This window comes from Lytechinus variegatus, chromosome 1 (assembly GCF_018143015.1).
Source record: "Lytechinus variegatus isolate NC3 chromosome 1, Lvar_3.0, whole genome shotgun sequence".
Lineage (NCBI taxonomy): Eukaryota > Metazoa > Echinodermata > Echinoidea > Temnopleuroida > Toxopneustidae > Lytechinus > Lytechinus variegatus.
The window spans coordinates 46353603-46414550 of record NC_054740.1 but is presented as its reverse complement, the minus strand read 5'-3'; the positions used below and the strand labels follow the sequence as shown (position 1 = coordinate 46414550).

The window sequence follows — 60948 nt, the reverse complement described above, 5'->3', positions numbered from 1 at the left end:
TAGGTAGGTAGATAGAAAGAGACAGATAGATTGATATAGAAAGATAGACATATTCAAATAGATATATATAAGAGAAATAGATAGATAGCCAGACAGACAAACATATAGAACGATGGACAGACAGGCAGCTAGATGGATGGATATATAGAAGATAGATAAATATACATATCTAAACAGATAGGTATATTATATTAGACAGAGAGAGATAGATAGATAGACAGATACATATACAAAGTAGGTAGATAGACAGATTGACATATATATATGCATAGATAGATACAGTGAGAAAGAGAGACATATTTAAACAGGTAGATATATATTTGACAGAGAGATAGACATATATGTCATGTAGGTAGATAGATAGACAGACAGATAGATAGAAATATAGATAGATTTCAGATGGACGGATATGATTAGATATATATAATATGAAAAAAACTAATTATAATCTGTTTTATTTTGCAATATTTAAGCTATTAATTATTAGAATTGTTATAATTGATTGTGCGCAAGATAGTAAAAAAAAAATCATGTTCACCCGCGGACTCGAACCCCTGCCCACATGGTTGAATGAGATGCAAGTCTGACGCCTAACCGATTGAGCTAGCATATTTCCCATAGACTTTACACGTAAGCAAATTTGAGAATTACAATTCCAATTTTGCAAGCGAAATACGGGCATGATCCCGGCATCTGATCAAAAAATGGAGGGCACACTGGCAAAAGCTTATAATCTCAGCTACAACATACTAAAAGCTCAGGGAAAACTGACAAGAAAAGAATGGAGATATGGCTCATGAAATAGAGGAATGTCGAATCTAGTTTTGAGAAAAAGTCATGTCCCATAGAGATTACAAAATGAGGAAAAATGACATGCCTTTATTATTTGCAATTTTTCAGGATGATCCATTTATTAAAATAAAAAGTAAAGGCAATAACTCATAAAGAGTAAGAATTTAGGTACAGCATATCGAAAATTGGGCGATAATTGACCAATATTCATGGAGTTACAGCCTAATTTGCATAATCATTATGACGTCTTTTTTGAAAAAGTGAAATTTTTAGTTAAGGCGCCATTTTTATGACGTCATGTTATAATTTAGGGACATTGATGACATGAAATCAAATCTACAACTCATACTCTATCGATATATGAAAAAAAAATTGGGGGTCAATGGACTATTTAAAGAGCTATAGTGAATTTTCAATAGGCATGTTTTTGCCCATATACGGCCTATAGTGAGAGCTCGCGCGCACACGTGCTGCAAACTTTAATGGGTGTTAATTTCATTATTATTGGTCATAGAGAGCTAAATTGGGTATCAAATTGTTTGAAATTATATTATCGATTCAATGATGTAAAAAAAACGGTGTTTTTGCACTGCGTTAAGGCATTACGCGCAGAAACGCGTTTTGATCAGATATTTTTATATGCCATTATTATGATAGTAAGAATGACTTTGGAAGGATGCTTGTATAAATTGATATATTGAATTATGAACACACCTGTCATGGTCCTGAGAAATGTTTATTTATTTATTTATTTATTCATTCATTGCAACCATGACAGTTGGATTATTGACAATTCAAAGAAGTACAATTAAATTCACAATTACATATCAAATAAATATTTAAAAACCAGTGAGAAATTTGTAACAATATACACTGTACATTAATACCAAAAACAAACAGGAAATAATCAGTATAAGAAGGAAAACGGAATATGAAGAATAAGCAGGGAATGAGAACAAGAATATCAATTCAAAGCTGTCAAAATATTCACATGAAAGAGGGTATGGGGGTAAACAACCTGAACCGCAATTCCTAATAATGGTCAAACCAGATCATTCAGAATAAATTAGGATAGTTAATAGATAATTCGGATGGGGAGGAGAAAGAATTGGGGGAAAAGTAATGAGGAATAAGAGGAAGGAAATAAAAAGGAAGAAAATGAAGAAGAAAAACATGGTGAATATGAAGAGAAGTAGGAGAAGAAAGAAAAAAAATACAAAGAGGAGGAGGGAGTACGAAAAGGGGTAAGGGGTCAAAAAGGAGAAGGAATGAGGAAAGGAATAAAAAAAAATAAAAAAAAAATAGATGAGAGAGAGAGAAGAGGAGGAAATGGAAACATAGAGAATGAACCTGGGAGATATTGTACATTGCATCACTTTCAAGTATACAGACTCAACACTATAGGGAATCCAACGCAATATATTGGGCAGCACGATTAATTTTACAGGTTAATTTTACAGGTTTCCCGGGATCATCCTTCCCAACCACTCTTTAACTCTCTTCACTGGCTTCCTTTCAAACAGAGAATTACGTTCAAATTACTCGTGATTGTCTACAAAACACTGAATAAACAGGCTCCACAGTATTTAAGTAACTGCTTGAATCTGTATACACCAACTAGAGCTCTTAGATCGGCCAGTGATCACCTTCGCCTCACATATTCAATAACTCGTACATAAGCTGGTGACAGAACTTTTACGGTGTCGGCTTCAAAATCCTGGAACAACCTGCCACTAATAATTAGACAGTCTCCATCATTAGCAATCTTCAAAAAGTCATTAAAAACTTATCTGTTTAATACTTTGTAGTTTTTGAAATATTACATCTTACATTGTAAGCGCTTTGGGCCTAATGGGAAAAGCGCAGTACAAATGATAAGTAATAATAATAATAATAATAATAATAATAATATTTAGATATAAAAATGTATTAAATGTATGACATCGAGAGAGTGCTTGATCCTTTCAACCAGGGTCCATGATTAAACAAACTCATTTTCTAAAGCGCGAGAGACTATTCTTGCTATTGAAGATTGTAATACATACATAATTCATTACTAGAAAGGCCGGCTCTGCGTAACTGAACCAGGAGGAATAGTCGTCTTGCAGCTTTGGAATAAATTGCATCAGTATGGGTATCCTACTTCAACAGATCATTTATCCATAATCCTAACAACTTTGTTTCACTTACATGATCTAGCATTACGCCATCAATGGTTAATGCGTGTGTCAAATCCATCTTAGTAAAGTTAATCACCATTTCTTTAGTTTTCTTTGAGTTTATATGCATGTCATTCTTATTCGACCATAATACCAATTCATCTAACGCACTCTGGAGTGTATCTTGGTTCCTAACATTACACACATCATAGATAGTAGTATCATCTACATATTTGAATAGGGGAAAATTCAGATTCAAATCAGACAACATAATAATAAAGAGGAGGGGGCCAAGTTTGGTCCCCTGGGGTATACCTCCATGACAGCATGACCAATCAGATGTGATTTGACCTATATTTACTCTTTGTTTTCTTTGACACAAAAATGAACGAATCCGAATTTTAGTCATCACAGTGAATGCTTCATGAATTTGTTGTACAATTGCTTATCAACTACGATTTAAAATGAAATATTTTTTGAAATCAATTTGTGCAAAGGGAAAGAGAATAATGGGAGGTGGTCATGGGCAATGTAAATGAAAATGATGGGAGGTTTGTGACTTTATGGGGGAGGGGATTGGCGAAAAGAAGTCAATGTCCGGAGCGAATGAAATTACAAATCAATTATGGATGTGTCTACTGTTATTGTGGCTGCATAATCTTTAAGGCGATTGGAAAAATCAACCCTTGGTCGGGAGGGGTACGTGATTCAATAGATTTTAATAGAAGTACACATTCAACAAAGTGGAATTGACAATTCACAGATATTCATTTGAGGGGCCGCGGAAACGGGAGGGGGGCTTGGTGGGCTTCAGCCCCCCACTTTTTTCCAAAACCGTGTACAAAACATAAAATGTACCACCTGATTCTGTTTTTTGCATGGTCAGCCCCCCCCCCCACTTTCAAGACCATTCCGCGGCCCCTGCATTTCAAGTATGAATTATTGAAGTTGATATGTGTGAATTTTAGAGGATATGTATTTCGTTTGTTCATGCCCATATGAGTAGCTAGTATAATTTGAATATCGTCGGATGAATTTTTAGATTTCACTTATGTCTTAATATGTTTTATATAGGAATTGTGTTTTATATAGAGTTATCTTTACAATGTCATTGGCCTGGCTACATGTACATACTGCGAGTGGATCATTTATGAAATGAGTTGGAATGTGAATGTGAACGAGACGCCCCAAAGCCAATGGCACGTGATCTAATTAGTATTCACTTTCTGGGTTGAGCCATGGACCTTTGTGATAGGTCCGTTGTTGAGCCAATCATTGTGCTTGAAAACGGGTTTCCCAGAATTCCCGCCATTGATATGTGTGCCATGTGCGTGACCTGTGAACCTGTTGTTTGAATGCGAATCAGCTGGTTTTGTGACCTCAAATATTCTTCATGTTGGATGGGGGCTATACACAAGTTGGCTATACAATTAACTCTTCATGCGTTACGTTCGCATTATTGCACATCTGTAGGCATGTTTCGTTCGCACTTTTGCACAACCACACATTTCCCATAGACGTCCCCTGTCCCATTGTTTTTCGAACATTTGAATGCCCCGGAGCGTGCCTAGCTACAATGTATAGCCTGGCGTGTGTGTATACCGAACATGTGTACCGATCAATCGATCGCGCGTGCAACATTAGTTTCGCGTTCGACGGATTATTGCAGTTTACAAATTACAGAATCGTTGAGTTTTCCTTGAAAATTAGTACTTATATGGCATTTATTTTCCCCCCAAAAAATCAATACATCCTGATCACAGCCAGGAAGTTAATTGAAAAAGGAGAGGAGAAAATCAATAAAACCCTCCTCACAAACAATACCATGGCCAAGTTCATTGTTAGGAGTCTGTGACTTATGGCACGAATGTGAATGAGACCCTTTCAATGGAGTAGAGTACCTTGACCAGGCAAAAATTTACTCTCTTTTATTTTCCACTATATATGGGCTATTTTTATCAGATTATCATGATTTTAGTATCAATACAAAGCTTATGTAATGAACAGTTCAAGTGGATAAATAAAAGTCATGCAACTAACACAAGAACCAAAGTAAAAGGGGGGGCTAAATTTTGTTGGAAGTATTAGGAGAAAGCATAATTTAGAAAATGTAATTTACTATACATTTTTCCATAATTTATCCAATAGATTTACAGTATATACGATAAGAAAGCCCAGGAAACACTCTACAAGTTTGCTACACAACATTTTCTTTCAAAATGATCAAATAAAAAGTTATGGCACTCTAAATAACAGAGTGTATTATACTGCATAGAGGGGATCACTGCTAAAATAATGCAACACACAAGGGGTTTACAGGTGAACGCATGAAGAGTTAAGATCTTCTGACTCTTTTTTTTCACCAGCTTCCAAACCCTCCCCCCATGCGTGCTTCGCACGCACCGAGGCCGCTGCTCAGCCTGTGCCGCTTCGCGCCGCCATGCGTCAGAATGAACCTGGCGAGAACGTTGACTAGACGGTATCTCTTATTCCAACATATCAGTAATTATAATACCAAACTAACTTTGGGAAAACGTACGTACTTGTCAATAATCAATGTCAAAGAGTGCCGATAACAAAGTTTTATTTCTTATTACATCAATTGGATCATATGGAGAGGTTTATCATCACCAAGATCAACTTACACCAATCCTCTTGTCACTAAGACATAACTATACCAATTCAACTGATCACCAAGATCATTATTAGAAACTTTGTTATCACCCTCGAGGACTAAATGTGGAAGTGGAAAGGTGATCACCAAGATCAATATTTCCTTTCTTTTGTCAAATCTCACTTCTACTACCCATTTCACATACATTGCAAAAGATCACCAAGATCCATTGTTCACTAGTATAGTGCAGTGGTAGTACTCCCTCTTTTCTCTGTCTATCTGAATTTTCCTTCTTCCTCAATCCTCTGTATCATCCTGTTCCTTATCATTGCTCCATGCTGCTAATCGTGCCAGTTCTAACGACGACCGACATCAAAAACAAAAGGGCCTACTTCTCACCCGGTAGGGTAGCTCTATCGGACATCCGCCCAAGGAGTTACCTGAAAAATATTATATACTGTAACATCAACTACCCAGTCCTAATACCCCACTCTCATTAAGAATGTTTTCTGGTTTTGATCACTATTAATTAAACTTAAAAGACTAACATATCAATAAAATTGGCTTATACATTGCTCTAAAGTTTTATTTGAACCTGATTTCACCTGCAATTTAAATTACTCATTGAGAAATGATATTACTCAGTAATGTCCAATATTTACAATATCTACATTATCTTAGTTACTCCATGTATTTTGCATTTTATATATACCTGCACTGAAGCTCATTTTTATTGATAATTTCAATTACATTATGGTTGAGATAAATAAAAAAAGCACGAATTGGTTTACTTACATTTCCTCACAGGATGAAACTGCCCAGATCCAATCAGAGAATTTGCCTGCCCATACAATCCAGCTACAGGTCAAAACTTGCTAAAATGAGGCCATATAATGCCATATAATTGTAGGATTGCGCGGCAGAAAACAAGTTTCAAGTCAAAATGACAGGCTCTCATGGCTAGAAGCAATGGTGGAACTTGGGCGTGCCTCTCTCACTCCTTACACACCTTGCTCAAGCTTCTCACCACATAGACTCACACACACTTCTCCTCTAAAGGAATTCACTCAAGCATATATCTCAATACCAGTTCAATTAGCATTAGCCTAAGAACCTGCACAAAGGAATGTGGTAAAGCCGTGGATGCCCTATGAATTTCTGACTGCGCCTGTAGGTCAGGGCTTAAAACCCTATTTACCCCTGACAGTCATTTTCAGGTCAATGTTTAAGATTACATGCAAGAATCTCTTATGACACCCAACTCTGCAACTGTAAGTCACTTTTCAACCAAACTTGGATGGTAGATAGATTTGGGGTACCTCCATGTTCTGCTGCAGTCGGAGGTCACATGGTAAGGTCAAAGGTCATTTTCAGGTCAACGTTAAAGTTAACATGCAAGACTCTTCTGACACCTAACTCCGCAACAGTAAGTCACTTTTCAACCAAACTTGGATGGTTGATGGATTTGGGGTACCTGCATGGGTTGCTGCAGTCGGAGGTCACAGGGTAAGTTCAAAGGTCATTTTCAGGTCAACGTTGAAGTTTACATGCAAGACTTTCTTTCTCTGCAACCATAAGTCACTTTCAACCACATTTGGATGGTAGATGGGCTTGGGGGACCTGCATGCTAGGGTCATTGTCGCCATGATAATTGTATTTATTTGTCAAATTTCTGTGTGAGCTCTCTATATCGCAATGACGGATGACACAGTGGGTTCGGGGGATACATGTGCTCAGCTGCGCGACCCGTCAAGCATCTCTAGTTTTACATGGATAATTATTTACTAAATCAATGTGATTTAATTCCACCACCCTTGTATAAGGGTTATCAAATCCATGATATATTACTTTCTCATGAGATGTTTGATGTTATTGAAAATCAGATGATCTTTGTAGGTTTCCATGGTGGAGTTAGGGTGGAGAAGGTTTACAGTTCACCATGCGTATTATGAAGAAGGGAAAGGAAATACAGGCAGAAAAATTTAAATGGAAAGACAAGAAATGATGCAAAAGAGGAAATAAAAGGTATTCTTTTCTTGAAAGTGACTGAAGTCCTGAAAAGGATGAGATGAGCTGAGCTGAATATGGCTTAACTAGCGATGGTTTGATTAGTAGCAAGCTGAAATGAAGAGAGGTTACTTGACATTTCAGGCAGGTTGACTGTCCGTCTTCAGGAATGAACTGATGGATGGGTGGTGGAATGAGCGGTAGTTGATGTATAAATCTATGTGGGTTGGTTTTCGGTAGACCTGCTGCGAGAAGAACCCTGAGGTGGTCTTTTTGACGAGGACCTCCAGGAGTGGGATTGAGTTGTGCAGTTGGGTTTCCATAGTGAATTTGTGCTAACTCCTACAAGCAACTTAAAAGGACCACCATGGGTTCACCTTTTCTCACCGATCATTGCTACCATCTTCATGGAGCACTTTGGACACCAAGCACTCAAGACGGCCAACAAGCAACCCTCATTCTGGATCAGAGACGTGGACGACACCTTAGTCATCTAGCTTCATGACACCAAGGACCTTCAACTCTTCCTCCACCACATCAACAAGCAGACCCCAGACATCAAATTCACTATGGAAACCCAACTGCACAACTCAATCCCATTCCTGGACGTCCTTGTCAAGAAGACCACCTCAGGGTTCCCCTCGCACCAGGTCTTCCGAAAACCAGCCCACACAGATTAATACCTCCTTCCACCAACCATCCATCAGTAACCAACTCTCTCATCGGACGCACCCACCAACTCAATGACAAGGACCATCTCTAGCAGGAAATCACCTACATCTCCAATGCACTCAACTCCAGTACCCAGTACTCCCAGGACAAAGGTTTCCACTCAACTACCAAGGTACCAGCACACAGACACAACCACCAGCAACCAATCCACTGCCAACTAACCCGTCACAGTTGTCCTCCCATACATGTACCTCCTGCACTCACACAAGGACAAGAACCCTCCCAACAAGGAATTAGGCGTCTACAAAATACCATGCGACTGCTGTAAAGTCTACATCGGGGAAACAGGCCGCAACTTCGACACAAGACTCAAGGAACACAAGTCCTACCAACGATTCAGCAACTGGGACAAGTCAGCCATCGTTAAGCACGCACTACAAGAAGATCACTGTATTTACTGGGCTGACGACAAATTAATCACCAACATCAAGCATTGGCACACCAGCCGAGTTGGAAGCCATTGAGATACAACGACACGACTCGAATCAAAGTGCCACCACCAACACACCCCTGTTGCCGACCCAGCCAGCCACCAATTCCTCTGACATCCGTACTTACGCCCACATAACTGCTAAAAGTCACAGCGCCAACACTGACCACCCGCCACCGACCTGGCCCACCTCTGATTCCTCCGACGTCCGCATTCTCAACATAAGTACCCTGTGCTTGTTTAGCATCATTCTGTCCCGAAGACGGACAGTCAACCTGCTCAAAACGTTGAGCAACCTCTCTTCACTTCAGCCTGCTACTACTCAAACCATTGCTACTCAAGCCATATTCAGCTCATCTCATCTGGTTTACAGTCCTTTTCAGGACTGCACTCACTTTCAAGAAATGAATACCTCTCAGGGGCGGATCCAACTTTGCCAATAGGGGGTCCAAAAATATTTTCATCAACATTTTTCTCGATTGGCCTCTATATTCTGATTTTTTAGTTGGTTTTTCATGGGGTAGTCCTAACAAAAGACTGAGGTTTTAAGTATATGTTAGATTTTATTGTTATAAACAAGATAAGGTATCTCATGTGGTCTTAATATATAATGCGAGCGGGAAGCGCGAGCTAAAATTCTTTGATATTTTATGTCCTTAGAACTGGGAATTCTGATCATTTTTTATAATCATGAACAAAGATAAGTATCCAACTAAACAATGCGAGCGCGAAGCGCGAGCCGAAATTTTATTATAGTAACGTGAAAAGGCAGGGTAGGAATTAATTTTTTTTGGGGGGGCTACTTTTTTTTTACATTGGGGCTACCACTGAATATCTTGGGGCTATTTTCAAATTCATGGGGCTACTTTTTTTATCGCATATCAGCAATTGCCTTTTGACATTACGAGACTCACTGTGACGCCTAACAGCTCAGAACATTTTTTTTGCTCCCGGTGGTGGGGGAATGCCCTACAGGCCTTACAATAATCAACAGTGATCCCACAGTCACCTTCAGCTTCACACACTTCAGATTTGAGCCAATCGAGGCCCCAAGACTATATTGGCTTATTCAAACATTTAAGAAATCAGATTTAAATGTTTGAGAATGTTTTGACACCCTCACTCCACATCCCCTTTACAACCACACACACATATGGGCTTATTTATTTTTCATCTTTAAGAACCATGAAGAATGAACCCCCACAAAAAAAATCTAAATAAAATTAATGAATAAAACAAACATAAAGGAGAGAGGGAGAAATGGAGAAAGAGAGAATTCAGATCAAATAATTTAGAAAAAAAATAAAGGTGTTTTTTTCCATGGTTAGAATCACGGGTGTGGGTGAGTGTTTGTGTGTGATTGTGACTATGAGGTGCACTTGGATTGCATATAAATTACGTTAAAGAAATGAAATCAATATCTTACTCAGTCTATTCAAATTCCAACACATAGCCACAGGCTACATGTACATGTATTGTAGGTTCATGTACCTTAAGTTTTTCACAAGTTATTTTGAAAACGCAGATCTCCACAGAAAATGCCTTTCATTCTGGGAGAGTCTCAATTTGGTGAAAATGAATTCATTAATAACTTAAGTATTAATCACAATGAAGAAATCATAAAGTGTTTTGGCAGTTTTCAAAAATTAACATGAAATCTAAACTCTATCTGAAACAGAAAATCACCATCACTTAGGCCATTACTGATAGAATTCTCACCCAGAGCTCTGGCAGAGAACGTGAGCTCTAACTGGCTAGCTAACAGCATGCAAGTACCACACTCAAGCGCACGGCGTCCTATTTTTTTTTTTAGATTGAGCCTTGTTTGATGATTTATTGTCTGATATTTACCCCTCTTCAAGAAAGAAATTGAAAATTTATAATTCACAACTATAAGCGAAGTGATTTTGGATTATTAAGGCTCCGTTTTGACAAGCAAAGACAGCGACTAGCTGTGAGGATAAAAGACTCGCACATCGTATATGCTGTGAACGGATTTATTTCCTGAGCAGTTAGAATTACTATATTACAGAATTGGGAAATGTGTGCATTAGATATTGCACACATGTGGTGAAGTATGGAAAAATCATGGTATTGAAAAAGTGACGCACTTGGCAATTTGAAACTGTGCTTATCGTAATGGCTTCGCTGCTTATCCATCTTGCACTCCGACTCGATGATGTCGATAAGCAGAGCTGTCACAATCACCAGCTGATCGCTTACACCGCCTAGTACACATACCGTACGATGCATGTGGTCTCGTTACCAGCTGTGCAGTCTAATCGTGCATGCGTATACATATACATATGTATGCGGCAAGTGCGTCAACAATTCTAAAAAGCCTGTGCTAAAGACTATGCGTACTCCGCATCCCATATAGCATTGCACGTTTATTTACAATCGCGAAGCTTCCGGTGTTGCGGAAGGCTCGGATAATGCATCGACCGTTCAACTTGGAGCTGGCAAGGGCGATATAAAAGATGCGCTTGCTCCGTCGCCGGAGAACGTAATTGTGTGAAGTATTTTTAACATTGTCGATGGTATTTTATTGGGGCGATTCTAAAATAAATAGTCGCCCAAATCATTGGGTTTTGAGAATTTTTAGGGGCGATTTGGGCTGTCATGGGGGCGAAATCGCCCGTCACCCCCGTGTAATTCCGACGCTGAAAGGGACTCAATAAGGACTGTTTTTAGTGATTGATGAAGAGGATACAAGTATCACCGATTAAATAATGAGAGTGCGAAGCGCGAGCTCAAAATTTTTGATATTCCGACCTGAAAACTGGACAGTCTAATCGCATAAAATAAAGAACAACCTGTGTGTCTCAAATAATGAAATGCGAGTGCGAAGCACGAGCTTAATTTTTTTGATATATTGACATGATAAAGGAGCATTTTGACAAATTTTGGAAAGAATTTCCAAAGAGGATAGGTATCTCACAAATCAAACAATGCGAGCGCGCATTTGATGTAACAATTTGTGTGAATCAAACAAAATAATGAAAGCATGATGTGTGAGCTAAAATATTGTGTGCAAATTAATTTCAGAACTGGATATATTAAGTGTCTTTTAATCCCATTGAATGGGATTCATTACACAGGCTGCGAGCGAAATTTTGCATATAAAATCTATTTTCCAATTCTTCCCCTCACCCTTTTGTTTCCTTTTGGGGTCGGGTTGGCCGTTACGAGGCTGTAAATTACATGTCATGGGTATAATACATGTACCTCTTTCTTACTTTTCTTCTGTTTTTCGTAGTTTCTATCAAGTTAAAGAGTACACCTTTTTTCTGCAGGTTGTCAAAAAAATAGTGGGGCCGGGGCCGCCTCGGCCCCCTCTTGGATCCACGCCTGCCTCTAATTTGCTTTTTTGCTTATTTCCTTCTTTGTCTTTCCATTTCAATTTTTCTGCGTGTATTTACTTTCCCTTCTTCATATTACACATGGTGAACCGTAAACCTTCTCCATGTTCTTGAAAATATTGTAATGAATTAATTCTCTTCTATTTGTTTTGTCAGGATGCAAGAAAATTCCAACTTTGTGAGAAATTATCAGCAATTATCAGTACTAGTAATTGGGTGAGTATTTTAATCTTCAATTTTCTTCCCAAGTCATTGATTTTGAGTTTATAGCACGAAGGTCAAGCTAAATACAAAAGTAAGTTCCCCCTATTAAATCTCATCAAATAGTCCAGTATAACAAATCATTCAAGTTGAAACCAAGCATGGGATATAGCTAGGGTTGTAAGGAAGTGTTTTTTTGAAAATTAGCGACATCCATAACTTAGCGGTCGACTTAGCACAACATGAACAAGAAAATGACACTTTTCAAAAACAGCAAATCTGCATTTTAATGATTTGTTTAGTAAAAATTACAGTAATCCTTGCTTTCATGGCTTAAGAATCACAAATTAAAGACAATTTGAGTAATTTTCAAATTCGCAAGAGTAATTTGAATTCATTTCAGTTCATTTTTCAATGTGATCAAACATAAAGTGGAATGCGGTCAAACAGCATTGCCAAGATTGCACCATGTGCCATCTTGTCACATCCCTTTTCTTTCAAAATCATGCTTTGGAGACGAGGGGTGAGCAGCATGAGGAGTGCTGTGTTCAACCAATCACAGCATTTGGTGATGGAAGTGTTATGGTGTGGGCCAGAATGGCTGCAATGACTAAGACACTGCTCATCATCCTGATCAATGGACACCTGAATGTCAACAGATTCATAGATGAAATCCTGCATCCACACCTCGTATCAGTCGCTGCTGCTATTGGTAATGACTTGAACTGATGGATGACAATGCCCGCCCACATCAAGCAAGTTGTGATGAGTTTTTGGCACATGAGGGTATTCAAAGGATGGTGTAGCCTGCCAACTCATCAAGCTGAATCTGCACGCAGTAATGCCAACACCAACATTGCTGACCTGGCCCAGATGTTTGAAGAAGAATGGAATGCCATCCCCCAGCAAAGAGCCACAAGACCATGAGGTGAAGCTGCCAAGAAGTCATTGATAAGTTACGTGGCGGCTACACACATTACTAAGCTGTCAGTATACTGTCTGATAAAGAACAAGTCAATAAAGCACAGATTTTGCTGGTTTTGAAAATGCATCATTTTCTGTTTGTTTTGTGTTCATTCAGCCGTTAAGTCATGGATATCTCAAATTTTCCAGAATATGATTCCTGACAACCTGAACTATTTCCAATGCTTGGTTTCAACTTGAATGATTATTTACACTGGCAGATTTGATCAGGTACCTTAGGGGGGAACTTACTGGGAACAGATACATGTATTTTTGAATGATAATCAGATAGTTAAGACACAGATTTCCATATGGAGAATAACTTTAAAGCCATTCAAAGCTTCAAATGCAAGTTTTAAATGTTTTGTACAGGATTTGTCTCTCATGGCATATTAAATATTATATACTTTATACAGTGTTTTGGAAAATGAGTAGAGGAAAAGAATAATAATAATAATAATTAGCCGCTTTTTTTATTACGCTTAATATGCTTTACAAATATATTATTACCCTGATCATCAGATTCAATCAGTCATTTCCGTACACAATTTGTGCACATTCTCCACTCCATGGGGAGTATTCCAGTCAGTTGCCGGTGAAGCGCACACAGTACTGGAAAGCATATGTGAAGAAATGTATCAAATACATGTACATGTATCTACATGTTTCCAAATGAAAGTGAAATCAAATACCAGACCTTAAATTTACAGGTACATGTAGCATAAGGACCCATTACAGTACACATGTAAGGGAAATATGGGCCCCAATTTACCCCCCCCCCCTTTTATACTCATGGGGGATTTACTGTACTCAACAAAGTTCAGCAGAGATCTATACCATTCAGGAATTGACCGCTTTAGAATATTAGAATTTTAATTCTACCTGTGTTCTTTCATTTCTTGTTTATTTATTTCAGAGGGTAAAAATATATTTTACCATTACTTTATTACTAGATGTCAGTATGGCATTTTATATCATGTCCTTTTTTCTTTTATAAGATACAAATCGATAATAACCAGTTGTGATTTTGATCAATTATGGTCATATACTTATTTAATCTTACTTTTACTCTTGAGTTTACACTGTAGCTCTAAATATATTTACATTTAATGGGCGATTAGTGTTGGGTAATATGTGTCGTACGGGACATTTCAACAAGTTCTAGTATCTCAGCTGATTGCTTGAGCGATTCAATTTATTTTTGTCAATAATAAAGTTGCAGCAGATATTCATGTGAAAAACTGATAATAAACAAATATTGGTTGGTTATGGGTGAATTAAAAGTGAAAGTGTAGTGTGTTGTGTAGGAGCAAGTAGCTTCTAACAGAAGAAGCTCCTTGGTAGGAGACTCAGAAATGTCCCATACGACACACAACTTTTTCACCTCTAATTCAACCATGGACTACTTATTTGGTTGGTTGTCATTTTTGTTTCGCCCACCAGAGGTGAAGGCGAGACTTAGGGATCCAAATGTCGTCCGTCGTCCATCCGTCCGTCACAAACCTGTAAAGACACATAACTCCACAACCATAAGTTGCTTTTCAACCAAACTTGGATGGTAGATGGACTTGGGGGACCTGCATTTTATGCTACAGTCTGAGGTCACATGGTAAGGTCAAAGTTAAAGTTTACATGCAAGACTCTCTTATGACACCTAACTCCGCAACCGTAAGTCGCTTTTCAACCAAACTTGGATGGTAGATGGACTTGGGGGACCTGCATGTTATGCTGCAGTGTGAGGTCACATGGTAAGGTCAGAGGTCATTTTCAGGTCAACATTATAGTTTACATGCAAGACTCTCTTATGACACCTAACTCCGCAACCGTAAGTCGCTTTTTAACCAAACTTGGATGGTAGATGGACTTGGGGGACCTGCATGTTATGCTGCAGTGTGAGGTCACATGGTAAGGTCAAAGGTCATTTTAAGGTCAATGTTATAGTTTACATGCAAGACTCTCTTATGACACCTAACTCCGCAACCGTAAGTTACTTTTCAACAAAACTTGGATGGTATATTTTCTTAGGCGACCTGCATGTTATGCTGCAGCCGGAGGTCACATTGTAAGGTCAAAGGTCATTTTCAGGTCAACATTAAAGTTTATGTGCAAGGCTCTTATGACAAGTGTTATTCCAACCCAGTCATTTCACAATGAAGTTTCGATATAATTCTCTTGCATGTACTCGCAAATCGCGATATTTCTGGTTATTTTCATAAGTGGGCGAGACACAAAATTGCTTTTGCCTTGTTTAAATTCACTACCCAGGAGTACTTAAAATTATTACCAAAAAAAATGAAGTTCCGTGTTTGTTTGGACAGCAGAATGAAAAATGTTGTGAAAATGGCTGATTTTTACTAGCATGGGATCCCCCTTTTAGGAAAAAAAATAAATTTATGGTAAAATCTGTTACCTGCTACATGTACCTTTTTCAAGAGAGTTTCAGTTTAAATAAGTCACTTTTTTAGAATACAGTTTTGTTCATGTAGATTTTGTAGGCTTCCCTTTTCCTGTAATTATGCCTTAGTCATACTTTTGTTTACTTATCTTGTTAACTACTTCACCTTTTAATAGTGTACACGTAATGCGCAGTTGAGTATATGAATATTGTGCAATATAATTGTACAATTCTTATTGTTATTATTATTGAAAATATTCTGAAATTTATAGCAATTGAATCAATGAACAGGCAGAAGCTTTGAATTCATAATAGATTAAAAAAAATGTTTTGTGATTTTTTTTATTTTGCACCAAAAAACCCAACAATTAAATATTTTAGTTATTTTACATTTACATTAAACTTAAATTTAAGGTGTCCTTTTCCATACTTAACTTGGTTCATTTACAATTCACAAAATCAACAAACCTGACATTTTATACAAAGCCACCAGACCAAGTCTGTGTGTTTGATTTGGTTTGGTTCGGAAGTACCATGCTCAGCGAAATTTCTTTTAGTTGGGCGGTTCAGCTACAGCACTAGTTCCACATCAGATGATCCAGGCCTGCCAACTTCTCCGGTTTTTCCGGAGTTTCTCTGTTTTTCAGATTTTATAGCGGCCCAAAAGCGGAGAACTCCGTTTTCTTTGTATTTCAGATGATTTTCTTTTTTTCTTTGGGAAATGACGCACTTTCCGTCTGCCTACGGCTCTCTTTCTCTCTCTCTCTCTGAGTCCTCTCAATGTTACATTTACGTACGTACGCACATGTGTCAGATCGTACCTATATACCGTGCGTAACGTTAATTAAACGCATGCACTACGTGCGCGTACGTGGAGTTCAGAGTTCAATGGATAAGAACGCGTGATGGGCCTTTGCTCCGTGTGTGCATATACGAAGCGCAACAAGCCACGGCCAGCGCACTATTTATCCGACAGCGATCGTGTGTATTGACATTGGACAGTTCGCCCGCGATCGCGAGGATTCATAGCGCGTGTAGTGCGAATGTAACTCTATGCATACGATGCAGCGCTTGTGTGCCTCCGCTACTATACTACTACCGTTCTGGAATACCGTGTGGGAAATGGATTGTTTCGCCAGCTGAGGATTTAGAAACGTTAACATTTTAAACTAATATTTTGTCCTGATATTTTTATATGTGCTTTGTGCTTAGTGAGCTAAATGCTTTGGATTTTACAAGTCTGCCGTTTCAGTGCCGATTCTTGCAAACTTTTAGACCCCTGCTGTATTTTTTTTTAGTCTGTGAACTGTCATGACTGTGTGAATGATCCATGATGCCAAAAGCAAAGGGCACACTCAAAAGTTTTGCGACGTTTACAAAGCTAAATTTCCCTGTATGACGTCATCTAGTACAAGGGGAGAACAATTTGCATTTTGTCGAATATGGAGATGTGACATTAAAGTTGCACATGGAGGAATAAGAGACCTTGATAACCATGTTTTAACAATTAAACATCTACAAAATGAAGAAGCTGAGAAGAAGGCAGCCCTAACTTCAAACAAAATAACTACCTTTTTCTCCTCTTCATCATCAGAAAACATTGCAACAATAAGTGCAGAAGTGAAATTTACTGACTTCTTAGTAGAGCACAGTTTGCCATTGGCAGCAGCAGATCACGCAGGGCCCTTATTCCGTCAGATGTTCCCTGATTCCAAAATTGCCAAAGAATACAGTTGTGCCAGAACCAAGACCTCACACATTATCGGTCACCTCGCAGATTGTGATTCGTCTAATCTTACAAGGACCATCAAGAATGCGCCATTCAGCATAGCTACTGACGGTAGCACGGATAATGAAGCGGTGAAACTATATCCAGTATTAATTCGTTCATTTGATGAAATGCTGGGACGTGTAGTGAGTGAACTTTTGGAATTGAAAGAATGCAACGAAAGATCCACAGGAGAGAACATTTTCAAACTACTAGATAGTGCTTTGAGCTCAAGAGGAATTTCCTGGGATAATTGTGTAAGTTTTGGCACAGATAATGCCTCAGTAATGACCGGCAAACACAAGGGAGTGGCCTCATTCTTGACAGCAGTAAACCCTGAAATATACATTCTTGGATGCCCTTGCCATCTAATGCATTTAGCGGCAAAGCAAGGAGGGAAATGCCTGGAGTTCAAATTCGATGACTTGCTTGTCAATGTGTGGTATTATCTGGACAAAAGTCAGCTGAGACATCAGAACCTACAACAAATGCAACAGAAGCATGGATTGGAGATAAGAAAATTCTCAAACATGTGCCTACAAGGTAACATATCCTTTTAGTTTTATTTTGTGTTTTTTCGAATGAAAGCTGTAAATTATGAATTTTCTTAATTCCATATTTTGACATTAAAAACAATGCTTTATTATGTTTTCCTGTAAACTTGAAAATATACAAAAATGATTTGAAAAACATACATGAACAATGTAGTTTAGAGAGAAGACATTTAACAAACAAACCCTATGTTATTTCCTAAAATATTTCCAGGTGGCTATCTCTAGGCATCGCCTTAGAAAGGCTTGAGAATTGGGATCCCATTCAAGAATTTTTCAAAACTGAGAGCAGTACAAAGAAGGTTTCCTCATCGACAACCAGCAACTGAGCAGCAACCAAGCGCAAAGCAACACCAGACCCAGACTCTGACAAAGGCAACAAAACCTCAACTCGGGTTGTTCAAGGGTAAGTTACTGACATAAATTTAAATTGGCATAACAATCTGTTAACCAAGGTGTTTTTATGATTGTTGCAAACAATGACAGGAAATCACTGGAGACTGTAAATAAGCTGAAGATGGTGATTATGTTCATGATTATCAAGGTTGGCAATGTTTTAATGAAAAAAAAAATGTATTTGAAATAATATTAGAAATTTATTGTATTTTTTTTGTTTTTAGAATTTCATGAAACTTAAATGAAATTTACTGAAAGTGTGACTTAATTCAAAGAAAGACTGCTTTGATTTTCCTTTGCTAAACTAGATTCAATCAGGAATAACACATTTAAGACAGATGAAAAATGAACCCAAAATTTCAAATTGAATGTTTGTGTAATGTATTTCTTTTTTAAAAATTTAAATTAATGATAAGTTTTTAAACAAAAAATTCAAATTTCTATTCAATCAATGATTCAATTTGTAGTTGACATCCATGATTTAAATCAGCTGATGATTGTATATATTTTATAACACGTTTACTTGAAGATTAATTACTTGTGTTCTGTTTACAACAGCTCATCAAAGAAACTGAAAACCAGACAGCAAGATGTAAGCAAGACTGCAACTAGATCACTGCCACCAGTTCCTTCAACTCCATCACAACAAGTGCCGCCAGTTTCTTCAACTCCATCTGAACGAGTGCCACCAGTTTCTTCAACTGCATCTAAACGAGTGCCACCAGTTTCTTCAACTGCATCTCAACGAGTGCTACCAGTTTCTTCAACTCCATCTCGTCCTATGTCAGCTTCAGTTAAACAGTTCAATATTACTGAGTACCTCTTCAAACAGAAAGAGCTAGCCAAGAAGAAAGTCAGTACAAGTCAAAAGGAGAAAAAGCACTGTAAGAATGTAGCAGATGCACAGAAGGAAAAAGACATGAAGAAGAAATTCATGAACAAACCTACTCTTATCCATGAACAGCTTCAAAATCCCAACTGCAAACTTGAGGCTTTGTTCCTCAAGGCTGTTCTGCCTTTCTTTGAAAAAGCGAATGAGGTATGTCCTTTGTTGAAATACACATGTAGTGCATGGATTCATTCCCAGTTTTTTCTTACCCATTTGTGTTATCTAATACATTTATCAGTGGAAAGTTTTAATTGCAATTTTAAATGACCCTTTTAATTGGCTAGCTAGTAATTCTAACTTTTGTTTCATTTATTTGTATTGGAATTTCCATTAAATTTGCATTTATTTGTTGATTCAATTATTCATCTGAGAATTATTTGGATGTTTTATTGTTCAAAGCATGTGTGTTCCTTTCAGCTTTTTTGTCAATAAAAAGGGCTGATAATGCATATTTCTACTCACCCATTTACTTACTAATAATTTGTTTGAATTTCATTCTTTTCATTATCATTCAACTAGTGTTATGATTCACCGATCCTTTTTACGGATGAGTTTTGATATAAATGTGAGTATTACTTAATGTTCTTGAATTTTTTGTTGTCATAGTCATGACATTTATGAAAATACAGTATGTCAATGTACACTTCAGTCCAGTCTCCAGTATTTCATTCTGAATAGTTGCAAGCATTTTAATATAAACTTTCTTTGTCTATGACTTCAGATTTGGGTTAATGTTACAATGCATGTGTGAAACAAATTTATTTATATTTAACATGTATAAAACATGAACAATTACAGTACATTTTCAGTAGAGTTTATATATGTGTATTTTCTTTTAATACAGATTCTTCAAAAGGATGAGCCCCAAATCCACCATGTTCACAACATCCTGTTAGGTCAGCTCTCTACCATTTTGTCAAGATTTCTGAAACCAGAAGCTATTCGTCAAGCTGCAGATCTTACCAAGATGGATCTCAGCAACCCATTGAATCATAAGACTAATGATGAGATTCAAGTAGGCTTTCAGTGCAAGGAATACATAGAGAAGAACAGATCATGCTTAGACTTGAAGGCATTCTATCAGAACATCACCAACTTTTACATTCAAGCATCAAACTACATGATCCAAAAGTACCCATTCAATGACCCTGTTTTGCTGCATGCAGAGGTTTTGGACATTGAAAGAAGAACCCAAGCCAAATACAGTTCAGTGGAGTTCTTTGCTAGGAAGTTCCACCTTGTCAGTGTCCAAGATATAGACAAACTTGAACAAGAATTTAATCTGTATCAAATAGATGAAGATGTTGATGAAATTGTTGCAAGTTCAAATACAGACAGAATTGATGAGAAATGGCACAAGATAGGAGCTATTAAGGATATCACAAGGCACACAGAAGTACTCCCTCCTATGCAAAACAATGAAAGCAGTTCTGCTAATTTTTCATAGCAACAGTGACTGTGAAAGAGTATTTTCCATCGTGGTAAAGAACAAAACTAAGCAGAGAGCAAGCCTTAGCACAAGAACATTAAGTTCTCTGATGGTACATAAATTGGCTATGGAGAGTAGAAAGAAACTATGCCATACTTGTACTTACTTAAGAGAGGTAATACATGGTGCCAAAAAAGCCACTTATGAAAGGCTCCAGAGAAAGGACAAGGCATAAAAAGCTCAAGAAGGGCTCCAGAAGGCTTGTTTTTAAGGTGAAATTTCCTAAATGTCCTCCAGCTTCAAGGGGGCTCTGCCCCCTTGCACCACCGCCGGGGCCTTGCCCCTGGACCCCACAAGGGGCCCTAAGGCGGGCCCCTTGACCCCCGCCGTTGGGAGTTCGGCTTTCCGCGCGATTCGTGGACTCCTTTTTTCCATTTTCAAATGTTGGCAGGTCTGGATGATTAGAGTCAAAGGGGCCTAAGCTTTCGATCCTAGCAGAATCTTCGTCGGAGGCAAAATGACAAACATATAAAGTGAAACAACCATGATATAGACCACAAACATCCAACAGCAACGCGTGCCAATTTTCGGCGCGATCGCGCGGTCGACGGCTGAGATCTTGGGGGGGCCTGGGAGGCCCCCCCCCCCCCCGGCCATAGGAACTCCCAAAATACCCCGGCCTAGATAGGGTTAATTTAATAAGTACAAACAATCGCAGACTAATGTACATTGTAAGGTACATGTGCAATGTACTTACATATTTATTTCTGACCCAATACATGTAATCATGACATTTCTATATCACAATAATTGCCTCTTGACTGCTTACTGAATACACCGTGTTCTAATACATTTTTTCATTTTATAGTTAGATTTGGATTTCACTCTGTAATGATTATTGAAGTTCTTCCTCCAGTTCAACCCAAGATGCTTAACTTCATTGAACCTCCTATCTGAGAAGTCTGCTATGAATCAGTTGTCTAAATATATTTCATCAATAAACTGCTTGGCTTTCAGTGTGAATAGGCAGTCTAGCTGTACATACAAGAATGTCACCCCCCCACACACTTTGATAAAGAAAAATGACCCCTACCCCCTGTGCTGCCATGGGTAATTGCTGCTAGTACCTTTAAAAAGGTACAAATCAATTACATTATATATATTCAGCCAGTGCGTCTTAAGGGTGCCCATAACTGGACAAAAGAAATGATTTCGGTTTACATTTACATAAACAGCTAGTTATTTCGTTTGGAAGATTATTCCAAAGCCTTGGTCCTTCGAATACAATTTTTCTTTGAGCAAATAACGTACGAGTACGTGGAAGGTGAAATGAGTCCCTTTGGCGGGTAGGGTAAGAATGGATGAGGTTGTTTCTTTGAAACAAGGAAGAAAAAATTTCCGGTAGATCATCTTTTGAGAGTTGAAACATGAATGTACCCAAATGAAATTCGTAAAGATCATGAATTTTGAGGATTTTATTTTTTTATAAATAATGGATTTGTGTGTGCATAAAGGTCAGATTGGTTAATTACCCTAATTGCCCGCTTTTGTAATTTGAATAACATTTCTAATACAGTCTTGTTTGTATTACCCCAAGCCAATATACCATAATTTAATTGTGATGAAATGTCATATATAAGTTTAATAGTTATAATCAGGGAAAAAGAATTTTAGCTTGCTTAATATACCAATACTTCTGGAAGTCAATTTACTCAAGTAATTAATGTGACACTTCCAAGACAAATCATGATCAATATAGAGCCCAAGAAATTTGGTGGATTCAACCTGTAATAAATTTACATTATCCATGACTACTTGACCAGGTAAACTTTTGAGAGAATTACTGAAAATCATAAAATTAGTTTTCTTAACATTAAGTGACAACTTGTTGGCTCTAATCCAAGACTGAACTGATAGAAGTTCTGTATTCAAAGTATTAAGTAGCGTATGTGGGTCACGATGAGACAGAAAAAGATTAGAATCATCAGCAAACAAAATAAATGACAAAATATTGGAAGAATTCTTAAAATCATTAATGTAAATTACTCATGGAAACAAGTTAAATATTTGTAGTAGAATTAAAACTTTTATTTTCTTGATGTTTAGATGCCAGAAGAAGTACCAGAATGGGGAGTTCAAATTCACCGTGGTCTATATGATTCTTTGAGGAGTAAACTAGGTAGGATTCTATAGATGATCCCTACAATGTAGGATTTAACATTTGCATAACAATCATTTTATACAATGTGCTTTGGTACATGAAGGTTGCATTCATTTTTATGTTTTGAGTATTTTGCAGATGATGTTACGAATGATAAACACTTAATTAGAACATTTGAGTACACTGTAAATTGGTTTTCGTTTGGAATTTACTGTTATGAAAGTTTTGACAACATTCCTTTCCATTGTGCATTTTTACTCTGTATTAGAAAAAAATTGAATGATTTTTGTCTCACCTGCGAAGCAGAGTGAGACTATAGGCGCCGCTTACTGATGGCGGTGGCTTCAACACCAAATCTTAACCTAAGGTTAAGTTTTTGAAATGTCATCATAACTTAGAAAATATATGGACCTAGATCATGAAACTTAGACATAAGGTTAATCAAGTATTGCTGAACATCCTGCCTGAGTTTTGAGTCCCATGACCAAGGTCAAAGGTGATTTTGGGTCAATGAACTTTGGCCAAATGGGGGTATCTGTTGAATTATCATCATAACTGAATGTTTATTGGTCTAGTTCATTAAACTTGGACATAAGAGTAATCAAGTATCATTGAACATCCTGTGCGAGTTTCAGGTCACATGATCAAGGTCAAAGGTCATGTAAGGTCAATGAACTTTGGCCAAGTTGGGGGTATTTGTTGAATTACCATCATAACTTTGAAAGTTTATTGGTCTAATTCATAAATCTTGGACATAAGAGTAATCAAGTATCACTGAACATCCTGTGTGAGTTTCAGGTCACATGACCAACGTCAAAGGTCAATGAACTATGGCCATGTGGGGGGGTATCTGTTGAATTACCATCATAACTTTGAAAGTTTATGGATATGATTCATGAAACTTGGACATAAGAGTAAATTTACTATCAATAACTGGGATATACTCATTTGATTTGCTAGTTCATTACGATTAACTTGCACGCCGAATAAAAGTACACAATTTTTCCTGCGCGCGCGCAGCATCTCCCTACGTACGCACCATCCCAAGATCATCACGCAAATAGGCGTCCATTTCCTCTTTTACTTTCGCCTGCCGCCATGATCAGACGTTAGCTAAGTACACTCCCACTTTGCCTTTTAAAATATCCGTTGTGTGACATATTTATTATTATATTTATTGCCTATTTCAATTCTTTGCCTTTCGGCTTTAGATTGATTTCATTATATTCTCTGCAAGGAACTTTCGTGTTATTTATTCACGTTTTCCTACAAATAAACTTGTGATTTTTGAACCGTCAGTTTCGTTTTCTCACAGACGGGTTGCATTCGCTTCTCTTCCCCGTAGCTCCGCGCTCTCCTGCATGCCGCAGGCTTTTATGCAACGCCTCCTTTTTCTTTATAATTCTTTGAATTCTTGACGTGCTCTTTTGCCTCGTCTTGAATTGAATTGATTTTATTATCCTCTCCACAGCTTAGGCTATGCTGGACAGGCAGGAGTGTCGTCCTTTGTTCTCAAACTTGTTTTCAACTTGTTGCTGTTCTTGTTTTGAGTTGGTTGATGTTCCCTTTATGTTTCAATCAATCTTTTTTTCTTAATTGATTGATTAATTGATTAAGTAATTGATTTATTAAATATTGGTTAATTGTTTAATTACTAATCAATTTTAATGATTTTGTATTGAAATTTTTTTTAGACTTTTGTCTTAAAAAATCTTTAAAATTTTATTTTTGGGAAGCCCCTCTGTTCTTATTAGCGTCCTTGTTTTCGCTAATTAGTTTTCGGCTTTCCAGTTTAAAGGAAGTAATAAGCTTTCTCTTCCTTTCAGATCAGCTCCTATTACTTGTTTCTTTTTTACTTTGTCAAAAGAAAAAAAAAACTTGTGTTTTTTTTCTTAGCTGATCCTGCTCTTCGTCTTGGACTTAGATTTTTTCTGTTTTAATTGATTAACGTCATGTCTCGTAATTAATAAAAAAAAACAACAACTTTGTTTTCAGAACTCATGTTTAAGAAGTTGGTCCTGTTTTTTCAATTACCTGAGTTATTAATTTTATTATTAATAATTCTGAAAGGGATCTTGGTTTGTCACCTTTCTTGCCCACCCACCCCACCGCCCCTCTCTGTTCTCGCCCCTCCTTTTGTTCTTTCAGGTTAAGAACTTACGAGGTAGATGAGCTCTTTCGACTCATCTCTTGATGACTCCAAACTTGCCGCTGGGGGAGAACCAGACTTGGTATTTGTTCCCGTGATCAGCGGCGGTGAGTATGAGGGCAAGAGAGTGAGACCCTTTGCATAGGGCTCTATAAGGATGGAACCGTGGCTTGCGTCCACGTGCCCGGGGAAAAGAAGGGTGGAACCGTGGAGTCGCGTCCACGTGCCCAAGAGGGTAGAACCGTGGAACTGCGCCCATGTGCCCGGGCGGTCAGGGAGCATTAGCAAAGGTCTACCAGCCCCTAGTCGCTAGAGACACGTGAGTTCGACGCTGTCAAACACACAAATATCTGATCAGGGTGGAACCGTGGAATCGCATCCACATGCCCTAAAAGGTGGAACCATGGAATTGCGTTCATTTGCCTGAACGGCTTGATCAGATTTGGGTGACTTTTCTCATGCGAGATATCACGTCCCCCTGTCTCTTGTGCCCTCTTCAGCCCCCGCATAGAAGAGGAGGAAGAAGAAGAAATTCTAGGTCGCTAACCCTTTCTGATTCTTGTGCCGATGGCCAGGCGTCGTAACTTCATGTTAGAACAGAACGCCCCCAAGCATCACAGATATTATCCTCATGCTCCTCGTCAGCTAAAACCGCCGTGTCAAGCACCGGACAGGTCAAGCAGACATTCGCCATCTTACACCTCGGAGAGTCACCGGCAATTTCAGGATTTGCCGGCTCACGCACCTGCAAGGGAAATCCCCGCTAATGCACAGGTGTTATCGACATACGGGCGTCTCCCCTCATTATGTCAGCAGACTCCCGATAATTGTGGGTCAGGCGTCGCAACTCATGTTGCTTTGCACGCCCACGAGCAGTGCGGGTAATCCGCCATGCTTCATATTAGCTTCAGCCGCCGTGCTAAGCACCGTACGGCTCAAGCAGTCACCTGCCCTCTCACGCCGGGCTTTTATTGAAACGCTGCTCACCTACACGGTGACCCCCGTTTCTATGCATTTGCTTCCGACATATGGATTTCAAGCTCCAACATGTCGCCAAGCTCTCGGTGACCGACGGCTGGACGTTGCATTCTTACAGGTTGCATCAATACGTCCCGAGCATTACGGGTTCTTACCCTCATACTTTCCGTCATTATAGACTGCCACTACGCAAGGGCCGGGCTTATCAGCAGCCTCGCACTAGCCACTGGCCCTTTTCTATGAAATTGCCGGCCCTTTCACCCTCACGGGTGATTTCACGATATGTTCGGGTGCTGCTGACGTATGAATCTCACCCAGCAAGTCGGCAAGCCCCCGAATATCGCCGGTTGGACGCTGCAGCAGCTTTACTGCTTTCTGTCGGTCTTATTGCCGGTGTCTGGCATTGAGCGGATTGAGATTTCTTCCGCCAGCCCGCACTCCGGGGAGCCGTCGGTGAGTTCACCTGCATGGGTATCCCCCAATAATATGCAGGTACTCCCGTTTGACCGGGCATCGCTTACGGCGACGGCTCTTTCAGCGGTAACTCTCTCCATTCTACCCCCTAAGCGGGCCTGTAGATTGGAGGTAAGAATTTCTTACATACCGCATGCCTTCCTTCTCTCTTGAGATAGTTTGGCTGTTTTTGAGAGGGCAACCTATCACGCCCGCGGACCGTCCGCCCAGGCGACGGGACTGTCAGCTTTTGGCTTGAACCTCACTTTCTATATGAAAGTAAGGGTGCCCTGTCTTTACTTTTAACTCCTACTCTCCCTTGTCAGGTTAGAGTCAGGGCTAGTACAGACATCCGTTCTCCAGCAATCGCCGCTGTAGAGAGGGAAGTCCCCTTACTCCAATATTAGCACCATTATCGCTCAACTGTATTACTATCTCGTAGCTCTGCCGAGCTTATGAGCATGAATATCGGAGCTGAATGTCACGGCGATTAAAAGTTCACCTATACTTAGTAATCGCTATGCCTTTACCACCCGGTGCATTATGGTTATTATTAACCTGTTTGTCTCGAATTCGGGCAGCTCTTGCAAGCCCTGCCCGAGCTGCCCTCATCGGTCGTCCTCTCGGACCCCGCTGGCAGCACCCGCACCGAACACCTGGAGGGAATCAGCATTTTATATGCTAGATACCCCTCCTATTGACATTCACAGTTTGTTCCTCGAGTCTTTCCCGGTCGGGTAAGCATCACCTCGGAGGAAAGAAACAGCCGTATATCTCATTAGGTTGTCGGCTGTGTATGTGCGTTAAGGCTTGTTTCAAGCCCCAGGGTCGAGCTCAGTCTGATAGAATGCCCTTTATGTGGGTCAAGCTTGCGGGCGTCACCGCTGCTCCCTTCTTGTTTGGAGTGGGTTACGCTGCATATACGCTGCATTTACCGTGGCCGTTTGCCGAGTTGTCTTCTTTTAGAAGCCTTTTCACTCGACACACTTGAGTCGCCTCGCAGGCAGCTATCATCCCCCATCCATGCTATGTCTGTGGCTGTGGTCACTGCGCGACCGAGGATGATGTGATCGTGGATAGATGTTTGTATATATGCATGTAGGTGTATGTATATGTATATATGCATACATATGTATATATATTTCTATATGTATGCATGTGTGTATGTATATTTGTGTCTTTCTACCCATGATCATCGCGACCTGCTATCCCTTGGGCCGACTGTGGATGAGTCCCTCCACGAAAGTGATTTACTTCACTGGAGCTCTTCTTTTTAGAAGCTTAGATTCTCATCCCCCGCTGCTTAGGGCGTCAGCTTTGCCGCCCCCCCCCCGCAGCTATCGGAACTACTTTCTTACCGATATCAGACAGTTCCATGCTTTCGCAACCGGCACCGGCTGTGCTTGCCCTTGCGATCACCAGAGAAACCAGGCCTTGTGGCTGTTGTTTTCTTGAACAACTGGTTCTCATGATCGCAGACTGAGGGAAATATTGCTGATTATTTTTCTCAAGTCCCATCGCCATTTGATTTGTATCTGATGTTATAGTGTTATAGCGCCATCTGCGTCAGTTATGCAACAACACGTTTGTCTGACACTTCGCTTGATTACGGTTAATAAAAGTATTGATCTATAACTACAAAGTTGCTTCCGAGTCCTGATTCATTGTCGCATACTCCTCCGCTTGTTTCTCCAAGCGAGGACTTAGACACTCTTAGCCAATTCCGTCCCTAACCTTGATAGGACAGGGCTGTTGTTACCTCACTCGATTCCGTCGGGAACGTAACTGTTGAGGTATCATGTCTGGCGATGCCTGTTCAGAGCATCTTCTTGACCGACATCTCTTGATTGTCGTTTAAACGTAAGGTCATGACAGAGGCATTTTTTCGCCAGCTCACCTCTGGCGTACGCTTGCTGCGGTTACGTATTGCTCCGCCCAGCGGACACCCATCGCAGCCTAGCTTTATGGGTCCTCTTGGTCTATCACACATGTTATGTCATGATGCGAGCCGCATTTTTTCTCTAACACGCCCAGTTGAGCTTTTTGACCAGACTGTTCTATTCCACATAGACAGCGGGTCCATGGCAATTTCGTTTTTAACAGAATGGCACTCAGTCGTTTTTCTCGACACATTGTCTGCCTTACGAGTGGTTTATTTCAACCTTACTCTCTACCGTTCCATGTCCTTACCGGACCGCTGGAAACGTCCTGCCACAGCTCTCTATCAGAATTCCGCAGACGTTCTGTCCTCGCGCATTCGAGATAGAGATTGACTTCTGGGCGCCTTCCCCCACGCGGGGGCTTCTGAGATATCTTGCATTCTTTACGTTTGCATTGTTGCGGCTTGGCTTCATTTTATTAAGCAGATGACCCGACCGTGGCTTTCTTTAGCCCCGCTTTTGGCTTCTCGGATTGATTGATCGATCTTTACTGTTCTGTTCAAGTTTCAGTCTTCCGATCACAATTCTTGTCGATTTTTTTCAACAAAGTCGGATCGTTTTTTGATCATCGGCGATTATCATCCCTCCGGTTACGGATGATAAATATCCCCAATCCGAATCTTACAAACTCTTCAGTTTCTTCTCAAACGTTGAGCTTGTATGAGTTAGTTCGTCATGGCGCCTCTTGGTCGTTTTTGACGCTTGACTAACTCCCTCTTGGGTCGGTAATCAGGGTATCTTCTGTTTATCAGCTGAGATCCCTCCTTGTATCTGTTTATCTGTAATCTTTAACAGTACGTAGTTTTGCATTCTTATGCATCGCTCCTGGACATTTGACGGGATTGGCATAGATTAGGCATGACTTCCACGCCTTGAGCATCTAATCCAGCCGTTTGCACTTGTTCCTCTGGAGTTCCTTAACTCCCTCCAGATTCCTTAACCCCTGGTAATAGGATCTGGGGAGCGTTTCATGAAAGGACTTGTCAGACGTTTTATCCGACAAGTTCTGTTTTATCCGACAGTTACTATAGTAACAGTGCTTCTCAACCAATCAGAATCCAGGTAATTTGTCAGATCTGACAACTTGTCGGACCAAAATATTGATGAAACGCCCCCCTGGTGTCCGGGTCCTTGAAATGGTTTTTCGATCAAACAATGTGGGTTCCCTGCTTCAACGCTTGTTTTTGTTTGCCATTAGACAATTCCCAACTCTGTTCAGTTGGTTGTAGTTTCGTGCGAGCCGTTTGCGGCAGCTTCTCGAGACATCATTTCATGCTGGATTGTTGAAACGATCAAGTCAGTTGGTGATGATGTTCTCCTTCTGACACTAGGCCCAGAGCCAACGATACCCAGTATCGCTTTTCTTGGGCTCTTTTCATGGAATCGTCGTAAATGACATCTTGAGGGCTGCCTTTTGGCGCTCTCCTAATTCCTTCTCTTCCTTATACTTAAGGACTTTTCTTCACATGAGGCCTTATTTGCCTCCTCAGTCCTTAAGGCAGCAGCCTTCGTGTCTTCATCTCCCTATTTGTACGCACTTTTCTTAGTCTAGACATGCCTCCCTTCACGTTGAATCCGTGTTCTAACAAATCAAATGAGTATATCCCAGTTATTGATAGTAAATTATGAAAATACTTACCATGATTTTCTTATTTACGAGATAACTGGATATACTCATTTGAACCCTCCCGCCGACCCCTTGTCTTGCATGGCAACATTTCTTGCGTTCAGGCTCATAAGAGGAAATGGAGGCCTATTTGCGTTATGATCTTGGGATGGTGCGTTCGTAGGGAGATGCTGCGCGTGCGCAGGAAAAATTGTGTACTTTTATTCGCCCTGCAAGTTGATTGTAATGAACTAGCAGATCAAATGAGTATATCCAGTTATCTCGTAAATAAGAAAGTCAACGTAAGTATTTTCATGCCAAGTATCACTGAACATCTTGTGCGAGTTTCAGGTCACATGACCTTTCAAAGTTTATAGATATAGTGTATAAAATGTGGATATAGGGGTAATCAATTATCACTGACAAGTTTTAGGTCACATGATTAAGGTTAAATGTCAATGAACGTAGTATTGTATCAGTATATAGATATGAATGGTGTGTTTTGTGAATAATTATTTTATAGTAGTTTTCAAAGTCAGCACTGCTGCTATATTAATCGGGTGATGCAGGTGAGACCGCCAGAGGCATTCCACTTGTTTTAAATGATTGCCTTATTAATGTATTATTCCATTTTTATATTGGATGGATACTCAGGCTTAAAATAATATTTGACCTGCCACCCTTAATGTAACTCGCCAAAATGAACATTGAGATTTTTCTTGAGCCTGATAATGATACAGCATATTTTTAAGCTTAAAAGTTATACACTGTATATAACTTGTCAAAATTGATCAACAATAACCTACACAAGTTCATGATTGCATGTGGAATACATTCAATGAGAGGTTCAAAGAATAAGAGAAAACACGGTTTAACCCTTTTTACCTTAAAGGCCAGAAAACCGGCCACACAATGACCTTGCAAATACAATGTTCCTGAAAGTCTGGCATACCGACCTGAAGCCATGTTACTTGAAAAATATGAGTCCATAATGTCAGGTGATTTTTTAAAAATGACTTCATCTTGAGGATGTTCAGTTGATAAATGACTTTGATTTCGAAACTACAACTCTACTAAAGAGTCTTCAGTAGAGTTGTGATAATAAATGGCGAGTGATGCACTGACTACGGGTGCACTATATAAAATTTTACATAAATCAAAATGTTGATTGTGGGGATAAAACAGACACATAAGATTTTATTCTATCTGTGCAAGAAGCTATGCAACATTAGCTGGGCTGGGTGTGTCTTTCATAAAGCTGTTTGTAAGTTAAGAGCAACTTCAAGAATAACTGTTGAACCTCTCTTTTTACATGTATGCTCTAAATAATCACCAATCAGCATTTAATAGTGAATATCATTTACCACAAGAATGGATCACCAGTCGTTCTTAAAGTTGCTCTTAAATTATGAACAGCTTTATACCCCAAGTCTGAGTAATAGCATAATACTGTTTCATCAAAATAGTGCAAAAACTTGAATCCCTTTCCTTTATTCTTTGTCCAATTTTAATGAAATTTTCAGTGTTTTGTTTGTCTAATTTTACTCTACCTTCATCTGTTCAAGTAATATAATTTTCAGCCCGGAGCACTAATATATTGAAATTGAAGACATGTTACATTACTGTGTATCTCAGTAAAATGTGAATGTACTCCATTAAGATGTTTCTTGCTGAGATTGCTTTCAACATTAACCATTGATGATTTAGGTGAAGCTCAACGTGATCCAACCCTGAGACTTGTAGCTACAATGTTGAGATGTTTTGGAGTTGATTGGGCCCTAGGACAGACTGGTGATAAGAGAAAATTCTTTCTTCTGCTTGTTCACCTTGCTTGTGTGGAGACAAGGATGACTCTTGAAAATACTAGCCCACAATATGTGAGTTATTGTGTCTTTATAATCATCTTTGTATACAAACCTGGCAACCAATACCATGCACCCCTTTCTGCTCTTTCCATGGTCTTAAAATTATGGTATTCCTGCCTTTCATCTCTTTACCTCCATTTATAAACAACTCTTTGTTCATTCCATCTATTCCCTCACCCCATGCCACCTTTACATTCAAGTTCAAGTTAATTTATTCAAAACCAAAACATCACATCATAATTAAAATAGACATACAAAGTAAATGAGTTCATAAGCACACATCAATTAAAAGTATTGGATAATCTTGTGCAGTGTATGATATGTTGAAGTTTAGTAGAGATTTAAAAAAAAACTCAGTTGTGTTGGCTCAAAGCCAGGCAGTTATGCCCATAGATTGAGTTAGAGTGTGTTAGTATAAGAGAAGTATACACCTACACATTGCTACCTTGTTTTCTTTATTTGTCTCTCTCTCTCTCCACATTATGTTTACAATGTCACAATGTTTTCTGTGTACATTTCGCTGTGTGTGTTTTATTTTGATATTATTTCTCTTTTAATTCTAAATCAAACATAAACAGAGTTATGGATTTTTCAAGTTTTGGTTTTTGGTTTTGTAATTTCACGTGCGAGCAGCTCTCCAATATTAATTCCATAAAATGCAATTTTCTCAGATCATTGGGAATTATTTTACTTCTGCATTCATTATGTCAGGATCAAACCTGGGTTTTTGCTTGCCTAAAGATTTGGTCACCAATCAATATAATCAAATATATCAAATCACATATAAATGATATTGACTTTCAAAAGATCTTAAAAAAAAGTTTGATTTTATCAATTTAGAATTTGATTTGGAATATTAAAAAAAAACATCAGTAATGGATGGGAGAAATAATAATTTGTCCTGACAATATTAAGGGTTTATTAAAGGACTTCCGTGATTCATCATGGATGCAGTCCATATGATGTCGATGAAAAGAATGGCAACAAGTTTACTGAAGTAGCGGTTACCTGATGACCTTGAAAACTGATGACGTAGAATGACGTGTGTCGAGGGTTATTGGAAATCCACGAAGTCTGTCGAAGAATGGCGTCACCGAAGTCTAGGCGCTTTCGATCTGTCGCATGACGTCAAGAAGAACTTGAGCCAAACTCGGGGTTGAATACTCAGGTTATGTCATCTTGATTCAGGGCTGACGAAAACAGGAGGCTTCTAAGGATGTAGCCCTAGAATAAAATGGCTGTCCATGGGTAACAGCTCCCTGACCAAAGGACCCTTGAAAATTGAATAAATACTATTATCTACATAAAATGGCAAATCCTATTTTGTAACATTTCAATGATTACTTTTATAAATCATTTGATCAATACATGTCTTTCTTATTATTTAATAAGCAACATCTAGATAGTATTAATTCATCAGCATAAATTATCAATCCTAGAAAAATTGACATAAATTCACTCCTGAAAAAATACTGAAATACAAACATTCCATCACAACACTATATTTGTGATAATTATTTAAAGCTGGAAATTGTTAAAAACTTACAATGTAAAATTATGCCTAATAAAGTTACAGAAAACAAGCTTCTGATTGATAGAATTATTACAACAAAATCTTGATCAGAATTTCAGATCAAAATTACCTTTTATGCTGGAAATCTTGTTGCCATGGTAACATGTCAAAAATTAGGTAAAACTCTTGTGGTTTGAAGTACTTTGTCAGTATTTAAACAATTCTCATGATATTTTTGCTCACACATACATGTAGGTCTTGGGGTGAATATGGGCAAGACATTTTTTTCCATGTATTGGAAACTGTTGCCATGGTAATGGCATAGGGTGAGGGTATTAATCACTGTCAGTTATAATTCTAGTTTTTCCCCCTACAATTCAATCTGATGTGTAGAATTGTGTTTGCATTGATAGATCCACTCCAAGACATCTGTTCTTCTATCCTGTTACACGTTACTGGAGGTTAGCATTCAATATTTGACATGTGGACCATCATTGGAGCTTGATAGACAGCAGGTTATACAATTGCATTCAGCGATGACTGGAGCATTCAGTGCTCTTATGTTTTATATGAATTCAGTCAAAGATCAAGAAGAACAGGTCAGTGTAGTAATTATTGCTATCAAGTTAGAGGCAGAAAAAAAGAAAATGAACATATAGATCCAGGAAATAAGAAAATTTTAATTTTAACGACTTCAATTGCCAGGAGCTATTCTATATTTCTTGCGATGTTAACTTCTATTCACCTTAAAAGGACTGGGCTATTTGAGATGTATTGAGGTGGGGGGTCCCATCTCGCCCGCCATTCGTGCGAATTCGTCAAAATTTGACACGCGCATTCCTTACCAGATTCAATTTCAATTCAATTCAATTCTGGTTTTATTGTGAAAATGGTACATGACAAAAGTCCGAAGACTCATATTATCATATTTAAAAAGTAAAAATGTACATGCATATTAACATAAACTACAAGATAGTATTTAAAAAATAATGAAAATATTATTTTTTATTTATTATGAATAAAATATGCAAATCTATTCATGAAAAACATTATTTGCATACTTAATGCCCAATTTCACTTCAAATTTTCTTCTTTTTTTTGCTGCAGATCTCATCTTTGTAATCTAATTTAAAGGTTTCCACAAAGAAAAATTGCAAAAGCCAATTTTTTACTTAGGTATTTCTTTGTTTTTAGAATTTCTTATGTATGTCATTGTTTTTTATCTTTTGTTTTTCATTGTTTTTTTTCAATTGAAATTGTTGCACACCATTTAACAGCTAAATTAAACCCTAAATTAACTAGAATTTAATTCGTCATGCGGACGAATTAGGTGGTCTGTCTTTATTCTCGCCATCATGATCACTATTACCATGTTCATGCAGATCAATATGATATTCATGAAGACAACGGAATGCTCATTATGGATGGAATACTTGTGAAAGACGGGAGATGATAAAGCACTGTGAAAAGGGTTTTTTTGATGGATGACAATACATGTGATATGAAAAAAAGTAATTAAAATCTGTTTTATCTTGCTAAATTTTAACTTTTATACCATGAAATTAACATGAAGGATCATGTACAAGGTGGTAAAAAGAAAAAAAAATAGAAAAAATGTGTGTTTACCCCCAGGACTCGAACCTGCGCCCTTTAGAAAGCAAGTCAAATGTGTTATCCATTGAGCCACGATATTCCTCATAGAGAATACACGTAAGCAATTTTGAGAATTACAAGTCCAACTTTGCAAGCGAAATATGGGCATGATCCCGGCATCTGATCAAAAAAATGGAGGGCACATTACCGAAAGCCCAGAATCTCAGCTACAACATATTAAAAGCTCAGGAAAAACTGAAAAGAAGAAATGGAGATATGGCTCACGAAATAGAGGAATGTCGAATCTAGTTTTGAGAAAAAGTCATGTCCCATAGAGATTACACGCAAAATACATGTGATATGAAAAAAGCAATTATAATCTGTTTTATCTTGCTAAATCTTATGCCTTTTAATTATCATAAAGGATCATGTAAGAGGTGGCAAAAAGAAAAAAAAAATCATCTTGTTCACCCCAGGACTCGAACCTGCGCCCCCGAGAACACAAGTCAAAGTGCGTTATCCATTGAGGCACTATATTCCCCATAGAGATTACACGTAAGCAATTTTGAGAATTACAATTCCAATTTTGCAAGTGAAAAGCGGGCATGATCCCGGCATCTGATCAAAAAATAGAGGGCACATTTGCGAAAGCTTAGAATCTCAGCTACAACATATTAAAAGCTCAGGGAAAACTGAAAAAAAAATGGAGATATGGCTCATGAAATAGAGGAATGTCAAATCTAGTTTTGGGAAAAAGTCATGTCCCATAGAGATTACACGCAATATGAGGAAAAATGACATGCCTCTTTTCATCGCTATTTTACGCAATGATGCGTTTCTCAAAACGAAAATTCATGTTAACTGAGGAGAAAGAGTACATTCTAATCTACAACATATTCGAAATCTGGGCGAAAACCGATCTATATTCGAGAAGTTACAACCAAATTTGCATAAATTTGATGACGTCATTTTTGAAAAAATGAAATTTTTAGTTAAGGTGCCATTTTGATGACGTCATGATATAATTTAGGGACATGAAATCAAATTTACAACTCATACTCTATCGATATATGAAAAAAAAATTTGGGGTCAGTGGACTATTTAAAGAGCTACAGTGAATTTTCAATAGGCATGTTTTTGCCCATATATGGCCTATAGTGAGAGCTCGCGCGCACACGTGCTGCAAATTTTAACGGGTGTTAATTTCATCATTAATGGTCGTAGAAGGTTGATCAAGGTATCAAAATGTTCAGAATTTTATTATCAATGCAATGATGTAAAAAAAAACGTGTTTCTGCGTTGTGTTAAGGCGTTACGCGCGGAAGCGCGCATGTGTGTGCGCGCGCGCAAAATTTTAAAATGCTTAAAATGACCTGAAACATACTCTACTTTGGTCAAAAAGTGATTTTTGAGCATTTTAAAATTTTGACGCACGCGTTCGCGCGCGTCGTGACCTCCAGGTGACCTTTGATGACATGATTTGATGACCCTTGACCTGAAGTTGATGTGATGATAATTTGATTGATTTTTGATAATTGATATTGGAGATATGATTGATAATGTGATTTTTCAAAATGGCGCCTAGATGACGTCATCATGACCTGATGACCTTGAAAAGCTTATTTTGACGTGTCCATGACAGATCCTATAGATGACATGAAATTCAATGAAATTGACCATGTCCATTTTGAGATAACTTGGCGACAAGAAAATCCGTAAAAATAAATAAATAAATGAAAATAATAATAAAAACTAGAATTTAATTCGTCATGCGGACGAATTAGGTGGTCTGTCATGATTTTTCATTCAGTGTCGGCTAATGTATGAAATGAATCATTTAGATATGATTGATAATCTTGATCGTAGACATCCAAAGAATAAATTTTGACCATTGCTAAATGTGATTATTGATGTGGTGATGACGATCGTCAGACATACATACAGTATTCAAACAGATACATACAAGATAGATGATTATATATATATAGATGGATGGAGCGATGGATGGATCAAGTGATGGATTGAGAGATAAATGATAGGTGGTTATATTAATAAAACATAGACAGACAGGCAGACATATAGATAGATAGAGACAAATAGATTGATATAGATAGATAGCCAGACAGACATACATATAGAAAGATAGATAGAGACAGGCAGATAGATTGATGGATATATAGAACGATAGATATACATATCTAAACAGATAGATATATTTTATTAGACAGAGAGAGAGATAGATAGACAGATACATATACAATGTAGGTAGATAGTCAGATAGACATACATATGGATAGATAGATAGATAGAGTGAGAAAGAGAGAGAGAGAGACATATTCAATCAGATAGATATATATTTGACAGAGAGATATATAGATATGTCATGTACGTAGTTATATAGACAGACAGACAGACAGATAGATAGATAGATAGATAGATAGAAATATCGATAGATTTATAACATAGTTAGTGGATGGACGGATATGATTAGAAAGATATAATAAGAAAAAAAGTAATTAAAATCTGTTTTATTTTGCAATGTTTTAGCTATTATTTATTAGAATTGTTATAATTGATCGTGCGCAAGATAGCAAAAAAAAAAAAAATCACCCGCGGACTCGAACCCCTGCCCGCATGATTGAATGAGATGCAAGTCTGACGCCTAACTGATTGACCTATAATATTTCCCATAGACTTTACACGTAAGGAAATTTGAGAATTACAATTCCAATTTTGCAAGCAAAATATGGGCATGATCCCGGCATCTGATCAAAAAATAAAGGGCACACTTCCGAAAGCTTAGAATCTCAGCTACTACATATTACAAGCTCAGGGAAAACTGACAAGAAAAAATGGAGATATGGCTCACGAAATAGAGGAATGTCGAATCTAGTTTTGGGAAAAAGTCATGTCCCATAGAGATTACACGCAAAATGAGGAAAAATGACATGCCTCTTTTTATCGCTGTTTTACGCAATGATGCGATTCTCAAAACGAAAATTCATGTTATCTATCGAGAAAGAGTACATTCTAAACTACAACATATCAAAATCTAGGCGAAAAACGATCGATATTCAAGAAGTTACAACCAAATTTGCATAAATTTAATGATGTCATTTTTGAAAAAATGAAATTTTTAGTTTAGGCGCCATTTTGATGACGTCATGATATAATTTAGGGACATTGATGACATGAAATCCAATCTACATCTCATACTCTATCGATATATGAAAAAAAAATTGGGGGTCAACGGACTATTTAAAGAGCTACAGTGAATTTGCAATAGGCATGTTTTTGCCCATATATGGCCTATAGTGAGAGCTCGCGCGCACACGTGCTGCAAACTTTAACGGGTGTTAATTTCGTTATTATTGGTCATAGAGAGCTAAATTGGGTATCAAATTGCTCAGAATTATATTATCAATGCAATGATGTAAAAAAACCGGTGTTCTTGCACTGCGTTAAGGCATTACGCGCGGAAACGCGCGTGCATGCGTGTGCGCGCGCAAATTTTCGAAATGCTTAGAATGACCTAAAACGTACTCTACTTTGGTCAAAAAGTGATTTTGAGCATTTTGAAATTTTGACGCGTGCATATGCGCGCGTCGTGACTTCCAAGTGACCTTTGATGACATGACCTGATGAGTCTTGACCTGAAGTTAATGTGATGTTAATTTGATTGATTTTTGATAATTGATAATGGAGATATGATTGATAATGTGATTTTACAAAATGGCGTCTAGATGACGTCATCATGACCTGATGACCTTGAAAAACTTATTCTGACGTGTCCATGACAGATCCTATAAATGACATGAAATTTAATGAAATTGATCAAGTCTATTTTGAGATAACTTGGCGACAAGAAAATCGTTAAAAATAAATAATAAAAAAAATTCTGACGAAATCAATAGGTGATCTGTCATAGACCACCTAATTAAGGGACTGCTTCCATATTGTATTGGCAGCCTGCACCCCGCGAGCACACCCCCGCTGCGGTAATTAGTGAACAGGATGTATCTCCCCGCTAGACGCAGCTAGCGGCGGCGCGCTGCTCAGATTAAAGCAGATTAACAGGAATCATTAATCCTAGATTTTATCATTGTAGCTTCTCGCCGCTTCTCGCAGCTTGCACGCGGCCAACTTGCAGGCGAATACTCGTACTCAAAATGATGTGCTTTCTAAATCCGTTGGTGAAATGTGCGCGACCGATGCGGCGATTTTCTTGTCTGCCCGACACGAAATGAAGTTATTAAAGTATGAAGTATTGAGCTAAAAAGTGTCTTAGATTTTTAGCAAAATAATTCTTATACATTTCGAGGTGGAAAAATTCATATTGATATTAGTTTTTATATTATTTCCGTTGCGTAATAATGATCTTTTTCTTCCAACAAAGTACGATCATCACTTATTCTTAATCCGACCCCAACATGAAATAGGACGAAATAGGATGAAATATTGAGCTAAAAAGTGTCTTAGATTTTTAGCAAAATAATTCTTATACATTTCGAGGTGGAAAAATTCATATTGATATTAGTTTTTATATTATTTCCGTTGCGTAATAATGATCTTTTTCTTCCAACAAAGTACGATCATCACTTATTCTTAATCCGACCCCAACATGAAATAGGACGAAATAGGATGAAATATTGAGCTAAAAAGTGTCATAAGAGGTTTTAAAAATATTTCTGGTACGTTTCAATGTGGAAAGATTTGTATTCATGTAACTAAACTTTACGAAATAATTATGTATTTCTAGAACAATGTACGATAATCGCTCGTTCTTGAATTCAACCAGACAATCAATAATACAAGATATGGAATATTAATAGATAAATGGGTCGTAAAATTTTTTTAAATAGTTTGAAGGCGGTATGAATCTAATTACCCTTCGTATAGTAATCTACGGTATTTTCCCAAATGTATGATTATCGCTTGCCTGTTTGTTTCCGCTCCGGCACGAAATTAAAGGGGAAATTAAGGAAATATTGAGCTAAAAAGTGTTTTAATGGTTATAAAGATATTTCTGGTACGTTTCAAGGTGGAAAGATTCGTATTCATATAATCAAACTTGCGAAATGATTATGCATTTCTTTGAACAATGTCCGATGATCGCTTGTTCTTGAATTCGACCAGACATTTAATAAAACAAAATATATGGAATATTAATAGATTACACGGATCCTAGATTATTCGAAATATACTTTTAAAATGGTTTTAAGGCGGAAAGAATCTAATTACCTTTCGTAATAATCTACGATATTTTCCAACAATGTACGATTATCGCTTGTGTGTTCGTTTCCACTCTGGCACGAAATGAAGGTATAAAAGAATGAAATATTGAGCTAAAAAGTGTCTTAAGAGGTTTTAAAAATATTTCTGGTACGTTTCAATGTGGAAAGATTTGTATTCATGTATCTAAACTTTACGAAATAATTATGTATTTCTTTGAACAATGTACGATAATCGTCGCAATTCGAACAGATATGTAATAAAACAAAATGTATGAAATATTAATAGATTACACGGATCCTAGATTATTCGAAATATACTTTTAAAATGGTTTTAAGGCGGAAAGAATCTAATTACTTTTCGTAATAATCTACGATATTTTCCAACAATGTACGATTATCGCTTGTGTGTTCGTTTCCACTCTGGCACGAAATGAAGGTATAAAAGAATGAATTATTGAGCTAAAAAGTGTTTTTCATGGTGTTAAAAATATTTCTGGTACGTTTCAAGGTGGAAAGATTCGTGTTCATATAATTAAACTTGGGAAATAATTATGCATTTCTTTGAACGATGTCCGACGATCGCTTGTTCTTGAATTCGACCAGACATTTAATAAAACAAAATATATGGAATATTAATAGATATGGGTCGTAGATTATTCGAAAAATACTTTTAAATAGTTTTAAGGCGGAAAGAATCCAATTACCTTTCGTTGTAATCTACGGCATTTTCGTGTTTGTTTCCGCTCTGGCACGAAATGAACCGAGAAATGAAGGTATAAAAAATGACATATTAGGCTAAAAAGTGTCTTAAATGGTTTTGAAAATATTTCTGGTACGTTTCTAGGTGGAAAGATTCGTGTTCATATAATAAAACTTTCGAAATAATTACGTATTTCTTTGAACAATGTACGATAATCGCTTGTTCTTGAATTCGACCAGAAAACAAAATATATGGAACATTGACAGATAACATGTGTCCTAGATTATTCGAAAATAGTTTTAAGGCGGAAATAAAATAACTTTTCTTTTCTTCGAACAATGTACGATGATAGCTTGTTCTTGAATCCGACCCGACATGAAATGACGCAAAATATTTGGCATGTTAATAGATAAAATAAGCCGTAGATTTCTAAATAGTTATGAGGCGGAAAGCATCTGACTGCCTTTCGCAATAATCTACGGTATTTTCAAACAATGTACGATTATCGCTTGTGTGTTTATTTCTGCTCCGACACGAAATAAAGGCATAAATGTACGAAATATTGAGCCAAAAACTGTCTAATAAATGATTTTATAAATACTTCTAGTACGTTTCAAGGTGGAAGAATTCATATATATCTAATTAACCCTGCTTAAAAATTAACTATTTCTTCCACCAATGCACGATAATCGCTTGTTCCTGTTTTAGAATGATATAATTCGCCTTGCCATTAATTTGATGGTTCAAATTACAAAATTTGTGATTTTATGCCATAAGTAATTTCATTTCATTTTACATAATCATTGGATTATTTTGTCGCAGCAGGTAAGTGTAATGGTGCTTCTTCGCAATTCATTATGTTTCCATACTCGTGCAATGTATACACAATTAATCAATTTAGAAGCCCATTGTAACGAGTAGTCTGAAAAACGCTCAAGCGCAATGAAAAGAGCAGGATCTTTCGCAGAATAGTTATGTCCGCTACGCCCATGACCCTTCAATGATAATTAATCAATATAATCTACGTCGGATACTTTCTTTGAAAAGAACTTGCCTCGCATTATATTGTGAAAGCAAATGGCCGCTTTGATCTTTAATGACTTAAACAGCACCATTGTTAGGCATTTAATCAGTTATAATCTTAAAAGAGGATAAGAAAGAACATCCCGTGTAGTCTACTTTTTTTCCCCTCTTATAATATTTTAATGCTTTTAAAAGTCATCCAACACTAGAATCTTTTTAAAAATTGTTCGGCGATTTCATTTTTTGTCTAAAAATAGGATTTTGGGGGTGAAATAATAGGATTTTTGGTCAAGTGTGGTTGGCAGCTCTGCATGTTAAGGTCAAAGGTCATTTTCAGGTCAACATTGAAGTTTACATGCAAGACTCTTTCTCCGCAACCATAAGTCCCTTTTCAACCACACTTGTACAGTGTATGGTAGATGGGCTTGAGGCCTGCATGCTAGGGTCATTGTCGCCATGATAATTGTATTTATTTGTCAAATTTCTGTGTGAGTGCTATATAGTGCATATAAAAAAATGTGACAGATTTGAAAGCTAATTTTTTTTTTTTTTACAAATTATGATCTCTTCATTTTGGTGTCAATAGGTGCTCTGAGGTCTTATCCTTCAAACACCATTAAAATTATTTAGTTTTGTTCATGCTTGAGCGAACTTGGAATGTTTTGTCTTCGGATAAAAAAGGAGGCTTGTGCCAGAATGGCTTAAAATGATGAATATGATGATCAGACTTCTTGCTAATCAGCAGAATTCCTCTTGACCTTTTCATTATCTTTGCCATAATTTTCGAATGACATGACGAAAATCTTGCTTTCAAGAGCAGTATACCCCCAGTTTCCCTTATCATCAAATCTCTTCTCCCAGTACTACAAACCCTATTGCCCTCAAGCATGAAATTTAAGTATAGAAACACCTGTTTCTTGACCTCGGTCCGAAGATAATACACCCCAGCATCAACGGTCACAGCAGGGGGCCACACACGATGGATTGCAATGTGTGTAGTTCTGGTGAGTGCATGGAGTTCCATGTATACACGCGTTGATAGAAACTTTTTTCTTCCTTTCTTTCTTTCTTTTTATTCGCTTACTTTCCTTATTTCAAGGTCGATTTTCTTCGTTCGAAATTGAAAATGGACTAGTATTGGATGTCTGAATGTAATATGCCTTTGAAAACGTGATTAATATCGAATACAATAATTTCATTCCAAAGATCCTTCTACAGGCAGACAAGTCTTACGTAATAGCACAGCTGTTGTTTATCATTTCGTCCTTGGCTCAACGCTCGTTTGGCTGGCCCGTGGTGGTGAAATTGAGAAAAGGGGATTACCTGGCCAAGATGGGTTTATCGGGGTTGGAAATGTTGTTTGAGATTTTCCAAACGAAAAATGGGATATACGACCGCAGTTTGCAGTCCGAAGTGCAGTCGAGAATCAAATGGGAAATTTTCGTAATGTACGGTCAAAATTCATTTCCAAATTTACTTATTTGCTTGAATATTTCTGTTGTTCCTTTGTAATATGCTCTCTTTTAGCTTTGAATATTCCTTCTTTAGGCAAGAACAATTTTTTTTAACTGAAGTATGTGAGAGCATGTTTTTTTTTCAAATGCTTTCATTGCATGCTTTAAAGGTTATGGTGCCTTTTAACAGTGGTATATGTAGGGGCTAGGGGTGCTCCCTCTGCAAAAAAATAAGAAAATCAAGACCAAGAAAAAAAAAGTGGAAAGGAAAAAAGAAGAAAACTTAAAAAATGAAATGTGATATATTTTTCTGAATATTATTGTCAAAAACACAAAATTTGATATTTTGATAAAAAAGTGGAAACTTTTGCTTGCTCGCTTCACAACTTTTTAATACATTTTACCCAATCTGCCATATCTTGCTCCTTCAAAATTGACTTAATACATCGTTGCCATGGAAAGCCATGAATCCTTTCCTGTTTGTCCTGTCAAGCACATAACTAAACTTTGTGAAGGATTCAATAACCCCTTGAAAATAGGATTCATGTCTTTTATAGGTACCATAACATAATTTATTTCACATGATATTAGGATTTGAATAATTACTAATTCTCCCAATTAATAATGCAAATCTTCTTACTTGGGTTGACAAAAAGTATTCTTTTCTTATGAAAAGAAAATCAAAGGTAAAAGAAGTCTAAATGAAAAACAAAATAATTCAGGTAAATGAATAAATTTGTAAATGAAATTTGATAACATAATTCGAAAATTATGGCAAAGATATGCAAAGATTAAGAGGAAGTCTGCTGATTGGCCAAAAGTCTAATCACCACATTTCTTATTTCTACCATTTTGGCGCAAGCCTCTTTTTGAACCCCCGACAAAAACGTCCCGTGTTTGTTCAAGCATGAACAAAATTTATTTTTTGAAATGGCATTTCAAAGATAGGATCTCAGAGCATCTATTAACATCAAAATATAGATGTAATCATTTGAAACAAATTTTTTTAGACCTCTCAAAACTGTCCCGTTTTTTTTAAACGCTCTGTATATCGCAAAGGACAGATGATGCGGTAGGTTCGGGGATACACGTGCTTGGCTGCGTGACCCGCCGAGCATCTCTAGTTGAATATAATGTTGACTGGCCTTGAGGGAAACACCTAATATATTGCCCGCAATAGAATCATATTGGCCCGAGTCTTTAAACAGGGGCAATATCTTTGATGTTTCCCAAAAAAGAGCCAGTCAATAATTTCATTACTATCCAAATCAGACATCTAGAGCAAATCATTAAATCTTACATATTTTACCTTTTGAGAATGTGATTCTATTTGTTCATGTTGAGCAGATTGTGCCTCTAAGCTAAAACTATTGTGACGTATTTGCAATATCGCAGTATCCATTTTGATCAATATGACAATTATGTCCTCACATGCCCGGATGTGAGACCAGGGAAAATACAAAGGTATATTTTGCATCCTTTTCCGCATGCAAATCAGTATGCGCAGAAAGACTGATGAAAATACGATTAGATCCCTTCCTGATATTTTTTTAAATCTAAGGAAATATGGTTTTGTAAATGACCAGCTCAGATGTCTGATACGGGTAATAGTCTGTCTGTTTCTGTTTGTTTGTTTATGGTAACTCCCGCAGGAACTCGGCAGAGCAGCTTTTACTGGTAAACGCCAAGCTGGTATATGAACCAATTACCTAGGAAATATTTTATGTCTAGGTTAATCAGTCAAAGTGGCTGACCATATAGACAACAGATATTACTCTCGGGCCTTTCTATATCAAAGTGGAGATGATGGCAGAGTGAGGATTCGAACTCACAAGCTTGCGATTATGAGTCCAATGCTCTAACCACTGGACCACATGACCTGTGATTATTGTTAACCATATCAGACATCTGAGCAAGGCAAATTTAACACATTATTGCCTGCTTATGACTGATCAAATGGTCAGTCAATAAGTTTCCAATTGTTCATCCACAGACCCAATTTATTGCCTGCTCAGGAAAGTCAATGAGAAAATATGTGGAAATGTAGCGGGCAATAAGGCAGAGCTAACTCCTGTTATTCTACGCATCCTATTGAACCGCACAGTGCTATATGTCATAATGTTAAGTTCAGACAGCGCTGGATACTGCTGTATCATTTTAATTATGTCACAATGGTTTAAGTTCAGAGGCCAACATGACAAAACAGGTTCCCATTATTAAACTGTAAAATATCTAAATTTTTACTTTTTTTGCTCTAGATATCTGATATGGATAATAAACTGTTGACTGGATTTTCTTTCGGGGAAATAAATAAATTGCCCTTAAAAGATCCATATTGCACTTGTCTAACAGGCCAGTCAATACTTATTATTCCAGTTGGATATCTTTGTGCTGCATTATGATTAGACTCCAAATCAGACTTTTGTTGACTTTTATGTACAGATAACCAATGCACTGATGAGAGCTACTGTTCATGTTTTAACTGTTTGGTTGGCTGAGGAGACTACTGCTTTAAGACAAGAAGTCTACAAACTTCTCCCCTTCATCCTCAAAGTTGTGTAAGTCTTCATGAGGGCAAATTAAAAATAAAATATGTGTCATGAACAGACTGCATTGCTTTTTTTGGCACTGCTATCATGATTAAGTAAAGATTACAAGCAACCAAATTAATTTTTTTTCACATAGTGAAAATTATTAACAATTAAATCTCATTTCTAAATAAAAAAAAATGGCTGGTTGTTTTTACAAAGACCTTTCTACTGTTTTTTGTTCCTTTGCTGTGATCACAGCTACAGTACCATAGCAGTTGGTCATATTTTTTTTTCTGAATGAGTATTCCTCCACCTTTTGTATTTTCCCACAGTCAAAAATCTTATAAGGAGGTTGCCCAGGCAACGGTCTGTACATCACCATCATCAACATCAGCATCATCTCTCAGTGACATGGGATCTCTGTCTATGTCTCCTTCAACTTCTTCTATCCCTTCATCATCGATCCCATCAACCTCAACCCCATCTACCAGTACACTACCACCATACTCTTCATGGGAGTCTGATCTACCGGTAGTAGCTCCACCTGCTAAGGATCTGTTAAGGCTCTTACTACCAGCCCTATGTCATCTCACTGCTGAGGACGAACCAAGGAGGATCTTGAGGGAGTGCAAAGGTTTAGAGCTTCTCCTGGAATACTTTGCATATCACTGGAGACTGGTCAATGAACTCAAGAGAAAAGAGTCAGAGGTAGGGATCATGTTTTTTTTTTCTCAAATTTGCAAGATGCATAAATTCAACTTATTTTTGTGGCCTGCCTTCGTATGGACAGATGGATGGATGTCTCTTGTTGACCATTTCAATTCAAACAGGTGAACCTGACCAAGAAAGCAAACCTTGATTTTGATGCTGCTTGGCATGTTAGTAGTGCCAGGTACAAGTCTAACCCATGCAAATCGATTACGGAATATGTTCATGTTAATGACCTCATTTGCATATTTCTTCTGATTGACTAATAAGGACAGGTAAAGTTTAACCCCTTTCCATTGTCTGATTTCAGTGCAGGAGTGCAGCCCACAGGTTTATATGTAGCAAGCGTGAAACCCACAAATCTCAAAACTCTAATTTACTATCAATAACTGGGATATACCCATTTGATTTGCTAGTTCATTACGATTAACTTGCGTGCCGAATATAGAGTACACAATTTTTCCTGCGCGCGCTGCATCTCCCTATTAACGCACTATCCCAAGATCATCGCGCAATTTAGCGTCCATATCCTCTTTTACTTTCGCCTGCGGTCGAGTTCAGTCGCAAAGCTAAGTACACTCCCAAAATTGCAATTCTGTTTGCTTTTTGGATACCTTTATTGTGCATTCTTCCCTTATTTCAATCTTATTTCATTAATTTTAGATTGTTGTTAGATTATCCCGTCGCGCGGAGCTTCCGTGATATTATTTCGTGTTTTTTGTTTGTGAGTTTGTTTTTTAAGATACGTTTCTCAACAGGCGGGTTGTCTTCACTTCTCCGCCCCATAGCTCCGCGCCTTCCTGCGTGTCGCGGGCGTTGACTTCGCTCCTTTTTAATTCCTTTACCGTAATTCTTTTTATTCACTGACTTCTTCGTTCTTCGTTCTGGTAGAACTTCATGAGGTTCACCAAACTTCTACACAGAATTTTGAAATTTTGTCCGGAAAATTATTTATGCTAATTTATGCAAAATTTATTCATAAATCACAAAAGATGTTTTTTCTTTTTCATTTGTTGATCAATTTCAATTTTGTTTTCTTAATATGATAGCTCGAGGTGGTGATACAAAATTCCAACACAGAATTTTGAAATTCATTAAATATGCTAATTTATTCATATATTTTCAAAACTCCCCAAAAATTACTTATTTATTTGTTAATTGATTTTGATTATTTCTTTTCCATCTGAGAGCTACATGAGATTTACCAAGGTTATACACAGAGTTAAGAAATTTTGACTAGAAAGTTATTTATGCTTAATTTATATCAAATTAATTCATAGATCACAAAAAATGCTTCTATGTCATTTCTTCATAAATTTCAATTCTATATCCTCAATTAATGTCACCAATATAATTCACTACAGTGTCAACTGGGCTGAAATTAAAATTGTGTTAAATTCCGTTGCGAGATGCCGGATGAGCTCCACATCATTGATGTGCTAGTTGAGCAATTTTTGGTCTGACATGCACTTACATAATGTTGTGTAATTTCGGAACCACGTACCCGGGTGACACCAAATTGGACTCATAAGTTGCGCAAGGCTTGAAAGTAAAAAGTCAGCGAGTGGCGCAATGCAAAAAAATTCGCACGGCAAAAATATTGCGCGATTCGTTGAGGGGGGCCTCCGAGGCCCCCCCCCTCGGCCTAGATAGGGTTAAAAATATCTCAAAGCTCTGTCAATTTCATGGAAAACAGAGTGGGCCCGAAAACAGAGCCCTGGGGGACGCCATAGACCAATGGCCTAGATTAATAGGACTGACTGTGAATGGAATGAGAGATAACATTTAATAAATAAATAACAATAGTAATGTGCATTTATATAGCGCTTATTACAAATGTTAGGTTATGGTAACTATATTGATTATCTTCACGCCCTTGAGTGTTTGGACATCCCAACACTTGCTGATAGATGCTTACAATTACAATGTTTGTCAGATCTTTGTACAATCAAGGCATGCATGCATGCTTCCTCAACGTAGAGATGCCTTGCCAAATTTCTGTTAGTTGAGGAATTCTGACCCTCTTTGCCGCATACCTTGCCATACATCTAGGTACCGAAATTCATTCCTACCTCAAGCAGTAAAGATAAACAATGATTTGAAGCTTGTTTGATTTCATTTCTAACTTGTATCTTTTGTTGATGAACAGTACTTTTCCATTTTCTCTCATTTCCGTCTTTTTTCTATTCTTTTCCCTTCTGTCTTCTGTAATTCTTTCTTTTATCTCTCCTCTCTTGTAATTCTCTGCCCCTCCTTGCTTCTCCCCCTTTCTCTTTCCTCTTTTTCCTCTCTCCCCTTTCCTCTTTCTCTTTCTTTTTTCCCTCTCTCCCCTCCTTTTCTCTCTCCTCTCTTGGAATTCTCTGCCCTTCCTCCTCCTTGTTCTTCCCCTTTTTCTTTCCTCTCTCCTCTCTCCCCTCTTCTTCCTGTTTCTTTTTCCCCTCTCCCTGCTTCTTTTTCTGCCTTTTCTCTCCTATCTTTCTTCAGGAATTATTTGTTGTGGGAGTCTTTTTCCTCAGCTCTACTTACTCCCTTCTTTGTGCTCGATTCGATTCAATTATTTCTTTATTTAAATGTTAGTAACCATTGTTAAATGTCATATATTGCATGATTAATTTTTTATTCTTAAAGTTGCCTCTTATTCTCTTTCCAATTTCCACCTCTTGCTTTCCCTTCTCTTTTGTCTTATCCTTTTTTCTTTCCTTTTTCTCATCTTTTTCCTCTCTTTCTTCCTTTTCTTTCATTCCCCCTATTCCTCATTGTAGTAATTATGTTATGGCCTTTGATATTTACTCTTCTTTTTCATCTGTATGAATTTGTATTGTATTTTATATTTATTTATAATATAATGTTTATTTTATATTTTGTTATTTTTCTATTTTTTAAACTTTCACTCATTTCAGTCTTAGACTGCTTGTGATTGTATTTTGCAATTTTTATTTGCAATAAATTCAATATATATACAGTAGTTTCTAAGTGCTTAACATATATACCTTAACGTAATACATGTATACGGATTATGAAGAGCAGAATAAATATATTGCATTACGTTGCATACTATTACATTAAATTACATTATATCAAATTACATTGCAAGACATTATAGTGAGTAATTAAAGAAAACGGATGGGGTGACATGGAATCAGTGAATCAAACTACAGTCCATTGAATAGATATGTTTTGAGTCTGATTTTGAAGGTGTCTACAGAAGGAGAATCATGGATTATCAATTGGAGATCATTCCACAGCTTGGGGGCACACACACAGAAAGCACGGTCACCGTAGCGTGTTTTAGTACGTGGACCTGGTGCTAGCTGTAAGTGAATTGACGTGATGAACGGAGCTGGATGGAAGTGATCTGTGTCTTGATGAGTTCTTTGACGTATGATGGTCCGAGTCCATTGAAATCCTTGTAGTTTAGAAGAAGAATCTTGAACTGAATACGTTGTGGAATAGGAAGCCAGTGAAGTGAACGAAGAGTAGGAGTAATGTGCTCGTGCTTTCTTGTGCATGTGATTAGACGTGCGGCTGTGTTCTGGATGTGCTGGAGTGTAGACAAGTAAGATGCAGGCAAGTTGATCAGCAGACTATTACAGTAGTCAATGTGCAAAGTAACAAATGCATTGACCAGTTTCTCAGTGGAATTTTTGTCAAGGTACTTTCAGAGTTTCCCTATCCTATGGATGCCAAATGAAGCAGCTCTGCAGATCTTCTGGATGTGTTGTTTCATGCAGAGTTTACCATCCACTACAACCCCAAGGTCCTTAGAGCATTCCGATGGTTCGACTACAGCCCCATCAACCTCAAACTTTGGGAGCTCTGATGACCTGCGAATGAGGATGTGACATGGATAAGTTCAGTCTTGGCACCATTGAACTTTAGATGATTTCTAGTAGCCCAGGATTTCACATAAGATATACACTCTTCTACATGTAGTTTTAACATCCCACTTGCAACCTCACTAGAGTTTAAGATGACATACAACTGCGTATCATCAGCGTACATGATGTGCTGAATGTCCTGGTGAGCATTGATGACATCAGTCAGAGGTCCGGTGTACAATATGAAGTTGAGTGGTCCCATGACGGACCCTTGCGGTACTCCACATGGAAGGAGAAATGGGTTCGACTGCACATTGTTGATAGCTACAACCTGCGTTCGATCTTCAAGGTAAGAACTGAGCCACTGCAGGACCATTCCGTCAAACCCGTATCTGCAATGGAAGCGCTGTATCATTGTGGTGTGGTCGATCGTGTCGAATGCTGCAGAGAAGTACAAAAGAATCAGAACAGCCTGATGTCCTTTATCTACATGTATAGCTAACAGCAGATCATTAGTGAAGGGCTGTTTCAGTGGAGTGGCATGGGCGATAAGCGGACTGCATTGCAGGAAATAGACTATTATCGTCCAGATGTGACCTCAGTCGGGCAGCAACAATCCTCTCAAGGACCTTACCGATAAAAGGCAGGTTTGCAATGGGATGGTAATGATTGAAGTCATTGCGATCCAGTAATGCTTTTTTTCAGGAGAGGAAAGACATGCGATTGTTTGAATGCAGCCGGTACTACTCCAGAAGACAAAGAGTGGTTTATAAGTCTGGTTATGAATGGAGCAAGCTCTTCGATGCAGTCCTTCACAAGATACGTTGGGATAGGATACAGTAGACATGATTTTGAAGGGCTTTTGTGAATCTCCTGAAATTCAGAAACCATAACAGGTTCGAAGATGGATAGTCTACAAGACGTTCTTTCTCCATCAATATCGGGTGAATGACAGGAGACCTCTTTAAGACTCGAGATAACATTCTGGATCTTGTAAGAGAAGAGTCCAAAGTCGTTGGCAAGGCCTGTATCTGATTCATGATCAGGAAGAACTTGTGCTGTTGGACAAGAAAACCTCTGCGTGAACTGGAGAAGCTGCTTAGTGTCACACTGCGCTCTCTCATCGGTAAGGTACTGAGATTTTGAATGATGTAAGATAGTGTTGTAGGATTTACACTTCTCCTTGTATATTTGTGTATTGATTTCAAGGCCAGACTTCTTCAATTTACGTTCAGCACGGTGTTTGGCTCTTTTCGCCTTGCAAACTTTATCCGTATATCAGGGAGCTTTTGGCCTGAGAGAGACGAGTTTAGATTGCTTCGGTGCATGCTTGTCAAGGAGTTGTTTCAAGACAGTGTTATACTGAACAGCCATATCTGAAGCATCGTTGGTTGGAGGGAGTTCAAGCAATGCATGTTTAAGGTCATTCCTTAACTTGACAATGTCAATATCACAAAGTTTCCTACAAGTGATCAGCTTCTTTGTTGACACAGGACGTACAGAGTTCAGATTGGTAAGCACAGCTGAATGGTCAGAAGGAAGTCCAGCTAATCTCACGTGCTGTTGCAGATTACTTGCATCTAAGTTATCCAGGAATATCTTAGCATCTCTGTCAGATTCGTCATCGACACGGATGTTAAAATCCCCTACAATCATCAGTTGATGTTGATCAATCACAAGTGATTCTAGTAATGAAAATTCTGTCACAAAACTGTTATATAACAGTTTGTTCCTTCATGATGGGGGTGGTCTGTATATGATACAAGATCTGAAAACGACAGAAGTCGAGATTCGGACCAGGAAATCCATGTGCTCAAAAGAAGAGAAAATCGCGGAGGAATTCCTGGTGAGTTCCAAGGAGGATGTATATGTAGGCGAGCGGCGAGAGGCCAAAATTTCGGACTTTAATCCCCCCGACTGGATCAAAGCAAAAACATGCATAATTTTGAAGGAAATTTTCTGAATTTTTCAGAACTGAGAGTTAAAAGTGTTGCAGAGTGTAGCTTCACCATGGAAACCAGCCTTGAATAGGCCACGCCCATTTTTGTGATAAATGCAAAGCAGCAACTTAATATTTAGATCTGTCAATTAATTATACTAATTTATATATAAATATAGAATTTTCAACGATGAAATCACTACAGATTGAATGATTTGATAATGCCTAGCAACCAAATATATATTTCATACATATTTGATTTCAAAATCGTTGCCTAGCAACATTATTTTCCCTAGCAACCATATTCACTTTTCAATATTCTTTAATTTTTTTACCAGATTAATTCATTTTATAATTTTTGAAAGTTTTTAATTTGTAAAAACTAATGAAAAAGGTAAATTTTGATGAAAAAGTGATAAAAGAGGAAGACTAGGATGTATAATGCATATATGATCATGAAAAATTACATTATTGCCTTGTTTGATTAACCCCTGCATGTGACGGATTTCACTCAATATATATGTTTGTGTGTATTTACGACTATATGCATTATTTAATGGATATTGTAATGTTATAAATCAAATAGATACCCTCCTATGTCATGTTATCTGTTCTAAGCTGAATATTTGAGTATTCACAGATTTTTCTGTTACCTATGGAAACCATTTTATGTTGCCTAGCAACAGTATTTTCCCTAGCAACCATCACTTTTTGGCGATATTTCAAGCCTGTAACCTCCCCAAAATTCCTGTTTTTGGTCCTCAAAATGCATCTTATACTATTCTAAGCATTTATTGTGGTGATGACAATTAATTTCAGCCATCTGGCCAGGCAATCAGCATATTGAGAGAGGGCATGGCTGTATACAGAAAACTTCCTTGGGGGTGGCAAGAAAGTCTCCAAGAAACGAAGCGAGGAAGCAAAGTGACTGAGTTTGGCAAGGGATGCTTTTTCATAGTAAATGGAATGATATCATGCACACTTTTGGTGGATTTAGTGAAAATTTTTAGTTAGATACCCTGTGTCAAGTTATCTGTTCTAATCTAAATAATTCAGTATTCATAGAATTTTCTGTTACCTATGGAAACGATTACGTTGCCTAGCAACAGCATTTTACCTAGCAACCATCACTTTTTGGCGATATTTCAAGCCTGCAACCTCCCAAAATTCCCTTTTTTGGTCCTCAAAATGCATCTTATACTATTCTTAGCATTTATTGTGGTGATGACAATTAATTTCAGCCATCTGGCCAGGCAGTCGCCATATCGAGAGAGGGCATGGGTGTATACAGCGGACTAAAAGTCTCTCATAAAGCGACCGAGTTTGGCAATGGACGCTTATTCATAGTAAATGGAAGGATATAATGCACACTTTTGGTGAATTTTGTGAAATTTTTTTAGTTTAAAAATGTATCTTGTCGCTGGAAATGGGTATTATTAACAATATCATTTAGTTTGTTTTTTGGAACATTTTATTATACATTTTAGGAAAAGTAATATATATCCAAGACCAACCAATAAGTCTCAAAGTGTATCCAAGACCAGCCAATAAGTCTTAGAGTGCCTGCCATGAGAAGGAATTATTTATCTTATGGAAAATATAATTCTTATACTGTAGTGATTGTGAACTCTAAAGCTAATTACTTTATGAGGTTCCTACTAATATGTAAATCACAATGATCTATCAAAGTTTCTTTCTGCAATTCTGGCAACTCTGTACATTGTGAACTAAAAAACTAATTACTTTATGAGGTTCCTACTAAAATATGTAAATCACAATGAACTATCAAAGTTTCTATCTGCAATTCTGGCAATTTTCCTGTGTTGTTGGAAGGTTTTTTTTCTTTTGTTGTTGTTGTTATTTATGCCAATGGATGGGCAATAGGGCAGTTAACACAGTAGTATACTTACAGACCTTCAAACAGGATTGCTGGTTTATCTGCACAACTTGATGAAAAAACCTTTTCAATGATCACCTGCCACGATTTAAACACAGATCAAGAGACCCTCAGTATGTCATATATTAACAAAAATTACAACAAAAATTACTCCAATATGTGCCTGTTGCTCACTAGAACCGATTAGTCTCTGTACATTAGTGGGCATTACATTACTGATTCCAGCAGTTAATTAGTGGGTCAAATATCTGTTTAAGTAGAATTGATTAAGAGTAGGCCCTGTTTTTGTCTGATCAAGATAAATGGCAAAGTCCTAACCATTGAACTTATAAACCTCCGAACCAATCTCTCTCCCTTCCTTGAGAAGCCACCTCCGATCGAGAAAATGTAATTATTGGGGATTTCAACAGTCACAGCACTATCTGGGGTATGGAGAAACCAACGAGATGGAGAACTTGTGGAGAACTGGTCAGATGCCAGATTGCATCACCCAACAAAATATGACAAGGTTGTGCTTGACCCTCTCCCGCACACTCAATATCAACCTATTGGGATGAAGGTGAATGAAGCCATCACTCTACGCACAGTTCCCTTTCACAGATGTTTCACCCTGAAGAAAGCAATCTGGGAGCAGTTAGATATGGACACAGTAACCATCCACAGGATCTTCCAGCACTTCCTACTCATTACGACACGTTTGGAAATCCTCACAGAAGAATATTCCATGAGGATGCTGTTCAAACTATTCTCCGGGCTTGACGAATGATGCAGCTGCTGTACAGTAAATATTTCAGCAGCTTTGAGAATGACCCCTTTGGTGCCGATACACTTGAATGTGGGGGAAATTGACAACTGCCATTATGGATAATAAAAAAAAAGACAGTGATTTAATAAATCAATGGACATGACTCACAACAGCAGAAAAGCCGGGGGAAACGATTCGGATCCTTGAAAAACGATTCAAACTATACCACTAGTGACCACCGACCAAGTGGCCCACTATCTTCTTGTGTACAGCCAAGGTAACCCTATTTATTGCCCATGAAGGGCCAACCATTTAAATACACAAGACAATTCAGCCTGAACGTCTTGTCTGCTTGTGCTAGGCTATCAAAGGGAATAATTAAAAGCAACAAGGAACCTGGATTAGATGATGTCCTCTGTGAGCAGATCACCCTTCTTGGACCAATGGCTGCTGACATGTTAAACTACTGTTTGCATGAAGAAAAAAAACAATGGCAAGAGGAATTTAGGGTAGTTGCCAATGTCGAGCTAGGCAAAGACCCAGTCAGAGTTACAGAAAAATCTCTCTACTCTGTCACACATTACAAGCCCTTTGAAAAGCTCTTGCTTAACTGCATTGTTCCCTCTGTGACTGAGTTCTTCATTCCAGTAGGCAAGATTCAGGCCAGGAAAGTCCTTTACTTATCAAGTACTGAATCTGACTCGGTACATCAGATGGTTTGAGGAAGGTCTGAAAACTAGAGCAGCCTTTGATAACTGATGAAACAGTTAATCATGGGGTAGGCCTACTTACGAGGAAAGTCATTGTGATGACAAAGGAAGTCAAGTTGACAAGGCTAATTAAAAAAATGCTGAAAGCGGTTGTGAATCTCAGTGGTTCGAGCAGCAAATGGTGGAGGCAGAAAAATGGGCTCCCACAAAGAAGTGTCCTTGCCCAACTCCTCTTTAACATATACACAGACGACCAAGTAATCCGTCTGTCTGCTACCATAAAGAGTAGATGATCTTTACCTATTGTGTTGCACTGTCCCCCAGATATAGTGGTATCAGCACAGGTGGAAAAAAGAGCAGAAAAGATGTCCTTCTTCCACTCTTTAACTATGAACCTGACAAAAAGAGACAAGAATCAAGACAATTTCCTTCACTTGACCGAATCCCTTGATAGCTATGCACACAGTCAAAGGATCGCCCTATGGACAAACCATCTCCAGTCTGTGACGCAAAAGCTTTCCATGTGACCTAGCGAATCACGCCCCAGGTTCAAATGACGATTGGCCATCCTGGCTATGTCTTACATGTAATCACCTATGGTCTGGAACAAAAAGGTGCAAAGTCCTTAATATGCAGTTCGGGGCTACAGCAGGGATGCAGACACTATCTACGACTGAGGAGAGGATCAGACAGTGCATCACCTTTTGGTCTGTCCCCCCCCCCTCCTACCAGAGCCATGGGCTGCCAAAGATCTGGAATCACTCAACCCAAAAGCCAGATCTTGCTTGAACCCTCTACTACAAAGGACTTGTGTAGTTACCCGAGAAGATGGGCACAGAGCAAATATTGCCCTTTAAAGGTCAAGTCCACCTCAGAAAAATGTTGATTTGAATAATTAGAGAAAAATCAGACAAGCACAATGCTGAAAATTTCATCAAAATCGGATGTAAAATAAGAAAGTTATGAAATTTCAAAATTTTGACTATTTTCAGCAAAATAGTTATATGAACGAGCCAGTTACATCTAAATGAGAGAGTCGATGATGTCACTCACTCAGGGAGCTTGTCAAAAGTCCATGCACCGTTCTTGATCGTTCTTCCCGCATCCGGGTTTTCGCTTCGGCTTTCCCGCCCAACGTTCCCTTCTCTTCAAAGGAACGGCCGCCATCAAAGGCCCTTTGATGCCACCGTTCTTTTGTTCGTCTTTCCTGCAAGTCTTAATTTCTGTCGAAAGGCCGAAGAATCTATTCTAAATAGCTCCCTCTACGACCAAAACAAATGGGTGCCTTCATCATGTTCATATTGACTGTCGGATCGAGAGTTCGTGTCACTGTTCTGAACTGTGGTTCGCATCTATAATGGAAGTTCGGGTGCATTCATAAAACCATGGTAGCTTAATCAAAAATCACACACATGTCATAAATCGTTACTGATCTTACGAATTTGCTGCAATAACCATGAAAACCTCTTTTTTGCAATTGGAAGAGAGTCAATTCATGATGTTTTAGGTGGGAAAATAAGATTCCACATATTTTCGTTTCGTAGGCCCAAGCCATTCGTAGAATTTACGTCGACTTAGAATATTAATTATTACTTGCATCTCAAACAAGTGTCGAGAGCCCCCCCCCTCCAAAAAAAAAACAGAAGGAAATAGAATGATAAAATAAATATGACCGGAACAGCTTGACACTATTAGGCATAGATAGATCAAAGATTTACAAAGATTTATTAGAAACTGTTTTAAATAGTTTCTTAAAATTTTTGACGGGCAACAATTTCCCCAGGATAACATATTGTCTCTTAATTGTCTCAGAGTTGTGTTCTCGCAGAATTCGTGATCAGGTGGGGGGGGGGGGTTAAAAACATTTTTCCCAAAATTCTTGACTTGCGTCTTCGGAATGAGAGTACGCATGCGCGTGGACTGGATATTTACGAAATTGTGGTCGTCTATTTGAATATTGTATGCCATGAATGAATCAGCATCCTCAAATTTCCGGTACCTTTCTACCCCCCCCCCCCCATTATGAGAGGCACAATTAAAATTTGTAATGCAAAATGTAGCCAAAACAGATCAGAGTGCCCCCCCCCTTGAAAGCGAACCTAATTTTTTCCCCTGTCATGGATCCGCCCCCGACCTATAGACATTATGTTGTATAGACCCAATTCTTGGTTGGATTTACATTTACATAGCCCCCCCCCTATTGGCGGAGCAAAAAAGGGAAAGAAAGAAAAAGAGAGGAGAAAAAGAAGGGGAAAACATAAGAGGAGGAAGGCGAGTGAATAAGATGAGGCGAAGACTTAGAAAATAACTTTAATAATCATTACGCTACTGGGACAACCAATTCAAAGAAATAAACAAATATCAACCTTGGGCGGCCGATCGGGGAAAATATGGGTGAAAAAAGAAATCACCCTCCCTATTGGCGGAGGCTGGATCCACCCCTGATTTAAATTTACATTTTATTCACACTATCGATCCCCTCTCGGGCATGAGTGTACAACATAAAAACATATAACAGACTAAAGTATAACTTCATTTAATTGGTTTAACGTATTAATAAACGTAATGATTTACTTCAATAACTCCATACATCTACTTGATTTGCTAGTTCAGCCCTCTGGACTGCCATACCCGAAAAGAACTCCCAAGGATTTAAAAAGCGCGAGCGCGCCCTCTCCCGTTCAGGCTTACTACCCATGATCACCGCGCAATTAGCGTCCATCTTCCTCTTTTGCTTTCGGCAAGCCACCTGTCAAGACGTGCTCAGATAAGTCTCCTAAGAGCTCAAATCTTTTTTGAGCTTTGGTATATTTTTTGTGCTTATCTGTTGTGCATTCTCCCTTTTAAATTCAATCTTTCCGTTTGTGTGGAAGATTGTGTTTAGAATTTACGCCTGGCGCGACTTTTTAGCGTGTTTTTGGTGACACTTAAATTGTTTTTCTAACGTTTGAGTTCTCGTCGCGCCGCTTCGCTAGCGCGTTCGCGAGGCACCGGGCTTGGCCTGCCTACGTGGCAGCAAGCCTTCACCACCTGCCATGGTTATTGTTCTTCACGTTCAAAGTGTGGTGGCTTTTGGTGCCGTTTTTGAATTAAATTCTAGACAGCCTTTACACTTGGTTGTCGAGGGTGTTATTGTTATTTCTTTTTGCAGGTTGGGATCTCCAACTCTGTTCCTTCCTTGCCTTCTGGAATTGATTTATTAAGATTTTCGATTGATTATTGATTGATTAATTCTTCAATTCTCTTTCCTTTCTGTTCTGAATAAATTTCTTGATTGATATTTTATTCACAGGCGGATCTTAAAGCTCAATTCCTTTTTCCTTCTGTTCTGAATAAATTTCTTGATTGATATTTTATTCACAGGCGGATCTTAAAGCTCAATTCCTTTTCCTTCTGTTCTGAATAAATTTCCTGATTGATATTTTATTCACAGGCGGATCTTAAAGCTCAATTCCTTTTCCTTTCTGTTCTGAATAAAATTCTTGATTAATATTTTATTCACAGACGCTTCGGGGATTGTTTAATTCGGTTTACGCAATTATACCTTGATTGATTGGTTATTCAATCCCCCCCAAAAAAAAAAACAGGTGGGGTCTCCTTCCTGTTAGAATTTTTTTTGACCTTTCCCGGAATTGTTTTCTTCGTTCAATTCCCTCTTCCCTCCTAGTCTTATATATCTTTTACTTCGACAGGCGGGCTCTACGATTTCTTTTTGAGGATTTACTGTGTCGTTCTTCCTCTTGGAATCGTTACTAGAGACGTTCCTCCTTCCTCCTGTTCTGAATTTCTTTACCTTTCCACAGGAGGTTACATTTTTCCTCTTGGAAATTATCGTAAAATTTCTCTTATCTGGAATTGTTTGTCTCTCAATCCCCTTTCTTCCTGCTCTGAAATTCTTGTTTTTGTGTTTCTTCGCAGGTGGAAACTTCGTTCTCTTCTGAACTTGCATTCATTTTCGAATTTTTCCTTCGGGCACAAAAAAAAAAAAAAGAATATAGTAGGGGAACCTTGTAGGAGTTTCTTTTTTCAAAGTCTCCGACCTCCTTTCTATTTTCTTACAGGCAGATACCTAAACTATTCTTAGGTTCTTCTTCCTCCCTACCCCTCCCCTCTTGATTTGTTCTGTTTGCTCGAACAAATTCCTTATAGGAGGAGGGAAAGACCACTCCGGTCTCCACTTTTAATCTAAGCGAGATCTTTGTAAAAAAAAAAAAAATTCTTGTTTTTCTTTTTTCAGGGTAGAGAGAGGTACCGATGAATGGGACTAACACAGCCCCAGAGGACCTGGTGCCCCCCACGGGGACCGTCCCGATTGCAAGTTTACAGAAGTCGGCCGCCTCCAGGCGAGTAGGAGGGACGCCGCGGTGAGCGCCCGGCGGCGGTGAGTATGAGGGTGCGTCGATCAGCATTCCGAATTTGCGGTCGGATGCTAAGAGAAGGAAGGCCGAGACTGTGGTGCCACGGTCTCGGACAAAGAAAAAAGTGGTAGCCAAGGCTTCCAAGCCTAAACTAGGTCCTGCCGCCGCAGCACCCATAGGGCTATGCGACCCACCGGCTACCGGGTCACCAGAAGTCCGGAGGGAGAGTGCGGTTCTCTCCCCCGGCACAGGTCAGGATCTCTGCCGTATAAGTCGTCCTCCGTTGACAGCATCGGGAGAGATCGCCCAGCCCCTGACTGCGAGAGGCGTCACACATCAGACTGTGACCACAATCTGACTCCGTCAGATTCGGGTGAAGTTTCGTTGTTGGCGGCCGCCCTGCCAGGGGCGGCAAATCGTAAGAGATCACCCGTGCCTCTTGTGCCTTCTTCTGCTCCGGCCACGCCGGCGGAGCCCGCAAAATAATAAGAAGAAGAAGAAGTCGAAGGAGAGGTCGGCCAGCCCTGTTGCCATGGGCATTCCTCCTTCAGACCCTTGTATCGGTGGTCAGATGTTACAGTCATACATGTTATGCTGCTATATTCTGCTACCGCGAGAGGCGTCACACATCAGGCTGTGACCACAATCTGACCCCGTCAGATTCGGGTGAAGTTTCGTTGTCGGCGGCCGCCCTGCCAGGGGCGGCAAATCGTAAGAAATCACCCGTGCCTCTCATGCCTTCTTCTGCCCCGGCCACGCCGGCGGAGCCCGCAGAAAGAGAAGAAGAAGAAGAGGTCGAAGGAGAGGTTGGCCAGCCCTGCTGCCATGGGCGTTCCTCCTTCAGACCCTTGTGTCGGTGATCAGATGTTACAGCTATTCATGCTG

The 60948-nt window shown here is 38.4% G+C and overlaps 1 protein-coding gene and 1 pseudogene across 1 annotated transcript; both read left to right on the top strand.

Moving 5' to 3' along the window:
- The first annotated feature begins 11119 nt into the window (after positions 1-11119).
- LOC121415184 (neurochondrin-like) lies at positions 11120-47037 on the top strand. The gene is made up of 7 exons (XM_041608342.1): positions 11120-11240; positions 12253-12312; positions 22795-22867; positions 31683-31852; positions 33767-33952; positions 45800-45915; positions 46221-47037. Exons 3-7 carry the CDS (start codon positions 22795-22797, stop codon positions 46720-46722), a joined length of 1047 nt encoding a protein of 348 aa, XP_041464276.1. The 5' UTR covers positions 11120-11240; positions 12253-12312; the 3' UTR covers positions 46723-47037.
- Positions 17257-19017, top strand: LOC121415198 (annotated as a pseudogene).
- Positions 47038-60948: the final 13911 nt, after the last annotated feature.

Bases quoted from the DNA above. Each gene is read 5' to 3' on its own strand.
- LOC121415184 (XM_041608342.1), top strand. From the start codon at position 22,795: ATGCCAGAAGAAGTACCAGAATGGGGAGTTCAAATTCACCGTGGTCTA. The intron at 22,868-31,682 runs GTAGGATTCTAT...TTGATGATTTAG, and splicing joins TTCTTTGAGGAGTAAACTAG to GTGAAGCTCAACGTGATCCA. The intron at 31,853-33,766 runs GTGAGTTATTGT...TTGCATTGATAG, and splicing joins AAAATACTAGCCCACAATAT to ATCCACTCCAAGACATCTGT.